The sequence below is a fragment of the Balaenoptera ricei genome, chromosome 8 (assembly GCF_028023285.1).
Source record: "Balaenoptera ricei isolate mBalRic1 chromosome 8, mBalRic1.hap2, whole genome shotgun sequence".
Taxonomy (NCBI): Eukaryota; Metazoa; Chordata; class Mammalia; order Artiodactyla; family Balaenopteridae; genus Balaenoptera; species Balaenoptera ricei.
The window spans coordinates 89155481-89227079 of NC_082646.1; the positions used below are offsets into that span (position 1 = coordinate 89155481).

Genomic DNA, 71599 nt, shown 5'->3' on the forward strand with positions numbered 1-71599 from the left:
CAAAATAAGAAATAAAACAAAACCTCAAAACACAAGCAAAAAAAAATTTGTGTGTGTGTGTGTGTGCACACCAAACAAAAACATAGCTGTAGGACCCACTGGACCATGCCTTCCATCTTGTGAGGGGACCTCTGTCTTAGGATGGAAAGGTGGTGGGGAGGATCACTTCATATATTTCTTGCATCTTTTGGGGGCTCTCTGGGAATCTCCATCTCCTAAATGCTAGGAAATGGAAGGGTCATCAAAGGTTTTATAGGTTGTCAATGTTTGCTGAGTCGGCCTTGCTAAATTGGACCATATGGAGACAGTGTAACATGTTAAATATTTTATTCACATTGTTTACAAACTGTATCCACCTGGAAAACACATGAATCTAAAAAACAGACTATTTTACAGTCATTCACATTTTTTAAAAACCAGTTACTTGTGACGCAAAACTCTAGGATTGAGGCCCTCAGCCTGTATTGTCGTTCAGTGCCTCGTCACATGAGGCTTCCTGCTCCGGGGAAGGAGTTCTAGGGACAGTCCACCCAGCTGGAGGTCACTCATGGCTCACCTACCAGTGACTGATGAGAAAATGTCAGTGCATACTTTAACTTGTGAACCTTCACTGGTTCCAGCGTCGCTATTTTGGTCAAGGAAAAATGCATTTTAGAGCTTGCGTACACATCGGGTGGGAAGACAAAACGAGAGGCTCATAATTTAATGGGCCATTACAGAGCCATCAAGACATTCCCAGTTCTATAAAGGTGTAACGTCTTGCCCACAGACAGAATCAATGAATTACGATTTTATCGTGTTGAGAACTTGAATCGTAGAAACAGAGGTGATTTGGAAATTGATGTAAGCGTCTGTCGACTCTTTGCACATCTGATGCCTCCCACCTAGGAGAAGAGGGGGAATACACTCAGCAAGAATTAAGAATGTGCCTAATTTTGTGTTACTCCAGAAGGATGGCCATGGGAGTTTTGCTGAGTGGCTAAAAAGATGTTCTGGTTAAGAAACTCACTATTAACCTATGCTAAATCCAGTTATGTACCAGCTTGATGGCTTAGCTCCTTTACTAATTAAGAAACTTTACTATGGAATTTGACTTTAACAATCTAAAATCTACAATATGTTTGTCTTACCCACATCTCACCCCGTCCTACTATATTAACTACAAACTAATCATTTTTTTTTTTTGCTTTGTGAGGTGCCACAGTTAACTATGTGAAAACTTTTGAGCCTTTGGAATGGGAGCACCGGATGAGCCTCTAATGGCAGAATTGGATCCTTTTTCTCTGAGCAGCACGATGGCATGGGGCATTGTGGTTCTGCAACTCTTCATTAGGGAAGTGATGTTTGATCAGGGTACCACAAAAGATCATCCCCTCCTCCCCTCGGGTAAAAAAAAAAAAAAAGGAATTTCTTAAGGGTTGCTGTCATCACCCCCAAGTAGACAACAACAACTCTGTATCCAAATGTAAGCTGAGATGTGGAGAAATTTTATCAGCACGTTTGCAGGCTTTTAAAAAAGTGAACTTTCAATGTCTATTGCAATCTATTGTTTTAAAAGACAGAAATCCATAAAATGAGCTTGATGATGGAGCAGATCATAGCTTGTCTTCCTGCCACCCATGTGCGTTTTTTCCAAATTTGTATACTAATCTTCGGTCGACCCGTTCCAGAATTCCTGTTTTATAGTAGTACCTGTGAAAGACAGCAGAAGAGCAATGTGAGGAGGGTTTATACCCTGGGAAAACAACAGTACGTTCCTCATTCTTCTCAGGTGACAGGCTGGTCTTTGGTTACCCTGGTATTTTCATACCCTCTTATCCACTTACACTTAAACCTTTCCCAGTCATCTTGAAGACTGAACCTCACCACATCTGGTTCAAAATGTGTGTGTGTGTGTGTGTGTGTGTGTGTGTGTGTGTGTGTCTGATAGCCTGGCTTCAGAGTGATCCCCGGGGAACACTGCCAAGAATGGAAAGGACGGCGTGTTAGTTTACAAACCCTAATCCCGCCTGTACCTAAGAGCCGAAGTGTTGTCTCATGACACTTTTGACATAACTCTGCCTGAAGGCTCACGGCATTTCGTGCTGTTCACTTACCTCAGAGCTCTGCTCAACTTTTCATACGTCATTCTGTCATTTCTCTTCCTTTGTCCCCACATCTTTGCCAGGGCTTCTGATTTAACCACCCGAAAAATACCTTGTTCCCTATCTTCCCATTCCAGAATGCCACAGTTTTCTTCAGGAGATAGAAGCAGGTCTCGCACAAATTCCCATAGGTGAGAGCTCTGGAGGCCTTTAGGGAAGGAAAAAAAGTTAGCTAAAAATTAAAACAGAAAAATTGAAGAGTTGTACAACTTCTCATGGACCCATGAGAAATGCTCCTTCATGGTTATTTCCCAAAGTGATGACCGAGCGCTCTACTTGGAACCATACCTAGCTGTGAAATGTCCTCTTCTACTAAAGTAATTACAAAACACACACAGAGACATCCTATTTACATCGACCAGCAACACTGGCTCACGAACTTTCCCTGCTCTATGGAACTACCAACTAATTCTTACGGAACTAATGAAATGACAGTCAAATGATGTTTTCATTCTTCTTTCTGAAAAGCAGTATGGTTGTACTGAGATCCCATAGCTACAACTGTCTGGCTGGACTAATCCTACAATTATGTTTTGCATGAAAAACTGGTATTTCTCTTTTTTTTTTTTTTAACATCTTTATTGGAGTATAATTGCTTTACAATGGTGTGTTAGTTTCTGCTTTATAACAAAGTGAATCAGTTATACATACACATATGTTCCCATATCTCTTCCCTCTTGCATCTCTCTCCCTCCCACCCTCCCTATCCCACCCCTCTAGGTGGTCACAAAGCACCGAGCTGATCTCCCTGTGCTATGCGGCTGCTTCCCACTAGCTATCTATTTTACATTTGGTAGTATATATATGTCCATGCCACTCTCTCACCCTGTCACATCTTACCCTTCCCCCTCCCCATAGCCTCAAGTCCATTCTCTGTGTCTTTATTCCCGTCTTGCCACTAGGTTCTTCATGACTTTTTTTTTCCCCCTTAGATTCCATATATATGTGTTAGCATACTGTATTTGTTTTTCTCTTTCTGACTTACTTCACTCTGTATGACAGACTCTAACTCCATCCACCTCACTACAAATACCTCCATTTCGTTTCTTTTTATGGCTGAGTAATATTCCATTGTATATATGTGCCACAACTTCTTTATCCATTCATCCGATGATGGACACTTAGGTTGCTTCCATGTCCTCGCTATTGTAAATAGAGCGGCAATGAACATTTTGGTACATGACTCTTTTTGAATTATGGTTTTCTCAGGGTATATGCCCAGTAATGGGATTGCTGGGTCGTATGGTAGTTCTATTTTTAGTTTTTTAAGGAACCTCCATACTGTTCTCCATAGTGGCTGTATCAATTTACATTCCCACCAACAGTGCAAGAGTGTTCCCTTTTCTCCACACCCTCTCCAGCATTTATTGTTTCTAGATTTTTTGATGATGGCCATTCTGACTGGTGTGAGATGATATCTCATTGTAGTTTTGATTTGCATTTCTCTAATGATTAATGATGTTGAGCATTCTTTCATGTGTCTGTTGGCAATCTGAATATCTTCTTTGGAGAAATGTCTATTTAGGTCTTCTGCCCATTTTTGGATTGGGTTGTTTGGTATTTCTCTTGTTCCATTGTATCATAGTTAAGACTGGCTCTGAAGCCTGACTGGCTGGGTTTGGGTCCTGAATTCACCTCTTCTAGCTCTGTAACCAAATCTCTCTAGTTATCTTCTCTCTAAAATGAGTTAGTAAGTGATAAATGGAATATTTATAAATGGAATGGAATATTTACAAATGGAATATTTCCTTCCATATTAATAAACAAAAGATGTCACAGTCATCAATGATTGCAACCCTCCAATGTGAGCCGGTGAGTCCTGAGGTAACTCAGTGCTGAAAAGGACCCCTGCCATCTAGCAGCCATCAGACTGCAGCCACTCCCTGCGGTGAGCCCTGAGGAAACTCAGGATGTGAAAATACAGGATACTGGCCCCAGATAGCTGAGGTGCATATCAAAGGAATGATTTCACTGAGCCCAGACTCTTGCATCTTCCCATACCTAGAAAACCGCTGAATTCCTTAACTTGAGATATTTGGTTTTCTTTAATTAACAATAATCTTTATGACAGACTCTAGGTCCATCCACCTCACTACAAATAACTCAATTTTGTTTCTTTTTATGGCTAATATTCCATTGTATATATGTGCCACATCTTCTTTATCCACTTGTCTGTCGATGGACACTTAGGTTGCTTCCATGTCCTGGCTATTGTAAATAGAGCTGCAATAAACATTGTGGTATGTGACTCTTTTTGAATTATGGTTTTCTCAGGGTATATGCCCAGTAATAAAGCAGAAACTAACACACCATTGTAAAGCAACTATACTCCAATGAAGATGTTAGAAAAACAAAGAACAAAAATCAATAATCTTCTGACCTTCTGATTACCTGCTCTTTGCTGCAAAACTCCTGTATCTCCTGGCTCCTCCCCTCACCTCCTCGGAGCAGTTTCTCAGTTACCTGAACCACTGTCTCCCAGGCTGCGGTCCTCATTTTGCCCCCCCAAAACTTAACTCGCAACTCCCATGTTGTGCATTTTTTTAAGTCAACATAAGAGTACCTACCTCATAGCACAGGTTAGAGGATTATGATTTAATACATGTTTAATGGTTAGAACCAAGCCCAGAAGGCTTGACCCTGTCCTGGGTAGATCTTAGAGCTGGGAAAGCTAACAGAATTGCCAACTCATGGGGTTTCTTTAGTATCATCCCTGAGTACTTCAGTGAGAAGGATTTACAGTAGACCAGGAGAAACAAACCCTTATTCAGAAATTTAACATGGTTAGAACATTAATTCTCCTAATACCATTTCCAAGTCAAAAGAAAGAAATTGGATTTTGATAACACTTATAATGGTAATCATCAATTTCTCTGCTATGTTCTTTGGGAAATAACGGGACTCACTCAAACACTGAGTCGCAAAGCTTATTAAAGTAGATTACTTTGTCTCATGAATGGTTTTAAGAAATGAGCAATGACAAATGGCATCTCTTACACTTACTTGTTCGACTATGACTGTGACAGTCTTGACTTTTGATGCCACTTGTTTTCAAACAACTGGAAACAGCGTCTGCAACAGAGCGATTTACAGCTGTAAGAAGGAAGCTGGAGGCCACATTCCGACCTCAAATCACACCAAATGAGCAACTATTAATTGAACACCTTTGTGGTAGGAGACAGCGTGCTGGGCTCTTTGGGAATAATTAGTAGGTTTAAGGAGCATTTGTATTCAACACTGGGGTCCTGCTGTGTGCCAGGTTCCGGGGTCTGAGCTGGAGATAGAAAGTGAACAAGACAGACTTGGTCCCTGCTCACCTGGAGGTTAAGGTCTATTGGGCAAGGAAAACACAAGTGAAACACAAATCGCCATTGCGTTAAGTGTTATGAAGGAAGGAGGCCTTAGATAGGGAACGAGGCGGAGGAAAGCACCTGCTGTAGATGGGGTGGCCAGGGCGAGTATCCCGGAAGGGAGACACTCACGCTGATGTCAGGAGGTGGGAGGGTGTTCCAGAGGGAAGGAGCCGCATGTGCAAATCCAAGCGTGGTGACCAGGCAGGACCGTGGGGTGCCCAGGCGTGGCGGTAGGGGCACCGGGCTGCCAGCAGGTCACGTGGGCGCATGGTAAGGACGTGGGATTTTATTCAAAGAGTAAAGCGAAGACTTAGGACTTTAACAAGGTCTACTTTTTAAGAAGAACCCTCTGGCTAGTGTGTGGAGAACAGACTAGAAGGGACACAGGTAAAAGCAAAGAGAGTAGAGCTTACGAAGAGCAGAAAGCAAGGCGTGAACTCAAGGCCGAGTTAAATTAGAAATCACTCTGTAAGTCTGAGACACTCACGTTGCTGCAAAGTGTATATGATTAAAAAATAAAAGGTGGTACCAGATCACCCCTCCCTGCCCCCCACATCCACTTGCCCAGTCCGCTCCAGGCACACTGGCCTCCCGGCTCCTTCTGAAACTCACGGGCACATCCCGCCTTGGGGCACTTGCTCCCTTTGCCCTCAATGCTCTTTCCTTGGATGTCCAGGGGCTCACGCCCTCATCTCCATCTTTGCTCAAAGTCACCTTCTCAGTGAGGCCTTCTCTGACTGCCTGAGCTGGAATCGCACACGCTCACCCTACTCAACTCTCCATGTGCTAGTTTTATTTTTTGCTGTCATATTCATCACCATGCAACATGTTATATATTTATTTATTTTGCTCACTGGCTGACTTTCCCCACTAGAGGGCAGGGATTTGTGTTCCCACCCGTATCCCCCAGCACCTAACACAGTGCTGGGCATATAGTAGCTGCTCAGTAAGTATTGTGGAGCAGCTACCATACTGTACTGCACTATACTCACCTTCCCTGCTGTAGGGACATGATGCTATAACTACTGAATGACAGAATAAGTATGCTGTCCATGGAGGGAATGGTGTCCTGTGTACCACACCACTGCCCAGCTCGGCCCGTCTCAGTGCCAGTCGGTCTTGTCACTCCCTGGTGTGACATCCTGCAGTGGTGCCCTGTGGTCTTCCGTGCAGAGGCTGCCACGTTAGTCAGGCCTTTCACACATGGACCTCCACCCAGTTCTCCAGGCTTATCTCTTGCTGCTCCCCAACTTCGTCCCTCCTTTGGGTCAGATGGTCCCAATGGGGCTTGACTTTCTCCTGCTTCCTTTGCACATGCTTCCCGCTCCCCACTTCCACCCAGCTGACCCCACTCTCACAAAACCTCGTCAGGAAGTCTTCTTGGAACTCACCCTCTGGGTTAGAGCCCTCTCTGTCCCATAGCACCTGCGTGTTCCTCAGTGTTCCAGCATTGGTCCCTTTTTACATCTACTGTAGAGGTCCATCTCGTCTGTTGTTCATGTGTACTAACAGCTGATATTAATGGAGCGCTTACTAAGTGCCAAGTGCTTGTAAGGGCTTCACATACAGTATCTCATTTAACACCTGCCATGACCCTGTGTGGTATAATCGCTATTTCCATTTATTGAGGAGCAGCTGAAGCCCACAGAGTTTAAGAATTCCATCCAGAGAGGTGGAGCCAGGACTTCAACTAAGAGCAGTTCCTTATCACAGCAGATGTTCACAATTCCTGCTTCAGCATGTCTTTCATGGCAGGTGTTCAATAGATACTTAAAGAATAATTATTAAAGTTTGTTGAGTGTTTGCTACTGCCAGGTGCTCACCCAATCTCACCCACCCTTATGATGCACGTTTCTTACTCTCCCATTTTACGTATAAGAAAACAGAGGTGTCGAGTGGCTGGGGGTCTCCCTGGAGGTCCTTCACTCACGGGCTCACGAGTGCTGAGGCACAGTGTGCTCTCTGCAGCAGGCATGGGAGGGACATCACGAAACAGGTCCCAGGCTCTCCTCTCAGGGGACTTGCACCCAAGTGGGAAGGAACGTCCAGTGAACAAACACGGCCTATTTCAGTTGGTGATAAATGCCATGGAGAGGAATGCAGCGGGGTGGGAGAATAGAGGTCATGGTGAAGGGGCTGAGCGATGTTGCAATTGTAATGAGAGCGAACAGAGAAAGCTCTTGGACAAGAAGTTGCCTGAGCAGAACGGAGCGAGCCCTGGCCATGTCTGGGGAGCACAATCCAGGTCATGTGCCTGCCCGACGTAGAGCTGAGATCGCATGTGAACAGCCCGACATCAGGGCCCTCAGCCCTAATACCTGCCGTGCATCATTCTCTGGAACAAACAATGACACGAATGCGTGACTTCAACTCTCGGGGTCCCTTCGGCCTCTCCTCCACCCTTAGCCTGGAATTGTATTGATGTGGGAAAACGGGCCCATGCACACGGGCCAAGCCACAATGAATGCTCAGGTGAGATCAGCTGACAGTGGGGTTGCCGCCAGGTAGAGAGAGGTGAATGCAGGTGAGCAGGTGAGCAGGGCTGACGGCTGGTTGATCAAGACCGAGAAAGGGTTCTGCCCTCCTATCTGATCCAATGTCACGCTCTGCGGCATCACCTGCAGAGAAGACCTGGCCACTGTTTTAATTTAATCTTTTAAGAAGAGAGAAAACAAATGGAGTCGTCAAGACAAACACAGGCGAATTACTAACTGGTGACTAGACAACAAGCTTTCTCTGAAATGCCAAAATGGCAAGAAGTGGAAGAGTCACCCTTTTAATTTTTATGCTTTCTCCGTGTGCTTTGGATGGAAGAGATTTGGCTTGATGAGATGAACACGGGATGGGTCAGCACGGGGCAGGGCTGTGGGGATGGTGGGGGTTTCCCCTTGTGGGTCTTGCCGGAGATAAATAACCCTGTTTTATCTGTTCCTAGTCCTCAGCGGTGGCTCTGAGGGTAGTCACGGCTCGGCTCGGCTGGAGGCCTTGCTTGGCGGGTGGTGGGGTGAGGGTGTTAGTGGGGGCAGCGGGGCTGAAGCCATCAGTGCATGGACACGTTGAGGCAGCTTCCCAGATCCAAACGTCCCCAAGGTCAGTCTGAGGTGGTGGCGGCAGCAGCACCCTGAACACCCCCCCAAACTTCTCTACGGAGGTCCACAGTGTTCTGGGGGGCAGCTCCCTGTCTCACAACGATCTTCATCTTCAATGTGCCCCTGCAACTGGGCTGTGCCTGCCGCAGGGCGAGTGGGGACAGGGCCCGGGCTCTCTGCTGTCTGTGGGATTTGGAGAGGTTTGGTTGCTTTGAAACTGGAGACTGTTAAAATGTGGCCAAAGGATATGTTCTCAGTCGTTGATTGAAATCGTGGTCTGCTGTCCTCCAGAAGCTGGGTGGAGGCTGGCGTGGCAGTTTCTGAATCGAGCTCGTCACACGCACGTCCCCATGATGCTAGCATTCAACCATAGAGCCTGCACCCCGTGCCAGGGGCAGGAGATGCCCAGTAGCAAAGCCAGGCCCGTAGGCTTTGTCCTCTGGTGCTTCTGCGGTGGAGGTGGGGAGGGTGTGGAGAGGAGAGATCAAGTGCAGAGGGGCTGGGGTACTTCACTTGGGCCAGTTCTGACGGTTTCCTAGCTGGTCAGGCCTGGGCCCCTTCAGCAGGTACTAAGTTGAAAATCTCCTGTTCTCTGAACCATTGTGGAGCTGGGCCCAGACCCAGAGGAGTCCTGAGTCTTAGGTCTCAACTGAGTGGACAGCAGAGTGAACAGCAGGGTCTGGGAGCGTGCGAGCATGTGTGTGTGCACCTGTGGGCATGTGGTGAAGAACACGCCGTATAAGAGCATAGACTTTGAGAAGATGAGTTGGAATCTCAGCTCAGCATTGACTTATAACTTGTAACTTGTGAGTTACAGCACCTCCAGTTTCCTCAGATGCAAATGGGGATAACATTACTATCTAGCAAAGTTATCATGAGGATTAAATAAGTTAATGTAAGTAGAATACTTGGCCTGGCACTGCGCTGGGCACATAGTAAGGGCTTCACAAACCGTAACAATAGCTATTAATCTTATAGCTATTTAAGCTGAATGGGAAAACTGCTTGAAGCCCCAGGATGCTACTTTGTCCTAGTTGGCCAGGCCCCTGGGCCAGGACCTTGGCTTGGGTCTCAGTAACTAAGAGCAATCATCATCATCATCATCTTTAAAAAATGAAAGCTCCAAAGTTCCCTTTCTTAAACCTTCTCCATCTGCAGAAGTGAAACCGTGAGTGTTAATTTTCGGAATCAACAAGGCCATTTGAAATCCTCCATTACCTTATAATTATAAACGTGACCTGCTTAGTGAGCTCAGATTCTTTGTAGACATTATCAACCACAAGGCCTCTAATGGTTAGTAATTATGATTATTATTGCGAAAGGGTACCAGTATTTGGAGCAGCTACACTGCTGGCACAGGCCAGGCACTTTGTATGTACTGTTACCTGAACTCCTCACAACCCAGCGAGTGTCCCACCATTTTATAGACAAGGAAACTGGGTCTGGGGGAGGTTAAGGAAGCCACAGACTGAAGCCCCATGCTCTGTCCACCGCGTTTCTCCTGCCATCTTCTCCTAGCCTTTACTGTTTCAGGTCATCAGATGTTGAGTGTGGTCCCACAAGAACATCAGTCAAGCCCATGTGCCCAACAATAGCCTCAACACGGCCTCGGGCAGCTTGAACTCAGTTACTTACAGTCTTTGATGGTGGCCTTGGTCTCTTCAGGGTCATTAAAAAAGGAGTAACCTGGGAAAGAAAAAGAAATCCACAAACCATGGCATACAGTCCTGGTTTCCCCAACCAGGCCAGGAGGGGAGGTATTGGGGAGAAGGGGAACCACCGTGCCCTCTGCAGGGTACTTTTATTTCAGAAGGAAACTTGGAGACCACCTGGCCTTTATAGGGTCACCCTGAAGCCATCCCTGTGAGATGTAATCTCCTTGTTTTTTTTTTTTTGGCTGCCCCGCGAGGCTTGCGGGATCTTAGTTCCCTGATCAGGGATGGAACCAGGCCCCGGCAGTGAAAGCACCGGGTCCTAACTACTGGACCGCCGAGGAATTCCTCAATCTCCTTGTTTTTAAAGGCCACCTGGAGAGAGCCCTGGACCACGCATCCCAGTAGCTTCTAGGCTTTTCTGAGTGGGCACTGGGAGTGAGTTCTGGCTTGGGACCAGGAGGCCTGGGCTCCGAGCTGGGCCGGATCACTGACTCCTGTGTAGGCTTGCCCAGTCACCCTGTCTCCGGGCTCGTGTTCCTTACTGGCAACATGTGACAAAAACACCCCTGCCCTCCCTGCTGGCTCTCAGAGTCTACGATCTGGGATGTGATCTCTAATCCCTTGGGGATTTGAATGCCTGTTACATGCGGGTCAAAGAGGAAAATGGACATGGGAAGCTGCAAGAAATGCAGAACCCGACACGAGGATTTAAAGAGGAGTCTGGAGACGGTCGGCACCTTGGTGGTCTCTGAAGAGTGGGGCGAATCAAGAGTTTCAGATCACATTTTCACGTAGCAGCTCAGGCCAAAGGACATCTGCTTTCTAACTTGGTGTCCAATGTGAGGACTAGTTTCCATTTACTGAGAAGACAGGAACAGGGCAGAGTTGTGACTTGATTCCTAGGGCCGTTGTTTCTAGGAATGATTGGTTCTGGTCAGCCATGCACTCTCTTCCCTCTTCCTGAGAACAGGACGGGGTGACGGGGGATCTTCCTCTCCTGTGCTGGGAGAGCCACCTCTGCCCTCCACCTCTCCTGCCGACTTCGCCTTCCAGTGACCAGGGCCCTCATGCTGTCCCCTTGGGATGGTTCTGAATGGAGCCCCCAGCTCCTCCCTGAGCCTCTGTGATTTGCTCAGACTTGCCTCCTTTTAGGGAAGGCCCGCTGAGTGGAGGCCACTGCTCCTGGCAGGTCACTGTCACTGGCGATAATCAAGCAGAGACTGGATAACAATGGACAGCAGGTCTGTTTGTCCCTTCCTCACCCCAGGGGGGCTATGGCTCCCAGGGCAGAAACCAAGCAGTGCCTGAGAGCCCCCCATCCTTAGCTTTCCTGCTCTCAGGCACCGTGATGGGGGAGATCAAGGGGAGGGCAAAGAATCATAGAGCTGGAAGGTACTCTGTGGGTTTCCGCCCAAATAGGAATCCCTGCCAAGGCACCCCAGTCAAGCAGGGGGCTATTAGACTGCTTGCTTATCTCCAGTGACGGGGAGCTTCCTACCTTAGGTATCTCTTGAAGCTGCCTTTTAATTCATTAATTAATTAATTAAAGATTTTTTTGATGGGGACCATTTTTTTAAAGTTTTTATTGAATTTGTTACAATAGTGTCTCTGTTTTATGTTTCGGTGTTTTGGCCGCGAGGCACGTGGGATCCTAGCTCCCTGACCAGAGATTGAACCCAAACCCCCTGCATTGGAAGGCGAAGTTTTAACCACTGGACCACCAGGCAAGTCCCCTGAAGCCGTCTTTTTAAAAGAAGGTGCTAACTTTTAGAAAGGTCTTTCTTAAAATTGAGCTGAGATGTGTTTCTTTATTTTTAAAAACTTCTCCATCTTGGTTATATTCATGATGACAAAAACAGTTGCCATTCATTGTATTTGTGTCCTTATTTGCTGTGCCAGATAATGTTTCACTGAATCCTGTCAAGAAGCCCGGGGAGGTGTGTATCATAACCCCACCACAGAGGCAAGACAGTGGAGATTCAGAGAGGTTAAGCCATTTGCCAGAGGTCCTGCGGCTCCGAAGTGTGAGAGCCAGGGTTGGAATAAAGGTCTTTCTGATCTCACAGTCCTTGCTTTGTACTGACTTTCCATGAATCAGCCCTGTTTGTCGTGTGACCTTGGAGAAGCCACTTAACCATTCAGGACCTTCTGGACCTCAGTTCCTTTCTCTGTGATATGGGGATACAGAATTGTATGTTCTCAAAAAATGTTTCTGGGTTTAAAAAACCTGTCCAGCAACATTCTACTCTTGCAGGGCATGTTGGTGTTAAATAATGCTACTGGGGCCACCTTGCGGCCATTCAATCCTTGACCATTAGGAATGTGATAAAAGGAAATGACAATTAGTCGGACTCCTCTGGAAACAGGGAAGGGAAAGGGTCTAGTTAATTTTCTTCTCCTTCTGCTTAATAAAATGTCAACCAGAAGTCTCTTTTTGTCCACCCTTTATGGTTAACAATCTTTATGAACATAATAGTTTGTTGTATCAGCCTGGTTCCTGGGCGGTCCTTGAACGTGTTTTAGTTTTCTTTTTCTTTCTTTCTTCTTCTTTTTTTTTTTTAAAATGTACTCAGCTTGCTTCCTTGTAACTCACTCTGTTTTACCTCCAATCTCTGATTCTAGTATGCTAGAGCTTCTGGGTACAGAAAGGTCTGGTTAGCAGGGGATTTGGTTTAACAGAGAGTTGCAGCTAATAAAATTTCTCCATGTGAGTCATATGGTAGGGAAGGACCTCAGAGGTCATTTGGTCCCAATACTGGGCCCCTGTCCTCAAAACCCAGCCCTCTTGGCACTGACCTTGCGAGCGCATGTTCTGGAGGATGAAGTACAGGTACTCCCCGCAGACACCAGCTGCCTCGATGAACTCCTCCTGTGTCATACTGCACAGCTGCAGGCCGCTGATGTTGAAGTGGCAGAAGGAGATGCAGTTGGCATCCAGCTTATACTGGTCGCAGCAGAACTGGAGCCATTCCCAGACGTGGCGCTTTGTCCAGTACTCAGGGTGGACAGACGTCCAGTAGGAGTCACAGGCTGCACCAGGAAGAGACAAGTGAGGGATGACAGCCAGGAGAGGAATAGAAGTCCCTCGAAGGAGGCTCTACTTTACTAACATCCTCATCCTCTGTCCAATGAGTTGAAGGGGCCTCCAGCCCTGGGTTTTTCTGCTGGGGTCCTGGTCACCTTCTGTCCTGCAGCGAAAACCAGGGGGGACTGGATCCTATGAGTGGCCTTACTGGCAGAAGAGGGAATGACGGGGCGAGAAACCTGGTCATGGCTAGGGAGCGCCTTGAAAGGGGGGAACTAGGGGAGAAGGAAAGAAAAAGTCCCTTCAGGTATTTGGTTTCAGACAACAGGACATCAAGAGCATAGCCTTTAGAGCCTGACAGGACTGGGTTCAAATCCCGGTTCTGCTGCTTTCTACTTGGGCAAGATCCAGAGACATTTAAGCCTCAGTTTCCTCATCTGTAAAATGGGGATAATATGCTCCACTCACAGGGCTGTTCTGGAGTTTGTGGTTAACGCCTATAGACTATATGGTGCATAGAAAATTATCAATCAATTCAATACTTATTATTGGGCTGGCCAAAAAGTTAATTCGGGTTTTTCCACACCATTTTACAGAAAAACCTCAAGGAAATTTTTGGCCAACCCAAACAAATGCCTGTGGTTTGCCAGGCACCATCCGAGGTTGATCTGATTGCCTCTGCTGTTATGGAAAGCTGCCCAGCACTGGCTGTAGGTTTGTGTGCTGCCCCTGGCCATCTTGTGCTGAGGGCCTTGGGCTGCTGAAATGTTGCCCAGGCATCTGGCAGACCTTGGATGACCAGGGCAGGCTCCTCCAGGGGAAGGGGGAGGTGGAAGCGTTGGTTGTAGTGTTGTTCTTGTGCTTTTGGTGCTGTTTTGAGGAATTTCTATCCAGAGGGCAGATTCCCTTCACTCCTTCAGTGAAGGCCCCTACGCCCCAGACAGAGGTGGGTGCCATCCTGTCTGGGAGGCTGAGAGGAGGCTGTGCCTAACCCAGGGGCAGAGATGGGTGCTCAACAGACTGTCCCAATGCCAGGAGAAACCGAAAGGGTGGCAGATCTGCTATGGAAGATGTGAGGTACCAGGTCCTTGGTCAGGTACTTTGACATAAACAATTCTTGCCATTGCCATTGTACTCATTCATTCATTCATTCAAAAAGCTTCAGTTTCCTCATCAGTAAAATGGGGATAATGATAGCACCTACATCATAGGGTTGGTCTGTGGATTAAATGAGTTAATACATGTAAAAGTATTTAGGGTACTTGGAACAGAGTCTAGAAGATTACCACTGAACACCTTCTATTTGTGAAGCAACAAATTTTGAGCTGAGAATTCATGATGAATGGGAGGTTTGGTCCCTGTCCCCCAGGAGGTCACAGATGAGGAGCCTGAGGGTCATGGAAGTCTTGCCCAAGATCCCACAGCCAGTGTGGGGTAGAGGTGGGATGTGAACCCCAGTCTGAACTTGAAAGCCATTACTCTTTCCGTTCCATCATGCTGGTCCTCAGAGGTCAGCAAAGAGAAGAGATCAGGCAGTGGAGGCAGAGACAGAGCCAGAGAGAAGGAGGAGGGCTGAGGAGAAAGGCAGGGAGCAGAGGCAGGCAGGGGTGACTGGCTCAGGCTGTGTGGATGACAGAAAGTGTCTCTCACGAGTTACACCCCACAGCGCACGGCAGCGAGGCTGTTATGATTCCCCCTTTAAATGCTGCATTGGCTGCTCCTGTCCCCAAAGGAACTGTGGCGCTTCTAATCCCAGGCGGGAGATGGCTTCTCTGCCCCTAAGCACCCCCTGTGTGTTGGCCAGGCTGCTATGTGCCCTGATCTACATCAGCTCTACTTCCTCAGATTTCCCCCTAAAACGTAGACGCCTTCCAGAAATCTCTTTTCCCACCGTGAAGTGGATTGAGGTCAAACTTGAACACTAGGTTTGTTGTAGACTCGAGTCCTTGGACTCTTTAATCAATAGAAATTGATAAGATGCCAGACGAGGAATTCAGGCAAGGCTTTCTTGGGACTTGTGCTGCAGCACGAGGGAGTGAGAACAGATGCCCTTGCTTGATCCCCGAGGAGGGTCAACCTGGTCCCTTAAACAGGGGGAGGGTGGGGACGAATTGGTGGGTCAGGCGGGAGGGGCGGTTTAGGTGATCTGCCCACCCCCTTGGTGGAGCTGAGCGCAGGAATCATGTGTAGGACCCGGCTTTTGCTCCAGCGCCTCAGAAGTGGCGGTTGGGTTTTGGCCTTTTTGTATCTCATCGTTCATCATTTGCCCCAACTGCACATGTCTGCAGTTACTTTTAGTCCCTCATAATGTTTTTCTTTGGTATTTTGTTGTTGGAGGACATGTTTGTCCAGGTGCCAGCACTGCTGCAAAGGGTCCCAGGTCCCAGATCTCAGGTTTGTTTAAATTTAGGGTGTTAATCAGAATTCTATATGTGTGTGGGTCAAAGAGTTGATATCCGGCCAGGACGGTGGAGGCTGCTGTCGTGGCCTCTACCTGCTGGGTGAGGAGGGGCGCCCATCAGCCGCTGGGGGTGCCAGGGTCTCCTGGGAACACCTGGCGGCCCTTCCCCCATCTGCCCTGTGCTTTCACGTGCCAAGTTCTGGCTGGAGCAAACCCGGGGCCTCCACTTCCCTGGTATTCCCACGAGAGATGTTTATGAGCCTTGAAATCCTTCCTCCCTGGGTCCCGAGCTGAGCCCCGCCGGAGATGCCTATCGGGGCGCTGCCCTTGCAGGGCACACTTCATTTCTTCCCATGGAGCGGGTGCGCCAAGTCTCCGAGCCCCTCCCCTCTCTCTTCCACCCCCAAGTCGTTTTCTTTGGCTCTGGGAGAGGGCCACGGCCATGTTGTTTCTGGAGGCCAGCGGGGGCCTAAGGGATTCGGAGAAGTGTCACTGACACTGGGAAGGGGTCACCGGCGCAGCCTCCGTCCCCTCGGCTCTCTCTCCTCCGCAGCTTCCCCGCAGAGCAGGCTTCGCGTACGGCTCCTGCCCGCCCCCCGGGGGAGGCCAGAGCCAGGGCCAAGCACGGCAGGCTCTCCTCGCCGGCGGAGTCCTTCCCGAGCGCGAGCAAAGTAGCTGTTCTCAGCCAGGTGGAGGGCGAAACGCCAGCATGGAGGGAAGCCTTTTGGCTGTGCTGTGGTTCCAGGGTCCTGATCTCACAGGGGTGAGGGAGGCCTGCTACCTCCTCCTCTCCACCGCCCTCCAGCCCTCCCGCAGCATTGCCCCAGCTCAAGGTCTTTGCACAGGCGCCTCTGGTCACCTAGGGTGCGGTCCCCACCTGTCCTCTAAGTAATTGCTGCTCGTCCTCAAGACCCAGCTCACCGCCCCTCTCAGGGAGGCTTGCTGTCCCACAGGGGCGCGGCCAGCTCTGCCTCTTCACCCTGAGTCAGGAGGGCGGGGAGCCGGCCTAGCCCCCTGTGGGTGTTCGGAGGTGAAATGACCAGCCAGGGGACTGACACTTATTATCGTCACTTCACAGGGAGGAAGCTGAAGTTCTGAGAGGTTACGTGACTCAGGCCACGCGGCTGGTCGGTAAGGGGGTTAGGCCTCCACCAATTCTTCCACCTTTGGACGTGGGAAGTTTGCACCACCTTTGCCTTACTCTTCTTGGTTGACAAGGACCAAACTGGACACACATCTGGAAGACTGACTCAACAATCCTGGTGAAGGTGTATATATATAAATATATTAAAATATATGCACATAGTTTATATCAATATTTATATAGTATGTGTATGTATTGTTATATATTTTACATATTATGTGTATTTTTTTATATATATTACATATATATATTATGTACGCATATAATCTAGGTTTGCAAAATCAGAAGCAGGATAGAGAGACTGTTGATGACAGTGTTTGAATGACATGGAGACCCTTTCACTACTCGGAAGAGATGAACTCGGGGAAGATAAAAGACAGGGTGATACACCCAGAGAATATATTATCTTTAACAGGTTGTATTGTCTGGAAATGTAAAGTGTTTGCCTCAATGTGTCTACTGTTCACAAAATAATTTAGACTTTTTGGAGAAGCTGAGCTATGAGGCCCTTCTGCCTATGTTTACCAGTTGGGTACGGATGATGTCCTGTACCTGGTAGACTTAGTCCAAAGGTCCGCAGGCCACGATTAAACAGCAGCCTTGGCCAGCTCCTTTGAAGTCGGGAGTAGGTTAGGACACTTCTTTAAGGGCTAGCTGCATTGGGAAGAAGAATTAAGGGGCCAAAGGGAGTTTTCAGCAATTCTGGGGGCAAATGCTCACAACTGATGTTATAACCTGGGATGCAGTGAAATTTGGAGGGAGGCCTTAAGTTTTGGAGGGCTGGCACACTCAGATTCCCACAGGGTCAGCAGGTTATGTCCATGCCCAAAGTGGCCCCCGATGGGGACAGTGGGAATGGGCAAGTTCATGCCGAGTGGACAGTGGTGGCCCAGCTCCATCTGGCTGTTCCCAGGCAGGAAGGTGGGCCCTGTGTTGCCAAGCCCAGATTGTTATGTGAAATCTCATGATTTTTCAGTGCCGACTTATTTAATTTTTAAAAACCACTCTGAGGGTCAGTCAAAACTCTTCTACAGGCTGGCTCACTCCTGGCAGTGACTTTGTGAGGAAGAACTTCACAAGCTTCTGGACGGTTGTCTCCTTCAAGACTACTGTTTACAGCGGGCATGCTAAGACTTTTAAACTTTTTTAGTCGAATAGTATTTTCTTCAGATTGAAACTTCTCTGGAAAAAAGCAGTGCTGCTTTGCTGGGAGTTAAGAGGAAGGTACTATATGGCTTCCCCTCCTCAGCCCCAGAAGGCTCCTTGAAAATCACTGTTCTAGAACTTGAAACCAGGGCTCCTGTTATTTGGATTCCCCCTAAAAGCTGAAAGGGTGTGTGATCTCACACTTAGTGGTCCTGCCTCCTAGGACTCATCAGCAAAATGGGAATACTAGGATGTACCCCATAATGCTGTTAAAAAGATTAAGTGAATCAATACATGGAAAGTGCTTGGAAAAGGACAGGCAGGTAGTAAGCGCCCATTAAATACCACCCATTTATACTTGTTAATACCGGGGCTACTCATACCACTACATTAATTGCGTTTCCTCAACTTGTTAGCTGTGCAATCCTAACAAAGTTTCCTAACCTCTCTGGACCTCAGCCTCCTTCATCTATAAAACAGGAATAATAATAGTGCCTACCTCTTAGGGAGTTTGCTACGAAATGGAAGAGAAATGATGCATGTAAAGAACTTAGCCCAGTTATCTGAATGACAGGAAGCTTTCCATATGTCACGTGTAATTAGTTATTATTTTGGGATGACATTTGTTCTCAGGGAAATGAGGCCATCTCCACTGGGGCCTCAGTCTAGCTGAGGGACAAGCAGAACAAAGCAACCCAAAACTCAGTGAGAGCGAGGCAGACAGTCTGGGTCAGAGTAGGCCTGAGTTAGACGGACTGGACCATAATTAGCATGATTTATTAGCATCAGGAATTGGGAAAGTCTTTTGCCTGGAGCAGCGCTGAAGAGGCCAGTGAGTGGACTGGATAGCACCGGGCACCATCAATTGTGGCTTTGCCACTGAAAGGAAGGACTTTATGAGGAGAGATCTGAAATGATATATTGCTTCTAGGTTTCCCTCCTGAGCTGGTCTAGCCCCATCCAATAGTCCTTCCTGGCTTTTCTCCCAAGCCTATGGAATGATTTAGACCATGGGATGGAAAAAAAAAAAAAAAAAAAAAGCCTGGAGCAGTGTAAGAAACTGGGTGGAAAAGAGACGAGAAGGGCTGGCTCGGTATCAGCAAAGAGCCGAGGGTGTGGGCGTGTGGTTAGAAAGGGGCAGAGAGCACCAAGCCCTGAGCTGTCCTGGGGCCACAGCTGCCCAAAGGCTTGGATGCGCGTGGGAGAGGCCGGAGGTGGCTGATGGTGAGGTCTCTCCTTGGGGGTGTCCTGGGGTGTGACTACTGCCACGGGGCTCACCTTAGGCTTTCCAATGATTTTTGTATTTCATTATCTGGTTTCGATTTAGAAATTCCTAGACTCTCTCTCATATCTGATCTCAAACTTCTATACCCTGAACAGGAGTCTTGCCTAAGAAAAGCCCCTGTGAGACCCAGATGACTCTCTCCCTGATCATCTGGTTTTTAATACCCAAGATCAGGGTTTTGCACCTTTTTTTCTTTTTTAAGAAACAGTTCTGTCTTCAAATAAAATCCCCCGTTGCTAACATATTTGTTGAGCACTTAGTACGTGCCAGTTACCATGCTACACGCCTTGAGTTTTCTCATGTCATCCTCAACATGATGCTATGAGGTCCTAGATCACGTAGCTTATTTTACAAAGTAAATGATGAAAGTAAGGCACAGAGAGGTGAAATCCCTTCTTGAGGTCACACAACGAGTAAGTGGCTGAGCGAGGAGGAGGTCATATAGCAGATTCCAGTTCCTGCAGCCAAGCCTTAGTAACCACTATGCTGTACTATCTTCCGAATCAAAGTGAGGGGGGGGGGGTGTGGAGAGGGGGACCTAAAGCTTGTCCTTCTCAGCTGTCACTGCAGGTCCCCGAGGGACCTCTTGGGAACCCCTAGAGCTGCCTCAACCTAGAAACCTCTGCCGCAAAGTATAAGGAAGATCCGAAAGCCAAGGCCTACTGAGTGTCGGCCTGGCCACCTTGGCAATCAGGGGAGGGGTGTGTGGGTGTGTGAAGGTCAGGATGGAGTTCCAGAAAGTAGGGGTGAGATCAGGATACTCCATGACTTGTCAGATGCTTGGCTACTGGAACTTGATTGGAGAAATAATCTCTTCAAAATATCACATGCTTGTGAAATTTATGCACTTCCCCCTACATCCCTCTTTGATAAAATTTTCCAGTATCTGTAATTCTTTACTTTAAAAGCTGAAGGGAAGGCCAGGGTTAGCTCATGACATTCTAGAGCATTTTGCAGCCTGTGACTGCTCACTCGCCAGCCTGCCCTGTAGCCTCGCAGAAGTGCTGCTTCTGAGAGAGGCCAGATGCTGCGCACTTAACACACGTCGGGCACAGATTCAGCTGCCCTCTGCTAAAGCCAGTTAAGAGGCGGTAAACAGCTGGTTATCCCAACTAGGTTGCGTATTCCTGCCTGCACTCTCGCGGACATCATTTATCCAGCGGACACATCATTTCTTTCTCCCTTTCTCTCCCTTTGGTCTCAAAGTGTCTGAGCTGCCAACATTCTGAACTGGAAAGGCTGAGATGGAGACCTGGGCTGCTTTTGTTCAATATGAAAAGTGAAGCGAGCAGAGAGAAAGCTGTTTTTCCACCAGCTGGGAGTCGTGAGGTGTCCTGGCTACAGTGACCACTTGCCAAGTGCCAGGTGCTTTGCTGAACACGTTATATGTGGAATCTCAGTCAATCCTCCCAACGCTGGGAGGCGGATACTGTTTCAGCTGAGGAGCACATATCTCAGAGATGTTCGGGAAAACCTGCCCAAGGTCACGGGGCTGGTGGATGCCAGCACCTCAGACCCAAACAGGAAGCTGCCACTGGGACAACCCTGAATTCAAGCTGGAATTTCCTGGGAGGTGGGCAAGGACCTTAGGACAGATGGCAGAGCAGTGTCTGGAGGAGAAGCTGGCTGTCCCCTGACGCATCCCTCCCAGAGAAGGTTCTTGCAGACACTCAGACCCATGTGTCACCTCTTGGGGTGACAAAAAGACAGAAGTCACTGCAGGGCATTCCTCCCACCAGTGGGACTCAGGGAGCCCGGGTCCTCATTTGAGAATAAATTTTCACACCCAATCTTGACCTTTATGAGCTCAGAGATACTCAGCTCCTTCTGAAATCCAGAGGGCCAGAGGGAAAGCCCAAAGCCTGGCTCCTCCCTCGGGGAATGTCAGGAAGCTGCGCCACTCTCGGAGAATATTTTGTCTTCACATCTTGGTGGGAATTTCTAGTCTCCCAATAGGTGGTGGGGGATGAAGTCTACCTCTGTGATGTTGCCTGATGCAGGAATCAGAGACGCTTCAGGAAGGGATCCTAGCAAGGACCTGGTCCAATCCCTCATTACACTGATGGAAATGCAGAGGCCTCAGACACGAGAAAGCGGGGTCCATACTTTTTAAATGCACAGTTCAGTGGCATTAAGTATATTCACATTGTTGTGCAAACATCACCACTATCCATCTCCAGAACTTTTTCTTCATCCCAAACTGAAACTCATCCTTCATTTTTACACACTTGTGTGCGCTTGCTGTGTGCCTGCCATGTCCCAGACACTTCACACCTATTAACTCATTTCACCCTCACAAGTCTGCGAGATAGGCATTACTGCTATCTCCACTTTAGAGATGAGAAAACTGAGGCATGAGAGGGTAAGGTGTTGCAGTTATTAAATAGCAGAGCCGCTCTTCATATTTAGGGCACCTGCCTCCAAAGTCCGAGCTCTTGACAACTACAGAAGCTCCTGGAGCATTGCACGGGGTAGGCGGCTGAGGCCACCCCCTCCCATCCTGCTCTGATGCCCCCTGGTAGACGAGGCAGGAAGAGGAGGCTCCGAGGATGGCAGCTCTGGGTCATGCACGGGTGGAGAGAAGCGACAGGAGCTGGGTTCCACCATCGTGGGACACATGGGGAAGGGACAGGGACTCGAAAGCCTTCGTTTTCCTGCTTCAGATTTAGCCTCTTGGGGCTTCCCTGGTGGCGCAGTGGTTGAGAGTCTGCCTGCTAATGCAGGGGACACGGGTTCGAGCCCTGGTCTGGGAAGATCCCACGTGCCACGGAGCAACTAGGCCCGTGAGCCACAACTACTGAGCCTGCGCGTCTGGAGCCTGTGCTCCCAACAAGAGAGGCCGCGACAGTGAGAGGCCCGCGCACCATGATGAAGAGTGGCCCCCGCTTGCCGCAACTAGAGAAAGCCCTCGCACAGAAACGAAGACCCAGCACAGCCAAAAATAAATAAATAAATAAATAAATAAATAAATAAATAAAAATGGTACTAGAAATTAATTGGCATTAAATATAAGACGGCATAAAAAAAAAATTTAGCCTCTTGACCAAATACTGAGTGTAGGGGAGATCGAGTACATTCCTCATTGTCTTTCTGGTAAACAAGGTGCTGCTTAGGCCTGAAGGAGAATTACAATGTGCGGCTGGATGACTGAGGTCCACGTGCAATTATCTGGACCCTGGTGAGAGTGAGCGATGTCATATGTACAGGTGTGTCGTGAGTGGGGTTGGGGGGATGGTGTGGGATTCGATTTGTAAGTATGCGTCTCAGGTCTGTCTGTGCAGCACTGGTCTCTGGCCTGGAGGCAGGGGCTCCTTGAGATGGACATTTCACAGTGTCCTCAGAGGCTCGGCCTCTCCTGGAGGCTGCCGGCCTCCTGACCCTGAGTGCGGGCCCCGCTGGGCCGGAGCACACAGGGTCAAGGCTGGGTGGTGAGGCCTGAGGGCTCGATCAGTGCTTGCATCCCCCTCCGCGGGGCGTGCACCTGCCGTGCTAGCACTCAGTCAGGCTTGCTGTGATGTGTAGTCACCCAAGCACCTGGGGACAGAGGCCCACAGAGGGTTTCTGGGGCAAAGCTCAGCTGGCCTCCCTTTGGCATGGGGCTTGCACAAGGCCCCGTGCTTCCTTCTTAGGAGGAGAAAACTGGGCTGGGAGAGGAGGAAGTGTGGGGAGGGCAGCCTGGGGGACAGCAAGGGGACTCCTGTTTACTGAGCACTTGCTTGGTGTCAGGCTATATATTTCACAGTTTGGCTCCCTTAATCCTCACAGTAATTCTCAGCATCCCTGCTTTAGGGATAAGGAAATAGAAGCTCAGAGACTATCTATTATATTAATACCAATAATCACAGCATTACGTCATTTATAAGATGACCATGTAAGGTAGTTAAGAGTGCAGACGCTCAAGTCAACTTGCATGAAACTTAACTGTGAGACCTTGGGCAGGTCATGTAACTTCTCTGTGTCTCAGTTTCTTCATCTATAAAATGGGAATAATAATTAGTAATTTCTCCTAGGGCTTCTATAAGGAAGAGACGGGTGTTTGGTACAGGGTCTGGGGTAAAGCTAGTAGTTAGCAAATGTTGGCTAAAGCCACAATGATCAAACAATCACAGTGTACTAGGCTTCAGGCTAAGGGTTTCTTTCTATTACATTGTTTAAATATAATAACTCCAAGAGATTGGTGTTATCATTCCCTTTTACCCATTAGCAAAATAAGGCTCAGAGAGGTTAGTGGAGTTCCCCAAGCCCACAGAGCTGGGAAAAGGTTGGGGCGAGGATTCCAGTGCTTTTCTCTCTGCAGAAGCGGCCCTTCCTCCCGCCTGGGTCTCCTGTGACCCTCTGCCCTTAACACTGGTGAGAGCTGGCGTTTTCAGGCCCCCAGCATGGCATTGTCACCCGCCTGAGGCCAGCACCACCTCCTGCCCCAGTGTGTCCCAGCTCAGATGAGCTTCTCCAGACGTACACACCTGTCTGATGCTCAAAGGCAGGATAAGACTCTTCATTGCTGAACAGGTCAGTCCACGACATCAGGGGGTCGCAGAAGGACGCGTTGGGCAGGAAGGTGCTGTGTGCCACTGAGTCCAACATCACCCTGTAACGGCAGGAGAGGCTGTGAGGAGGCAGATGAAGGAAGAAAGCCACACTGTAGGAGCCCCCAGCAGGGCGACACTTGGTTTTTAGTGATGACGGCAAACACTTACAAACATGCGGTCTCCCAGGAGCCAGGCACCCCTCTACGTGCTTTCCACGGTGACATTTTTTAATCCTTGCCACATCCTGTGAGGTTTGTGTGTATATCCCCATTTTGTAGATGAGAAAACTGAGGCAGAGGGGTTGAGACAATTGTCCAGGTAACATGGCCAGTAAGTGGCAAAGCTGGGATTTGAGGATGAAGGCTTTTATTATATAATAATGTTCTTTCTTTACTTTTCCTATTCTCTCACACCTGAGCCCTGAACTCTGGATTATAATGTCTAAAAATATACTTCTGGGATTTCCCTAGCAGTCCAGTGGTTAAGGCTCCGCGCTTCCACTGCAGGGGGCGGGGGTTTGATCCTTGGGTGGGGAACTAAGATCCACATGCCACATGGTGAGTGGCCAAAAAATATATATATATACTTCTGAAAACGGCAAGAATTATTATAAATGAATATGCCCACAAACACTAATCCACAATTCTGAAATCCAAAAGCTCTGAAACTGAAAGTATATTTGTGTGTGTGTGTGTGTGTGTGTGCGTGTGTGTGTGTTTGGTTCCGACTTATTTCCCAGCAAAAACAGTCCTGAATTGATGTTATAAAATTTTTATATATAATTATAATATATATTATATCTATACTTCTATATATGTCTATAAACTAAATACTATACATTTATTAAACATATACAACTATAGATATGCTATGTAGTTTTATACCTATAGCTATAGTTTTATTTTTTCTACTTGATGAATATTCATATGATATACTGCAGAAATATTAATGCATTTAAGCAGTCCTAGCAGCCAATACCTTGAGAGGGATATTCTGTGCTCTGCAGTATATACCCTGTGTCACCTTCTTAATACCTGAAGAATTCTGAATTCTTCAGCACGTCTCGCCTCAGGGTTTTGGATAAGAGAGTGAAGACCTGTGATAATTGTAACACACTTGCTTCACAGAGGGCTCTGGGCTGAGCAGTTTACATTCATTTTTCATGGTGTCCCCAGGGCAACCACTCTGAGACAGTTTCTGGTGTGGGTTCTGTTTTTATAGATGAGGGATGGGCGCTCTGAGATTCCAGGTAACACGCTGCAGAGCACGCAGGTGGCAGGTGCTGGAGTTTGGGTGACAACGCAGGTGGGTCTGTTTAAGAAGTCATGAACCTAATTACTGCGCATGCTGGCGAGTGGGAAGCTTTGGGAGAAAATGACTGGTCGAGGCTGGAAAGGGGATAGAAAAAAATGGGCTGGGGCTTCTACTCATAAGCATTCTTGCCCACACCAGTCTCATCTTTCAAGTTTCCTTTTGCTGTTTCCCATATTCCCACAATTCAGAAAAAAATGAATTCATGTTTGGTGAATTAGAAAAATCTGTTCACCCAACTTCTATTATGATTATTGCAATAATGTTGATGAGATAGCGTGGTTCTACTCCCTTCTGCAAAGGGGACACAGCAGCTCAAAAATCACACAGCTGGGAAGTGTCAGAGCAAAGACTAGATTCCAGGTTATTAAGTGCATGGAATTTTAGATGGTCAGGAGCTTATTAATCATCTCGTCCAATGTTTCCCAAACTTTAGTCATTCGCCTGCCACCATGATAACTTCCTTAATATATTAAAAAAATCACTTCCCTTTTTATTTTAACATAACCACATTTATTTAAAAGGAAAACTTTACATCACCACTATAAATGGAAAGTAGGTATTCGTTTAACATACATAAAAATAAAGACATAAGCATTGAAATAAAAAGTAGTCATCCGTGCACCGCCTAGATCAGAGGTTCACAAACTACAACCTACAGGCACAATCTAGCCCACTACCTATTTTTGAATGGCCCACAGCTAAAAATGATTTTACATTTTTAAATGGTTACGTATTAAATGGTTATACAAGTACACACATAATGTACTTGATTTTTGCCTTTAGGCCTGCAAATCCTAAAATATTTACTATCTAGTGCTTTAAGAAAAACTTTGCCTACCCCTGACCAGATTTATCTCACGTGTCATGAGTGGTCGGAGTACCGCATGTTGGAAAGTACTGAGTTGGTCTAATCTTTCCCCGCACCCATTTTACAGCTGAGAAAGTTAAGGCCCAGGAAATTTGTGTTACTCTGTCAAAGTCACACAGCGTTATGGTATACAGAATTCTTAAGTTTTCCAACTTTCAACCCATCTGCTTCCCTTTCTAAAGACACTCACAGCCTCATCTGTTCGCAGACGCATCCCAGGTTCACTTACACATCAAATAGGACCTCAGTACCGAAAGGGGCAGGGACTGTGTGGTTCCACAACCAAAGATCAATTCTTTGGGGATGTTTGCAAATCTATCTATCGTCATCACTATCAGATGTGCATGAGAACTGTGCTCCAGACATACATAAATAACTGAGATCAAATTCTCACACGTAGGCACCCTCTCTGGGCGTCATCAGAGGTTCACCAGACCGCACTAGGAAGCCTCCTTCCTGGCACCCGGAGAGGGTTAACGTGCCCAGCAGATTATCACGTTCTTAGATCTCCCGCTGCGAGCCATATCAAACAGAAGTCAAGGCTGCCTGGGTTTGGACTCTGATTTTCCCACGGATTGATTGGTTTTATATCCAGAGCAGGTGGCTGGATGAAGAGGGATGGGGGTGAGAGATTATGAAGGAGGGAAGGGCCCCTGGAGCCCAAAGCCCCTTCTGCTTTCTGGACATGACCCCAGAAAAGTTCTCCTAAGTGAGCGCTCAAGGTAAAAATGCCCCCTGCCCCTCTGGGCCGGAGGCTCAGAAAACGGAGGAAGAGGATGGCAGACCTCTGACATGACCTTCACGGCTGGGCTTGGAGAAAGGAGAGGTGGCCTCCACGTGGAGGAAAATAGAAAACAGTCCCCAGGTCTTCGGTGTCAATTAGGAATCCTCCAGATATATAACGCGACAGTAGGTGTGCACTCTTCCTCATCTCTGCCTAGCAAAGCTCTCGAAAGTCATTCGATAAATTGAATTTGATCATATAAAAATTAGGAATATTTTTGACCAGTATGATATTTACCTCCTTTAAAGACTTCTTTTTTTTCTTTTCTTTGCACCAGCCCACTCGCTTGCTCTGTAATCTCTCCACGGCTGTACACAGCACCGTCTGTATCTGATTCCCTTTGGTGGTTCTTCTATGGCAAATTATATCCATCAAGTTTTCTTAAAGGGCTGTCTTCAGGTGTACAACATGCATTTTTCTTCTGTAATTATCTTTTGCTTTGTGGAAAGATGTGTTTTATAAAAGGCAGCAGCTTTTTTTTTGCTATTGCAGTGGGAGGACGGGGTGTTATTAACTCTGGATTCTCCACAAGAGACCTTGGCCACTTAGCCAGCGGGCTCTAGGTGTGAAAGTTCGGGAATAATGGCTGCTTTGTATTCAGCAGCCCAGCTTCTTAGGCTCTCTATGGCCCTTTTAATAATTGAACATTTTAGCCCTTAAGATTTCTTTAATGTAGGTGGAACAGGGTGGTGGGAGAGAACAGCTATTTGGGGACCCTCTTCTCAGTGAAGACGTTGATGCCCAGTGATTTGTCAGCCCAGGCCTGAAGTTAGAATATTAGTATATTAGAAGTTAGAAGTTAGTATTCCCAGTGGGGGGAACAGTGACCCTAGAGGGAAAAAATTGGTTCTTGAGGGTCAAAAAAATCTTAGCCATTATAATCCTTTGTGACCCTCCAAAGGGCCATAGTACGTAAATGATAAACAGTAAATCTGTGATATTAACATTTCATGGAAGGGGTATGATTAAGAAACAATGATCTAAAAAGGCTCCCTAGAGGGGGTGATAATGAAAACAAAGGTTGAGAAGCACTGGGTTAGAACTAGAATCAGCAGCAGGACAAGAAGGGATGTCTAGGGAGGGTCCTAGGCCTGCTGTTCTAACCACACATTTTTGTTTTTTGAGGGGCTGCCTGGTTTGTCATCATAGAAAGAGCACTGGGCTGGGAGTCATGATTCTGCCTCTTGCTCCTCGCCGAGCCTCAGTTCTTCATCTGCTAAATGGACACACCGATGAGGTGGACTCCAAGACATGCCCCAGCTGCGTGACTTTCTGCAGGAACCCACTCGAGTGGGCCGACACATCCACACATGTGCACGTATACGCACATGCATATATACGGTGGTATAGTTGGATGGCGCAGTCAAGTAAGCTCACCAAACTGGAGTACAATTCAATCGCTACAGAGATGAAACTTTTAGCTCTAACAATTCCCCCAATTTTCTCTTCTCCCTTTCCTCCTATGCCCACTGTGGACTCTGGACGTTCTTTGCCTGGGCTAGCCAGGCGCCTTAAGTACTGTGGACCCTCACTCACTGCCCATCCACAGACCCACGGCAGTTGGAATCAGTTTCCCCAAAGGGTAGTCCACATTCTAGCTGCCTAATAAGTAGGAAAGGGTCAAGCACATTCCACACAAGGGGGAGGAATCAAGTGGGTTCTCTTCCATGCACGAGAAAGACTGGCTGGACCTCTGGGAATGGCGTGGACGCTCAGGTCCCCAGTGCCTGCAGAGGCTTCCTACCCCTTCTGAGAGCCGGCTCACTCACCAAGGTGCACGGGGAGGGTCCACACAGTCAGAGAGACAGGCCTGTGGGCTTCTTGCCCTCACATGAGTCAGAGGCAGCAGTCACAGGTGTGGTGTCCATGGCACCTCTACTCAGCCTTCCAGAGAGAGCAGAAGCAGAAAACCACCCAGCCTTGGCCAGTTAGCCAGAGGAGGAAAATTCCTTCCTGACCCTGGCAGAGATCATCAACTCCACTTCGGGCATGTGACCAAAAATCCACCCAATGAAGCACCTACACATTGGCTGTTTATGAGCTAATACATCACTGGGCAGAACAAGGCTGTGAGGGTGTAGACCATGGAGAAGGGGGCCAGGGAGGGCCTTCCCTGATCCCACCACCTGGGCAATCTCACTGGGAAAAATAAAGCTTTTTGTCCTCTAAAGCCTCAGCGATATCCCAATGTGCATCAGGTCCCAAGCCCTGCGGGCAAGGCAGGATCCACTTCCCACCTTTTGGACCTCCCTAAGAAGGGACACATGGAGGAAAACCCGCTGGACTATTTCAATACTTGCTGCTAAAGGATTGTGGGTTGGGTGCTTGAGTGTTTGTTCTGGGAGAAACCAGAGCAGCCGTGAGAACTGCCTTGCTGACGTCTTGCCAAGTGATTCCTCATCTTTCTTTGGCTTGTGTAGGGAGTTTGCTAGTTAGTTTGTTTTTCGTTGTTTTTCTAAAGATTCAGCAAAGACTCATAGGAGGTACGCCATATAGTTTACTGTGGGCTCCAATACAAAGCTCATCAGCTTTGGTTTGGATTAAATCCACTGGGATTTAAATCCCACCTCTGCCACCCACAAGGCAAGGAACGTGGGACACATTTCTTACTACTCAGCCTGCCGAAATTGTATTTTTTATTCTTTATTTTTGTTTCATACAAAATGTGTTATGTAAAAATCCATGACCCTCTCTGAGCTCATCTTTAAAATGCCTCATCTCTAAAATGGGGATTTTAAACACAATACTCAGGATATCCCAAGGATTTAACCAAATTAGATAATATATGTAGATGAGTAGGCATAATACATATGTCCATTCCTGTCCCAGCGGGGGGAAAGAAAATCAGTCATTGTCAATATATCTAAAAGGTTGCTACTCAGGTGACTTCTTTGAAAAGAAGAAAACCAATCTGTGAAAACTCTTGTCAAGAGCACCTTGAGGGCTTCCCTGGTGGCGCAGTGGTTGAGAATCTGCCTGCTAATGCAGGGGACACGGGTTCGAGCCCTGGTCTGGGAAGATCCCACATGCCGCGGAGCAGCTGGGCCCGTGAGCCACAATTACTGAGCCTGCGCGTCTGGAGCCTGTGCTCCGCAACAAGAGAGGCCGCGATAGTGAGAGGCCCGTGCACCGCGATGAAGAGTGGCCCCTGCTCGCCGCAACTGGAGAAAACCCTCGCACAGAAACGAAGACCCAACACAGCAATCAATCAATCAATCAATCAATCAATCTTTAAAAAAAAAAAAAAAAAAAAAGAGCACCTTGAATCATGAAAAACATTCTCACAGAGAACATGGGGACAAAAGATTTAAGCTTTCACTCAGAGGGGCAAACAACCCCTCTCCCTGCGTCTTTAGACTAAAACATGAAGCTGTGTCCCTAAATCACTTTACCTTTCTAGGCCTCAGTTTCCTCATCTGTAAAGCGAAGAGGTTGTCCCTAATGATCTCTGATAACCTTTCCAGTTTGTAAAATTCTTAGCACATCCAAATGAACGTGGGTCCCCAGTTCCAGCTGGAGAAGGGAGCATGTGCTACTGGTAGCTGCCAGCAGGGGGCGAATGCACAAGAACACCACATACTGCAGAGTCTTTGCAGAGGTCTGAGAATAAATACAGTGGAAAAACCCTAACCATTGCTTTTCTGGAAGCATTCTATATGGAGGTGGTGTGAGAGGGCAGAACGGGTTTCCTTTAAGCTATTATGTAAGACAATCTCCTGAAAAACGCCCTAATCTGTAATAAGGCAGCTATCTTCTCTGTTTCAAGGCGGGGGGAGGGTCCATGAGCAGGCCAACGGGAAAAGGAGGTGTTTAGGCAGGAGGAGGTGGGCTTTCCTTGAAGCTGAATATTTTTTGGTGTAAAATCCAGCTTCCCTTCCTAAGGTTAGCTTTAGGAAGGGTAGAGAGTAGAGCGCCTGTATGCATTCTCTCTTAGTTAGTTCCCCTTGGTTTAATCAAGTGATCCAGAGGCAGTGGGGGCTACCACGGGGTTGGTGGGTGGCTGCCTACACAGCCTGAGGATGCAAAAATGTGTCTCCCAGGCAAGCAGTTAAATTCCAGTCAAACAGCCCCCGGGAGGCACTGTGACTGATGGACAGGGCAGGAGGGTGGGCAATCTGGAGCTGGGGACAGACCCACAGACCCAGGCCCCAGCCGGAGCCTCTAAGCCCTGACACCCCATACAATTCATCCAAAAGAGCAAAGAAAAGGTGCTTACTTGAGGACAGCGGTGCTGGGTCCAAAGAGGAGGTTTTCAAGGCAAGAGAAGGCAGGCACTCCCAGCACCGGCGTACAGTGGAAATAAAGGCACCTGTAGCCTTGTGATATAAGTAACACCTACAGACAGGTCCGTTTGGTTTTTCAGGTTTATGCACAGCCCCTTTGATGACGGTGACATACAGTGTGACACGGCTCCTTGGAGGGGGGAATGGTTCTCACACGCAGAAAGTTTACCTTTATCCTGCCTTTGTGCCCAGCTCACATCCCCCGCCCCCTCCCCCTGCAATCCCGGGGGAATCAGTAAACAAGCTGAGAATTCTTGCCTTTGGGAGCTTTCTGGGATACTGCGTTTGCTGGGAACTCTCTTTAGGGCAAGCTGGAGCGGAAACCCTGGGAATCCAGCTGTGGTGCCCATGTCTGCCGCCCCCCTCCTGGGCTGACAGAGTCCTGCGATTTTGGATATCCCGTCATCCTCTCCCCGCCCCGCACCCGCGCAGCTTGGCAAGGTGGAAGGGTAGGATGGGGCAGTGGTTAAGAACACAGACTTTGCAGCTAGATGACTTTGAATTCAAATTCTAGGTGCATCATTTTCTAGTCGTGTCACCTTGAACCACTCAACTAGCTAGTTAATAAGTTAACTAGCTCTGATGCAAATAACAGGACCTACCGACTGGGTGCGCTGGGGGTCATATGAGGTCCTGCAAGTGAAGTACTGAATGAGCGCCTTGTTTTGCTGCGATCATAGCGTTTTCTTTGACGGAGCACGTGAATCAGAAAGCCCCTCTCCACCACTTCCTCCGACCTCATGCCTTCCGAGCAGATGAAGGGAACAGCCAGCTTGTAGAACCAATGTTGGGCCTTGCTTCTACTTTTTCACACAAAGCATAACTGGCCATCGGACGCATGAACTATTCAACTTCTAACCTCTTTGGACATAACACGCCACGTGGTGGCTTTCTCCCTTCCTCTCCCCCTTACGGATGGAGAAACGAAGAGGTTTAGCGGTTCAGTCAGGTGTCCACAGCTTCTAGGCTGGGGTCTGACTTGGATGTCAGCTCTCAGGTGTCTTGCTGAGAACTACCTGCTTCCCTGTAAGAGCAGAAACTCAACCCAACTTAGGCTGAAAATAGAGTGTCTCCTGGTCGCCTGCAGGACAGCGTGGACAACCCTCTGACTTTCTGCCCTGTGCGTCCAGCTCTGCAGCCGAGACCTTATGTCCAAATTGCAGACTCCAAGCTTTAGAGTGAAAGCAGGGACTGGTTTGTTAGGTTTTCTTGGGAACACTGGGGACGGGTGCAAACACACAAATACAAACACACATACGGTCTGGAGAAACAAAAGGTAGTTCATCAGAGGACTCAGGTGTCATCATGGAAAAATTGTTGAAGGAAGATAAGGGGATTGCCTAGGCTGCTGACTTGCTGTGTAACCTCAGGCAAGTCAGGTAGTTTCTCTGGGCTTCATTTCCCCTGATGGTAAAAGGAAGAGGTTGGGTTAGAATAGTGATTTTCAAACTGTGTTCTGAGGAACCCCAGGGGTTCGCTGGAGCCCTCATAAGAGCTGCTGGGGGTGAGAGGATGAAAGCAGAGTGGGTTAGGTTCTGGGCTGTTCCTCCCTGATTCAGTAAGAGCATCTCAGCTTTTATACAAATCTTCAGGATAAGATTTCTCTTGAACAAAAGAATCCGCACTTAAAAAGAGTTTGCAAAGAACTGGATTAGGTGGTCATTGAGATTCCTTTGAGCTCTAAAATTCTGTGATTTGCTTCTTCCTCCTCAGCACCTAGGGGACCGGGATGGTCGTACACACCGTGTTTCTCACTGTTGGGTACTTTCCCATCTTGTCAGTAGTTTTGGAAAGTCTTCTTGTGTTTGTATCCGCACACATATGTTCTTCTCAGCAGAGAAGTTTTCATGGAAAACATCTTGTTCTGCTATTGTTTTTAGAAAAGAATCTTTTGGAGAAATTACATTTGTTTCTATGCTATCTTGGTGCAACTATTTCAGAGTGAAAAGTTTCTGGCAATGAATGTGATGAAAACAAACTCTGTTTGTCTCAGGGTCCTGAATGTGTAATACTGCATATCTGGGTGCCTTTGTGGGAAACTACTGGCTTCTGGACTAGTGGATAAAAGGGGTGATTAAGATAAAACCAAAATAAAAGAGGAATTTGACTCTAATGAAGTCTAACTATTATGTTGAACCTAAATTTGATTGGAGTGGAGATCTTGGATGGTATCAAACACTAAGCTCATAAAACCTGTATTTGAATGTCAGAAGGGGGCAGAAGAAGGAATGAAGCATTTTAGACTTTCCAGCCCATCCTTCTGCTGTCTCAACCACTTAGCAATAACAGGTAACATGAATTAGGCTTACAAGAACCACAGAGTGACTAAGCCTGGATTCTGGAGGGAGACTTCATAGGTTTGAATCCTGGCTTTCCATTTGCTGGCTGGGTAAGTCTGGGAAGCTTATTTATTATCCTTACATCCCAGTTCCCTCATCTGTAAACTGAGGGAAAAAGAATGCATCCCTTATAGGGTGCTGGGTGAATTAAATGAGTTCAAAGCTGGGAAGTGGTGAGAGACCTAGTGTGTGCTCTGTTATCTATGTACTGCCGTTACATCTGTTGAAGTAATTAAACAAGGAGGCCGTCTGACTGTGGTGGCTTTAATGCCTGGGTAACCCAAGCAAGCAAACCGAAACCTAAGCCAGAGTTGATTCTAAGTGTGCTCGTATCCGAAAAAATGAAATTAAAAACAACCAATCACAGACAGCAGACTGGGATTTCCCAAATAAAGCACTGCTTAAGCTATAGTCAATCAAATAACTTCCTTGCTTTGCTTCCACGTCTGTACTATAAAAACCATTCCCCTGGCTCTTGTTGGTGGAGCGCTCTTAAACACCTAACCACTTCCAGTTTGGAGATGCCTGATTGGAATCGATGTTTGCTCAAATGAACGCTTGAAAATTTTCATATGCCTCCTCTTATCTTTTAGTGCATTCACTGCCTTAAATTCTCACAACTCTCTGATGAGGGTATTACTTATTATCCCCATTTTACAGGTAAAGGAACTGAGGCACAGAGAGGTGAAATAACTTGCCTATGGTCACACAGCTAGTAAGTGGCAGAGCAGTATTTTCTGCCTCCAGAGCCCATTCTCTTAACTACCATGCTAACCAGTCTCTAGGTGCTCCTGGGTTGGCTGCGTGGGGACAGGGAAGAGGGAATCACACATAGAGCATCTACCATATGCCAAGCATTGTGCCAGAATCGCTCACCTGCTGTACCTTGGTTATTTTTCACAGTGATCCTGGGAAGTAGCTATCACTACCTTCTTTCTAGGATGAAGAACCAGAGGTGCCAGGCTTGCTGAGTGTCACCCAGCTGGGCAGTGATCAAGCCTGGGTTGAACTCAGGGCTGCCCTGTGTTAAAACCACAGTGTAGACACAGGAGCTCAAGTTGGCGTCTCTCCATTTGCTCTGGCTTCAGCACTGGCCTCAGAGGGGGTCCTTCCCCCTCTGTTGGTTCAAGATCCCTGAGTCTCATGGCTGTTGCTGGCATAGTCTACCTCTCAGTGTAGAGTAGAAATTCTGATACCTCATTGATTCCCTGGTGTCTAGTATGGTTCTTGGGACAAAGAAGACGCTCAATATACGTGCATGTATCACGGAAGTGAATTAAAAGACAAGTCACCTGACATAAGGCTGGAAGTTCCTACCCAATTCCTTTTACTAGGTGTAATGGGTTCCATGCTTTTCCTAGACCTTACCCCTATTTAACCTGGGCCAACATTTCTTTAGTCATTTTTCTCTACCCCAATCTGCTACCCTCACCACCACCCCAAGAGGCAGCACAGGCTGAAAACAAAAGTGAGTTAAACAATACACTTAGGTAAATTCACAGACAATGCTGTTAGCAGGAAAGATTTTCAGGGCGATGGTGAAGTGTATGAGCTTTGGATTAGGATCCCTGTCTCTAGTATCTTAAAACTATTTTTTAGAAAATAGTCTGTTGGAGAAATTACATTTTCTATGCTCTATTGGTTTAAATATTTAAGAATGAGAAGTTTTCTTTCAGTAGGTGTATATGATAACCAACTCCTGGCACCTGCCACCTGGGAGCCATTAGATGAAGCAACAACTTTTCAGGGCCTCAGTTTCTCATCTGGAAGTATTTACTGTGATTCCTGTGCACAGTAAGTTCTCACTGAGTGGTGACTACTACGATCTACGGAGAGAAACGCAGGTGTTGATTGAGATCGCCGACTTTTGAAGTTTACCATACCAAGTAGGATAATGTTGCCCTTCTGCAATGAATAGTCACAATCGCTACCATTTATCTGGCATTTACTAGGTGCCAGGAACTGTCTAGGCATGCTACATGTATTAAATCATTTAACCTTTGCATCATTCCTCTGAGGTAGGTACCATTATTATTATCTAAAATTTACTAATGAGGAAATAGGCATAGAAAGTTCAAGTAACTTACTCAATATCACACAGCTGGTAGAACTGCAGGTAAGATTTGAGCCTAGGAAGATGGCACCAGAGTCCACAAGCTTCCCCATTATGCTATCATTTGGTACCTCTAGGAGGCAGAGTCTAAGTTGAGGAGACATCAATTTTCTTAGGCCTCCCAGGTTGCTGGCAGGATCCTTGAAAGCAAGGACAAGGGTTATAAACCTATTGTCCCCTGAAACACCTAGCATGGACTTAAGCACAAATAAGTGCTATAGCAATTCTTGTTGGCTGATTTTGTATTTGCTTTATTTCCTCTTTGGGTGTCCTTCCCCAGTTTCCTTTATTCAACTCATCCTTTAGCTGTTCATGCTGTCCATTTTCCTAGCCGGGAGCCCCAGTTCAGCAGATAGCAGCAGTGAGGTGGCTTCCCTGATAATCCCTCCTTGGTTATGAGCCTCATGGCAGTAATGGATCTTTGTGTGATTTCCAGCACAGAAGGCATCGTGGAGGTTAAACAATAGCAAAGTCAATGGCTGACAGAAGCATCATGAAAATGAGGATAAGAATACTGATTTTGTCACTATAAGGTTGAATTATGATAACGTTTATGAAACAGCAGACACAATCGCATGACTGTATTTTTAGTCTCCCTTCTTCCTCTAAAGATACTGGAAGCCAACCTAATCAGATTTTCTATGTTTTGCGTTAGCCCAAATGAATCTGAAGAAATAATGGCTGTACAAAGGCATGGATCTGAGAGGCCCAGCTAAGGGAAGCCTTCTCAAAGGAAGAATTCTTCAAGACAGTGTTTTCTTTAGTTGCTTTCCTACCAAACATCAGTCCCCTGGCAGGCGTGAGAGCTTGCTTCCTGAGAGAATTGTTGGGGGTGGTAATTTGAGGAATGGATGCCGCTGACTCCTGTGGCCAGTCCATGGTGTTGGTTGGCGTGTGGCGTGGTGCTGGTCGTGCTGCCACTGACTGGTATTGAATGGACCAGTCCCTGCAGCCATGGCTCCTTTGCTTGGTTAATTCAGGAACCACATTAATAACAGGCTATCATTAGATAATCAATCAGTCAGCCATTGAAGACTTAATCTTCCTGTAGGTGAGCTGACGTTGGACTTGCTGGGTAAACTTATCTAAACCTCAGTTTCCTCGCCTGTCAGCGGGAGTGATCACACATGTAGTTTCACAATGTGTGTTTCCACACGGATATCCATGTCTCCACACTAAACTCCTCACTTCTGCCAGTTGTCATCCAAAGGCATGTCTTTGGTCAAGGGACTGTGGGTGGGGGTGGCCGTGAGGATGGAGGGTGAAGGGTGAGGAGGGATGCTAGGGGAAATTTGTAGCAGATCCATGTAGATCTACTCTCATTAGTCAGCCAAATCTTATTTCTAAGATGCTGTTGATTATAATATACAACATTGATTTAGGTCACTGTGGGGAGAAAACATTATGTTAAATGTGCAGATAGATTATACAGCTTATCCTGATTTCAGAAAAGTTAAAATGTGGACTCGGTAAATATAGCAATTAAAAAATATATAATAGGCCAGTATTTTCAGGAATACAAAAAAGTGAGACCCAGTTGTAGCCTTCAAGTAATAGACACTCTAGCAAAGAATTCGAGAGGAAACATTTAGAGGGAGTATATAAGTCCAAGCCAAATTTTGAGTTAGGGACTGTAGGACCTGAGGAAGCGGGAGGTCAATAAGGGCTGGAACAGTCAGCAAAAGCTTCTTGTGGGATGTGGCATTTGAGCTGGGCAGTGAAAAATTGGAATGACTTGCTAAAAATTGTTGCTTATCATGTGCCAAGTACAACAACTGTAGGAGTTGGGGCTGTTATTATCCCCATTTTACAGAAGGGGAAACTGAGTCTCAAAGAGCTTCAGTAATTTGCCCAAGGTCATACAGCTAACAAGTAGCAGAGCCAGAGTTCAATCCTAGGATTGGTTAATTTAAAGCTCAGGACATGGCCCACGGTGCTCTGTGATGTCTGGGATGACCAGAAGGACAGGCTCTTTCAAACAAGAGGAAACCTGCAGGTGTGTGGAGAGAATGTGTATGTGATAGACCAGCAGACTGTGGAAGGTTGGCTTGAGTCTAACACATGCCACCATGTGGCGGCCCTGGAGGTCTGAATCGTGCTGTCTGGCACACCAGCCCCTATGAACAAGGGGGATCCTAGTTGACGAGGACTTTAAGTTTGAGGAGGCCTCAGATCTTGTCTGCTCTTCAGGGGCAAATTTGTGCAGGTCAGCAAGGATACTTGGTCAACAACTTTGATTCTTCTCTTACTCTTCACCTATGTATTTTTCCAGGATTGCATTGTTCTTTCTTACGGAGGTTGTTACTGGGTTTTCTTCTTCCACTCATTTTGAACTAACATTGTTTTCTTTGGTTGTTTCCTTGTAATCTTCTACGATCTCCCACAACTTGATTTGCCATTAAAAAGTACAAAGGTCTAAATTACACACTGAATTTTGCTGAGTTTGGTTTTGTTGGAAACTCATTTAGAGAAACAGTCTTGGCTATAAACACAGAATGGTGTAAGAACTCAGGCATTGTGCTTTTTACAAAATTTCAGTCTTTCACTATTATGAACTTTTCTGATTTATTGTTTTATTCCAGAGTTTGTCATCGTATCCTAACTGAAATCCATCAATTCCTGGTACTTATGAGCACTTATAAATCTGAGGGGAGAGCCCTCAAATTTGGGAAGCTGCCCAGCATCATCGAGAAGTCCACATCAACACTGACTTGTCTGTGCCTTGAACTTGCAAACCCAGAGTTCCAATGCGGAACTTGCCACTCCCCAAGGTGTTTGTCTAGGGTCCACATTTGGGGAAGTTATCACTGAGCTGTTGGAGTTAAAGAGAAAAGAGGCGTCTTCTTTGTTCCTGGACATCACTTGCCCTCATCTCTTTTCATGAAATGACGTTTTAATTCCTCTCAAAGTACAAAAGCAGATCAGTAGGATTCAGTTTCATTCTGAGTCAACAGCTATCCCTCTGGTTCCAAAGAACCAGTGAGATATGGGACTTGGCTGAACATTTTCTTTTCTTTTTCTTTGATTTTTATTTTATATTGGAGTATAGTTGATTTACAATGTTGTGTTAGTTTCGGTTGTACAGCACAGTGATTCAGTTTTATATATATATATATATATTTTTTTTTTTTTCCCAAATTCTTTTCCCCTTTAGGTTATTGCAGAATATTGAGTAGAGTTCCCTGTGCTATACTGTAGGTTCTTGTTGGTTATCTATTTTATACATAGTAGTGTGTATATGTTAATCCCAAACTCCTAATTTATCCCTCCCCCCTCCACCTTTCCCCTTTGGTAACCATAGGTTTATTTTTTAAGTCTGTGAGTCTGTTTCTGTTTTGTAAATAAGTCCATTTGCATCGTGTTTTTAGATTTCACATATAAGCGATATCATCTGATATTTGTCTTTCTCTGTCTGCCTTCACTTAGTATGATAATCTCTAGGTCCATCCATGTTGCTGCAAATGACATTATTTCATTCTTCTTTATGGCTGATATTCCATTGTGTATATGTACCACATCTTCTTTATTCATTCCTCTGTCGGTGGACATTTAGGCTGCTTCCATGTCTTGGCTATTGTAAATTGTGCAACAATGAACATGGGGGGGTGCATGTATCTTTTCAAATTATGGTTTTCTCTGGGTATACGCCCAGTAGTGGGATTGCTGGGTCATATGGAAATTCTATTTTTAGTTTTTTAAGGAACCTCCATACTGTTCTCCATAGTGGCTGTACCAATTTACATTCCCACCAACAGTGTAGGAGGGTTCCCTTTTCTCCACACCTTCTCCAGCATTTATTGTTTGTGGGCTTTTTGATGATGGCCATTCTGACCGGTGTGAGGTGATACCTCATTGTAGTTTTGATTTACATTTCTCTAATAATTAGTGACGTTGAACATCTTTTCATGTGCCTCTTGGCCATCTATTTGTCTTCTTTGGAGAAATGTCTATTTAGGTCTTCTGCCCCTTTTTTTGATTGGGTTTTTTGGTTTTTTGATATTGAGCTGCATGAGCTGTTTGTATATTTTGGAGATTAATCCCTTGTCGGTTGCATCATTTACAAATATTTTCTCCCATTCTGTGGGTTGTCTTTTCATTTTTTTTATGGTTTCCTTTGCTGTGCAAATTGGCTGAACATTTTCAAGTGATACAATAACTAAACAGACAACTGTGGTATTGTTAAGAGCAAAAGCCAGATGAGAAGGTAGCAAAGGAAAAACAAGTGCAAGAAAGAGTACTGGGTTGTTGTTTTTTTTTTTTTAATTTTTTATTTTTATTTATTTATTTATTTATGGCTGTGTCGGGTCTTCGTTTCTGTGCGAGGGCTCTCTCTAGTTGCAGCAAGCGGGGGCCACTCTTCATCACGGTGCGCGGGCCTCTCACTATCGTGGCCTCTCTTGTTGTGGAGCACAGGCTCCAGACGCGCAGGCTCAGTAATTGTGGCTCACGGGCCTAGTTGCTCCGTGGCATGTGGGATCTTCCCAGACCAGGGCTCGAACCCGTGTCCCCTGCATTGGCAGGCAGACTCTCAACCACTGCGCCACCAGGGAAGCCCGAGTACTGGGTTTTGAATCTGATATATATGGGTTCAAAGCTTAGTGCTATACTTGGTAGCCAGTGATAATTATCTCCCTAAGACACAGTTTCCTCATTAAAAGCTTGGATAAATACACTGTTACTTCATAGAGTTCTGGTGAGGATTAAATGGATAATATAAAACAAGAAGTACTTAGCTCAATGCCTGGCATTTATTAAATACTCAGTAAATGATGGCTATACTACTTACTATATTATTATTATTATCACTGCTGCTGCTGTTGTTGTTATTAAACTTATCCAACCCTCAATTTCCTAATCAACAAAATGAGAGTAATATTAGTTATTCACTAGATTAATTGAAATAATACAGGTATGTGCCTCTGGCACCTAGTAGATATTTATCCATCCATTGGTTCATTTTCAGTCTCTTATCTGGTATCTATCAAAAGGGGATCAACCTTGGGAGTTAGGAGAAGGCCACCAAATTTGGCCAACAGTTATTAATTATCTTAAATGGAGCAATACTTTTATAAGATGCTCATTTCCTCATCCAAACTTTTTTTTCCTGAGCTCCAGTGTGCCCTTCTGGGAGCAAAGAGGCCCTAGGAGTCCCAACAACTCACTTTATAGAGTGGCCAACAGGTCTGCCATTTGGCCATAGAGATCCCAGCTGGCCCAGTTTAACATATTTCTGCACAAACCCTGTGAGTGGGCTTTGGTAAGTTCACCCCTTCTGCAGTACCCAGAGGAGAATGTGAATGCCACCTGCCTCTATGGGAGGGAAACAGGCACTGAGTCTTTTTGATTTGGGGGTTATATCCACCCCAGGCTGCAGCTGTCACTTTGGGCAAAGTTCAGGTGGCACCTCTGCATTAAGGCAGAAGACAGATTTTGCACAAGGCCTTCCGAGGGAGGAAATAATCAACTGGGGTCAAGTATTCCAGCCAAAGCAAGCGGTGAGTTGCACAATTGGCCAACAGACCATGGCTGTGCCAAGAGAGGCTGTCCAAATATCTAACGCTGCCAGTAGACTGGGGGGAAGGGCGTAGATGACCAGGCTGGCTACGTGCCTGGTCCACAGTCTCTGGGAAGTTGCTTAGCCCTCACTGTAGGGGGAACCTAGCCTTGGAGTGTTACCTGACACCCACCTGACCACTGATGTTTAATCAAGTTTAAATCAGAACTGGAGACTTTCTGGAGGATCTTTTCATGAAATGAAAAGGAGTTTCATTTATCCCGACCAGAGGTGAGTGGAGTTGACTTCCGGTCAGGCCAAACAATATTCAGAAGGAGCACTGCTCTTTCAGGATCCCTTGCAACTGACAAACTAGTTTAAGGTGATGGATGTTTAAGATAAGCCAAGATAGATCTGGAGGTAAGATTTGAAAATGTGGCAGACAATTAGTGGCTAAAGAGGGCATCTGCAAGAACAGTATGGACGTTCATTAAAAAACTAAAAATAGAACTGGGCATATACCCTGGGAAAACCATAATTCAAAAAGACACGTGTACCCCAATGTTCATTGCAGCACTATTTACAATAGCCAGGGCATGGAACCAACCTAAATGTCCATCGACAGACGAATGGCTAAAGAAGATGTGGTACATATATACAGTGGAATATTACTCAGCCATAAAAGGAACGAAATAGGGTCCTTTGTAGAGATGTGGATGGACCTAGAGTCTGTCATACTGAGTGAAGTAAGTCAGAAAGAGAAAAACAAGTATCGTATATTAACGCATATGTGTGGAATCTAGAAAAACGGTACAGATGAACCTATTTGCAGGGCAGGAATAGAGTCACAGATGTAGAGAACAGACATGTGGACACAGTGGGGGAAGGGGAGGGTGGGACGAACTGGGAGATTAGGACTGACATATATACACTAGCATGTGTAAAATAGATAGCTAGTGGGAACCTGCTGTATAGCACAGGGAGCTCAGCTCGGTGCTCTGTGATGACATAGATGGGTGGGATGGGGGGGAGGGAGGGAGTCCTAGAGGGAGGGGATAAATGTATACATATAGCTGACTCACTTCGTTGTACAGCAGAAACTAACAAACATTGTAAAGCAACTATACTCCCATTAAAAAAATAAATAAATAAAAAGAGGGCACCTGCAGGTGGAATTGGCAATTGGGAGCTCCATAGACCCTAGCTAAGTACAAATATAGAAAAGTCTATTTTTTGGGGGAAAAGAATTATGACAGATCCAAGGTATAGGGGACAATAGGCAAAATTCTACCATCCCTCGTGTACAGAGCCTGCATAACCCTTAGACACAGCTCCCAGACACACTCCCTCCTATATCTGCCATGCTCTCGCCCAGACACCCTGTTCTCCCCAGAGACCCACCACACACAGCACAGATCCCCCCATGCCACGCACAGCCATCAGATAAACACAGTCTCCTTAGGAAGCTGATTAAGAAAACTATTTTATCTATAATTACACTTGACTGATAATAATGTCCTCAGAGCCTGCATGGTTAGATTGGCTCAGATTGTAACGTTCAGATTAGGGCTGAACTCCCTTTGAACTCTGGACACACTGTTGGTCTCTCCAGCTCAGAGATTACAAATGGCTTTAGCTGGATTCGCCCCATGGCACTAGGAGGGTAAGTAGAATTCCAGCTCTCCTTGGTTCTCTTTTCTCTCCGACACTGTACAGATGGTATCTCTAAAAACACATGGCCCAGAGTAGGAGGAAGGGCCGAATCAAACTACTTTCTCCAACCTGTCACTGCACACTCTGGTGGTTCTACTTTCAAACCAATGTCAATCTCAAGTTTCTTGGAGGAAGTGGCCGTGAACTCCGTCTGGAAGTCTGACACTGGAAAAGAAACGGTTTAATTCTTGGATCTTGGGCTCCTGGGGACGGACTCCAGTGAGCCATAATTAACTCTTTAAAGTCTTCACGGTGTCCTGAAAATACCTTACTCTTTATGATGTAACACTAAGTGGAGGCAGCGAGGAGGACTTTTAGGCTAATTACATGCTGGAATGAGGTTAACGACGACGAGCCAAAGATTCTTTGCATGGCTTCTCTGACATTGACAAGTCACTTGGTAACACGCTAGCGCTAAAGACAGTGATGGCTTTAAAAGAAGGTAGGGGCTAGAAACTGAGCTAGACAGGCCCCTGACGTCATTCCCTAAACCGGTCCTTACCCTGGGACTAGACCCCACCACTCCATTTCCAGAAATTAAGAGATCTTGATTTTCAACTGGCATTCAATGCCATGGGCCTGGAGATGTGGACCACCATCCTCTTGGATCTCAGCTCTCTTACACATTTTAGAGAAGCTGAATTTAGCTAAGGATGAAAGCAAGAGCCCACTAACCAATGGGATGCATTTCCGCTGAGCGGAATGCATGTCAGTACAAATAAGGAAGTAGGAATAAAGACGCAGACGTAGAGAATGGACTTGAGGACACGGGGAGGGGGAAGGGTAAGCTGGGACGAAGTCAGAGTGGCATGGACATATCTACACTACCAAATGTAAAATAGAGAGCTAGTGGGAAGCAGCCGCATAGCACAAGGAGATCAGCTTGGTGCTTTGTGACCACCTAGAGGGGTGGGATAGGGAGGGTGGGAGGGAGACGCAAGAGGGAGGGGATATGGGGATATATCTATACGTATAGCTGATTCACTTTGTTATACAGCAGAAACTAACACAACACTGTAAACCAATTATACTCCAATAAAGATGTTAAAAAAAAAAAAAAGAACCCCTGAATCACAGGAGAATACCCAGCACACAGGAATGAGCTCTGATGCCAGCCAACTGAAGGAGCTTAACATTATTATGACCCCATTCTGCAGATGAGCACCCTGGCATTTGGAAACTAGCCAGGGAGATCCAACAACTACTCCTTTTCCATCCTGCTCCTCAGGGCCAGACAGAGCTGTTCCAAGCGACTCCGGCCTCGACTTGAGCGTGCCATGTGCTGCTCTGCTGGCTCCCGAGTATTCCCCACCTGGATGACACTGGGTAAAAATGAATCTCACAGCTAGACTAAGGAAAACGTAGCTACAAAAGGCCATCATGCTTCATGAGGAGGCTTGTCCTACCCCTTAGGAGTGGCGATGGAGGCTGGTTTGCAGGCTCCGTGGATATACAGGAACCTCAAAGTTTCCTCTGCACCCCCTTTTCATCCCTGGTGGAAGGACTGGGGCAAGACTAACTCTGCCCACGGACGCCGCCATCTCCTCTCCCATCAGGTGCCCCTTCCTCTCCCTGCACAATCGGACACACAGCACCCACCTCTGCTTGCTCATCCCACCGGGCTGGGCCGGGCTCTGGTCCTCCGACGTGGTCATCACTCGGCCCCGAGAAGGCCCCGGTTGGGCAGGCCCCTCCTCAGCAAGTAGGCCACTGCATGGCTGCCTGCAGGCCGGTGACACCCCCTCTGGGTGCCCCAGCCCCGAGCAGCCTCCCACATGCAGCAGGGCCCCAGAATGGCAGGTGGCAGGTGGCCCTCCCACCTCCACAGTGCCCAGGTGCGAGCCGAACGAAGGTCAGGCAAGTCTCCTGTTTTGATGGGAGCTATGAAAAAGAGAGACGCCTGCTCCCTCGCCCAGCGTTGCTGAGGTCTGAGCGAGCTGCAGGGCTGCTCCTGGGGAGGTGAGGTGTGGCGTCCGGAGGAGACGCGGAGAAATGTGTCGGACAGAGCTCATCAACCCCTCAGCACCCTGCCAACCAGTAGTTACCAGCGCCTCGTGCCACCCAGGAGAGGGAGGGCAATGGCTTTACCCCCATTTTATGGAAGGGTAAGTGGAGGCCCAGGGAGGTCACACAACTACTTTAGCCTGTCAGAGGCTAAACCTGGCCCTGAGGGGGGCTGACTCAGAGGTTGCCGCTGCCCCGTGGCAGCCTTGGGCCCCAGCAGATGTGGCGCCTCTGTCCTCCTTGGGGCTCCCTTATCTCGGCCAGCTCTGCCTCCTGCACAGCCCTAATCTGACTCTGTTTCTCTTCTGGCCCATTCGGCATTTGTGTACAGCACAGAACCCTCCCCCCTCCCCTCCCCCTGCCCTCACCACCCAAGGGAACCCTAGTTTCCTGAGACATTGTGTAAAGAAAAATGTCTCTGGGCAGCTAATTGAGGACAGGCTGCTGTCTATGTCCCCTGCTTCGGATTCACAAAGCATGTGAGTCTATTAAAAGCTCTGAGAAGTCTTCTAGTAAAGAAACCTGTTTAATATTGCTGAACCTAGCATTTCCCAAACTCGAGCAACTTTTTCTAGCGACACCTATTAGCATACCCAGCTAGTGTTCCACCGACAGGTTGGGAAGTCCGGATGGCGACGGTCAGCTCCCCAAGAGAAGGGACTGCGCCTCTTTCCCTGGGGTGTTCCCTGCACCACCCACTCATGGCAGGCTCAGTAAACTGAGCAGATCTGAGCGGTGCTAGCATTTCCCGAGTCCCTCAGGCATGAAAGCCTGGAGTCATCTTTAACACTCATTCCTCAAAGTCCTTCCCAAAGCCGGCCACCATGCCGTGTCGACTCTCCGCCGCTGTGACGTTTCTCTCCTGTCTATCCCTGTTCCTTTACAGTCAGTGTCAAGTGACCTTCCACCTCCACAGAGAGGCCCTTCCCAACCACCCTTTCCAACATGGCCCCTCCTGTCAGGGTGGCCAAGTTGCTCAACCCCAGGGGGCGCCACCTCCATAGACTGAGACACCGGTGAGGCCGGCTGGAGTACACACTATGGCTGTCCCTCACTCTCAGTCCCCTTGCTTCATGTTAGTTTTCTTCACAGTACTTTCCACTACTTCACGTTGCATTTACTTTTATTTGTTTGTTGATTATCTCCAGACATCAACCAGTGGTTGTGCAGTCGCTCACTGCACAAGGGTTGGGCCAGGCATTACCTTGTGCCTCTTATTTTTAATCATTCCCGAATCTACACCTAGCTTGCAAACGCCTGCATGAAGTAAGGTAAAGGACGTAGACATCCAGCCTGAGCTCTGCCTTCTGAGAGTCCCGGAAGAGCCTGTATCTTCCCTAAAGATGCCTTTTCTCAATTTGCACTAGGGGGGCATCTACCTGACCAGCTGTGCACCTGTGGGCTATGGCCACCCAGAGGGGGATTCTGTTTCTAATTTACACGAAGGTGCCATGTGGGCTAGCCTCATGGTCTCTTCCATGATGCAAGCTCCACGAATTGAGTGATGATTTAATTTACTATCCAAACCAGGGCAATTTTGAGAAAAAATATGGCACTATTTACTAACTGTGTGGGGGCAACAGACAAAAATTGGGACTGTCCTGGACAAACCAGAACATATGGTCTCTCTGTCCAGGTGGCGTAGACTTTGTTTTGTTTATTGCTTTATCCTTACTGTCTAGTGTCTTGCACATCGTATTTGTGGCATACGATTGAGGGAATGACTCCTGCTATAATCCCCAAACTGGGTTCCCTGTTTTAAGCCTCTCTCCTCTCCTAATCCATTCTACCACCTTAATCCTCTGAAAATATCATTGCATACACATAAACCTCCCACTCCAGCATCTTTAGAGATTCCACAGCTCCTTTTTCCAAATTGTCTCCAAGGAAACACTAAATTCAGCATGATGCATTTAAAGAAAAAAAGAAAGAAAAGAAAAAAAAAGAGAAGCGTGCTATGGGTTAATACTTTGGGAACATGTGAATATCCACAATGATATGGTAGAAGTGAAAGAAAGAACTACAGAAAACAAACTTGCTCAACTTGGTTTAGCCCAGTGATCCAAAAATGCATTGAATCTAGAATTCCTGTTTTTGACCTAATACATTTGGTGGTGGTGGATGGGAAACACTTCAGAATACTTTTCCATAAGCCAACGTCCTTAGTTTGCTATTCAAAGGCAATAGCAATTGAGCGCACGTATCTCTCCATATGGAGTGCATGCAATTTTCCCTACAGGAACCCTTGATTCATTCACTTATCCAGTAAATATTTTCTGAGCACCTACTATGTGCCAGGCTCTCTTCCAGGTGCTGGGAACACAGAGGTGAACAAACAAGGTCCCTGTCCTATAGAACTCACAGTCTGGATGGCCATGAAGAAAAACAAATCCCTGTTTTCATGGGACTGGTCAGTAAAGGCCTCACAAAGGAAGTGACATTTGAGCTGAATGTCACCTGAATGACCTTGGTGTTAGCTAAGTGGGTTTGCTCTCTGTTCCCCATGCATTCTTGTCTGTCCCTGAGCTCTAGATCACATTTTTCTTTAAGTTGGGATTTCTCTCTCCATGTTTTTTCACTTATGTAGATCCTGGTTTTCCTTCAATGGTTCTCTACAGTCTAATTTTCTCCAGCAGCCTTCTTGGAGCCCTCATGCGTCTCCACCAACATCTAAATTCCTCCAACAAGTTGATTCATCGTGGATTTGGCCTTTAGCACAGGCTACCCGGCATTGTCTTGTTTTTTAGCTTTCCTGAATCCACACCTAGATTGCAAGGCTTTGTGCACATTAGAAGTTCCATAAATGTTTGTTGATGATAAAGGTGTATTCTCCAACGTGGGCTAGATGAGGAATGAAATATGGCTTTTCTCTCACGTGCCAAATTGGACTGATGGCTATGACTGCCTGAGGAGTTGTGTTTAGAAAGATCCTGATGCTGTGTGTAAAGAGTGTGCCACAATCTATTAGCAGTGTTTTCCATGCGTGTGTGTGTGTGTGTGTGTGTGTGAGAGAGAGAGAGAGAGAGAGAGAGAGAGAGAGAGCACAGGCAAATCTATTTGCTATTCCTGAGCTAGATCTTGTTCCGTGTTATTAGCTAAAATGGTATTAAGTGATGTGTAGAACTGAAGGAATTCTCAGGTAGAAGACTAGGTACCATAAACACTCTCAAGTGTCCAGTCTCCAGATGTGGATCCCACCAATGTTCCGTGTGCCAGGAGGGGAAAAGGGCAAAATGACAAGAGAGAGCCTCTCTTAACATGTCAGTCTCTGGCTCCGTGCTGCCTTGGGGTGGCTGCAGGAAAGAAACTGCTGTAGGAGGGGACTGAGGGGGTGGGGTTTCTTCACTTATTCAGCCTCCTAGGATGGAACCCCCTTCTGTACTCTGATATGGAGCTAGAGGAAGGTTTTAGCTTCCTAGATTTGGAGGTACAACTATTTGAGTATGAGTAAAGAAAGAAGGAAATAACTTTTAATGGCATCTGAAAATTATAGTAAGAAAAAATAAAAGGAAAGAAGTCATCTATAATTTCTCATCCTGAGCACGGTTCCTACTCCGGGCAGTTTATTCGTCCCTTCAACAAATATTTACTTGTCTCCATCCTGAGTCGGGCACTGGGCTCTCGGCTAAAGCAATGCATAAAGTAGTGAGTATCTAAAAGGAAAACATAAGATTTCTTTTTGTTGATTATAAGGTGTAATGGGACGAAAGGTAGCTCCCCCCAGATATGTCCACCTCCTAATCCCTGGAGCTGTGATTATTACATTATATGGTTAAGAGTGAATAAAATGTGATTAAGTTATGGATCTTGAGAGGAAGAGTTTATCCCGGATCATCCGAGTAGACCCTAAATATAATCACATGTATCCTTATAAGAGAGGGGGCTTTTAGGGCCAGACACACAGAAGAGGAGAAGGCGAGAAGGTAGAGGCAGGGATTGGGGTCATGTGGACTCAAGCCAAGGGATGATGACAGCCACTTGAACCTGGAAGAGGCCTACCTTCCAGGGAGCCTTCGGAGGGAGCATGGCCCTGCCGACACCTGATTTCAGACTTCCGGCCTCCAGAACTGTGAGAGAATAGATTTCTGTTGTTGTAAGCCACAAAGTTTGTGGTCATTTGTTATGGCGGCCCTAGGAATTAAATATACAAAGTAATATGTATTCTTTGCAGAAAGTGCAGGGAAATCCAAAAAAAAAGAGAAGTCATGTTAATTCCACAGTTAGGTAATTCTGTAGTTAAGGGACACACACACACACACACACACACACACACATACACACAGTGGGATTATTCTGAACATCTTTCCATGTCTTATTGTTCTTTTTTAATTGAAGTATCATTTATAATATTATGTTAGTTTCAGGTGTACAACATAGAGATTCAATATTTTTATAGATTACATTCCATTTAAAGTTATTACAAAATAATAGGATATTTCCCTGTGCTGTACAATGTATCCCTATTGATTATTTATTTTATACATAATAGTTTGTTTCTCTTACTCCCATATCCCTATCTCACCCCTCCCTCTTCCCTCTTCCCACTAGTAACCACTAGTTTGTTTTCTATGTGAGTCTGTTTCTGTCTTGTTATATACATTCATTTGTTTTATTCTTTAGGTTCTACATATAAGTGATAACAGAGTATTCATCTTTCTCTGTCTGCCCTATTTCACTAAGCATAATAACATCTAGGTCCATCCACATTGTTGCAAATGGCAGAGTTTCATTTTTTATGACTGAGTAATATTCTGTTTTAATATATATATATATATATATATATATATATATATATATATGCATACATACATATCTTAATCTTCTTTATCCATCCTTCTGTTGATGGACACTTAGATTGCTTCCATATCTTGGCTGTTGTAAATAATGCTGCTATGAATATTAGAGTGCATGTATCTTTTTGAATTAGTATTTTTTTTTTCCTCAGATATATTCCCAGGAGTGGGATTGCTGGATCATATGGTAGTTCCAATTTTAGTTTTTTGAGGAAACTCCATACCATTTTCCATAGTGGCTGTACCAATTTACACTCCCACCAACTGTGTATCAGATTAATATACAGAAATCTGTTGCTTTTCTATGCACTAATAGTGAATTATCAGAAAGAGAAAACAACAAAACAATTCTATTTAAAATTGCATCAGAAAGAATAAAATACCTAGGCATAAACTTAACCAAGGAAATGAAAGACCTATACTCTGAAAACTATATAGCATTGGTGAAGGAAATTGAAGATGATCCAAAGAAATGGAAAGATACCCATGTTGATGGATTGGAAGAATTAATGTTGTTAAAATGTCCATACTACCCAAAGCAATCTATCAAAATACCCATGACATTTTTCACAGAACTAGAACCAATAATCCCCAAATTTCTATGGAATCACAAAAGACCCAGAATTGCCAAAGCAATCTTGAGAATAATGAACAAAGCTGGAGGAATCACACTCCCTGACTTCAAACTATACTACAACGTATAGTAATCAAAACAGCATGGTACTGGCACAAAAACAGACATATAGATCAATGGAACAGAATAGAGAGTCCAGAGATAAAGCCACCCATTTATGGTCAATTAATCTATGACAAGGAGGAAAGAATATACAATGGAGAAAAGATAATCTTGTCATAAGTGATGTTTGTACTATTTACAATAGCCAGGACATGGAAACAACCTAAATGTCCATCAGCAGAGGAATGGGTAAAGAAGATGTGGTACATATATACAATGGAATATTACTCAGCCATAAAAAGGAATGAAATTGGGTAATTTGTAGAGACGTGGGTGGACCTAGAGACTATCATACAGTGTGAAATAAGTCAGAAAGAGAAAAACAAATATTGTATATTAATGCATATATGTGGAATCTGAAAAATTTGTATAGATGATCTTATTTACAAAGCAGAAATAGAGACACAGACGTAGAGAACAAACGTATGGATACCAAGGGGGAAAGGGGGAGGTGGGATGAATTGGGAGATTGGGATTGACATATATACACTATTGATACTATGTATACAATAGATAACTAATAAGAACCTACTGTGTAGCACAGGGAACTCTATTCAGTGCTCTGTGGTGACTAAATGGGAAGGAAATCCAAAACGAGGGGATATAGGTGTATGTATAGCTGATTCACTTTGCTGTACAGTAGAAACTAACACAACACTGTAAAGCAACTATAATAAATTTTTTAAAAAATAAATATATTTTTCATAATGAGAAAAAAAATAAGTGGTGCTTGGAAAAATGCACAGCTACATGTAAAAGAATGAAATCAGAACATTTTCTCAGAATAGTTTTGTATATTTTTATATACAACAGATACAACAAGGTTTGTATCTGTTGTATAAACTCAAAGATTATGGATTAAACACTTAAGACCTGAAACCATAAAACTCTTGGAAGAGAACATAGGCAGAACACTATTTGACGTATATCGTAGCAATAATTTTTTTTGGCTCTTTCTCCTAAAGCCAAAGAAACAAAAGCAAAAATAAACAAATGGGACCGAATTAAACTTAAAAGCTTTTGCATGTCTTGTTGTTTTTTAGCATTATTTTAATGGCTTCCATCCTATTCTGTCCTATGCATGTGCTACAATTTACTTAACTAGTATCCTTGTGTTTGTTGTTTTGGTTATTTCCAGTTTTCCACTGTTACAGACACCTTTGCGGATTTTTTGATGGTAGCAACTGGCGGGGAGGGGGCAGGGTAGGGCACCTCTCCACCACCTGGAGTGAGCCTCCCAAAGCCAAGCCAGGGAACTGGTGACCATCAGGAGTCCCTGGAGTTGGTGGGGTGAGGTGGGGAAGCAGAGCAGGCCAAACTTATTAGCATGAGGGAGTGGCTTCAAAATCCATAATGAATAGGATTAAGGAAAGATTTACGACCCGACTGAGAAGAGCAGGAGAGTGTTTTCAACTTTGGATTCAGAGAAAAGACAGGTGACCCGGTGAACCTAGATTTACGGCTATTCAACAGTGTCGATTGGAGTAAACATTGTTTAGAGGCTGCCTGTTATTTCAGCCCTGCCCCACCCGATGTGATGCAAAGCTTAGCAGAACCATTTTTTTTTGCACGAAACACCACCTCTCCTCAAAAGGGCAATGGGTGACAATGTGGACTTCAGAATTTGGATCTATCACCAAATGTGGCTTAGGAAAGAATATGCATTACATTTGGAATCAGGAAAAACCCTTTTCTGTGTTGTTGTTCTTGTTGTTTACTGTAGCCACTGTCCTATGAATTATTGTGTTTCCATTCTGAGGGGAGGGTGACATAAATTGAAGGAGGGAACAAGAGATGGACTTGAACTTAAGAAGAAACGGTCAGGGAATGAAATTCGGACCCATGCTACAACCGTGAAACATGAAGATGAACCTTGAGGACATTATGCTAAGTGAAATAAGCCAGTCACAAAAGGACAAATACGGTAGGATTCCACTTATATGAGGTACCTAAAACAGTCAAATTCATAGCAACAGAAAGTAGAACAGTGGTTGCCAGGGATAGTAGGGAGAGGTAGAAGGAGGAATTCTCATTTAATGGGTGCAGAGTTTCAGTCTGGGAAGATGAAAAAATTCTGGAGGTGGATGGTGGTGATTGTTGCACAACAATGTGAATAGACTTAATGCCATTGAGCTGTGCACCTAAAAATGGTTAAAATGGGAAATTTTATGTTACGGATATTTAAAAAGAGCTCTTTTAGGAGCCCTAGAGAAAAAAGAACAGAGGGTAAAATGGAGACCAAGGGCCATGTAGACAGGAGGAATAGCACAGCTGCTCACATTTACATGTCAGGGACTGTGCTAAGTGCTTTATGTGCCCATCTCATGAATCGTCACAGCTCTAGGAGGTAGATGATGATTTTCCCTATTTTACATATGCAGGAACCGAGGCTTACTGAGGTCTACTAGCTTCCCAGGGTGGTGCGAGAGCAGAGCTGGAATTCAAACCCAGGTCTGGTGTGTCCAGAACTGCTTTCATTACATTTCTGGAGCCTTGACTACTACAGGATGTGCTTGGCATCTTTGTTTCACTTAATCCCCACAACCACCTTAGAAGTTAAGAGGTTTGCCTAGCTGGGCATAGCTCAGGGGTAGCAGAGCCTGGATTTAAACCCAGGTCTGCCTGGATTTGGAACCCATGGGAGGTTTTTCTCCGGCTTACTGGTTGAGACCAAAGCTAGCTTTAGGGCAGAGTTTCTAATACATTGTTCGTTCAGTCTGGCTCTCTGCAGCAGCATGAATGGGGAGATTATTTGCTGTGTTCTCTTATATTAAAATCTAGTATTTTAAGATGATCTTTGGCTTGTAGTGTCTCTTCTCCAACTTCTTAGAAGTTGTGCAAGTCCTAGCTTGCCTGCCTTCATTACTTTTCTAAGAACTCCTGACATCAAGACAGCCTGTACTTTGAGACATTGTATTACAATGATTTATTGATTTATCTGTCTTGTCCACCAGGTTCTAAGCTCTAAGAGGCTTGGACTCTGTCTGATTTATTTGTTTTCTCAGTGCCTAGAACTGTGCCTGACTCATAGGAGGGGCTTATTAAAAATTTGTTGAAAGAATTAATGAAGGAAGCCAAAGGGACCAATGAAAAGGTGTTTCCAAAAAATGAACTCTTCTATATAAGACTTAGCTGGTTCATGAATGAAATCATCTATGAAGAACAGTGGTCAGCTTTTGCCCCTGACCTTGGTGTCCATCTCTATTCTTCTGGGTGATATTGATTAAGTCCTTGCTATGTGGGCTGGGCAAACAGAAATAAATATGATAAACCCCTGTTTTTAAGGAGCTTAGAGTCTAGAAGGGTGGTGCAAAATTACACACAAATCCCTGGAATAGTGGTTACAAGGTAAACAGTGTTGAGTGTCCTAAAGAGGGATGAGATTTCTGGAGAAGGATGAGTAGAGAGACAGAGTGAAGTTGTTCAGATCCCAGACATTAGCATATAGGCTGCCTTCAGAGGTATGTAACTATGGCACATAATCCTCTAAGACTCAATTTCCTCATATAAAAAAAAAAAAAGGTATATTTTATGGGTTGAATTAGGTCCCCAAAGATGTTGAAGTCCTAGCCCCCAGTACTTGTGAATGTGACCTTATTTGAAACAAAAGTCTTTGATGATAATCAAGGTAAGATGAGGTTATTATAGCAGGCCCTAATCCAGTATGACTGGTGTCCTTATAAAAAGGAGAAATTGGGGCACAGAAACAGACATGTGCAGGGGGAAGACGATGTGGAGACACAAGGAGAATGCCATCTACTCGCCAAGGAATACTGGGGCAACCGGAGGTTACGGGAGAGGCATGGAGCAGATTCTTCCTCTTAGCCCTCAGAAGAAACCAATCTGACATCTTGATTTTAGACTTCTAGCCTCCAGAACCGTGAGACGATACATTTCTGTTGTTTAAGCCACCCAGTTTGGGGTACTTTGTTATGGCAGGCTTAGCAAACTAGTATGGAGGCAATAATAGTGCTTATCTCGTGGAGATGTGAAGATTAGGTGAGATAAAATAAGCTAAGTGCTTAGCACGGTACTTGGTAAGTGCTTGATAATTGTGGATGGGGTGACCACTCCTTTTTTTTATAAATTTATTTATTTATTTATTTTTGGCTGTGTTGGGTCTTCGTTTCTGTGTGAGGGCTTTCTCCAGTTCCGGCCAAAGGGGGGCCACTCTTCATCGCAGTGCGCAGGCCTCTCACTGTCGTGGCCTCTCTCGTTGCAGAGCACAGGCTCCAGACGCGCAGGCTCAGTAATTGTGGCTCACGGGCCTAGTTGCTCCGCGGCATGTGGGATCTTCCCAGACCAGGGCTCGAACCCATGTCCCCTGCATTGGCAGGCAGATTCTTAACCACTGCGCCACCAGGGAAGCCCTGGGATGACCACTCTTGATCTGGGGAAATGAGGTGAGGCCTCGCAGAGGTGGTGGCATTTGGATTAAAGCAGGCAAGCTGGGTAGGATGTGGGCATTGGGATGAGATATAGGAGGAGGGGTTCATGAAACTGCCATTTGCAATGAAATCTTGGTCCCAGGAGGACATACATTTAGCCCTTAGGTTCTTGCCTTTGGCCCAGGGGCAAGTAGCCATTGGGTCATATGGGGATTCTAGTTATTTTTGCCTGACCAGCATTCCTTTTCTCTTTTTTCGATAACAGCCACTCAGTTTTCCTTTGGTAAAGTCGCCCCTCCCCTGCTCCAATCATGGCTCTGCCCTTCCCCAGCTGACCAGTTGGAGGTTTCCAGCTTCCTGGGCCTTGAGACAGGTCCAGGAGGGGGCATATGCCCCAATCAGGGCCAATCAGAGTTCTCACTAGGCACAGGTATGGATCCTGAGAAAGGCAGGGTCTCTGTTCCTTCGGGCTGAGGAACAGTAAAGACAATGAACTCTGTGCTTCTTAGGGCCATTTTTCCTGACCACATGGAGGAAGCCAGGTTAGGGATAAGGAAGAAGGCTAAGGTGCAAACAGGAATAAATCTGAGAGTTGGAAAGTGATGGAGCTGGATGGATAGAGAGAGAGAGTGATCTGAAGGTAGTGAGACAGTGTTTGAGCTCCAGGATCCAACATTCCTGAATCCAGGTGCCCTTGGACCTTTAAGTTATGAAAACCAATACATTTTCTTTCTTATACATTTTGCATTGGGGTTGATCATATGCATCTGGATGAGTCCTGACCTAGTCATTGTCTTCAGGTGCCTGCCCTTCCCCAAGGGCAAGCACCTCCTGGGTGAGAACATTTAAGAGGGTGGCTGGCGATGGGGATGTGGTATCTGTCACAGGCTCTGTCCTCTCAGAGGACAGGAAAGATTCCATCGCAACCTCACATCAGGATTTGCTTCTGCCTGTGACTTTCCCTCAGATGTCTTCCTCATGTGATGACAGATATTTGGGTCCCTTTTTGACCAAAATCCTCTGTGGGGACTAAGGCTAGTCCTGCAAAGAATTTCGGAGGTTTCAGAAAAGTGGAGCCCTCCTCAGATTCATTGGAGAATTCCAAGGGTCTGTGTTGGGAGACCTCCAGGACCCTTTGGGATGGCCAAGAAGAGGCTCTAGATCCTTGACACCTTAAGAAAAAGGGGATGCCTCACAAAACCAGGGCCCATGTCATCCTATCTACCACTCTATGCCTGGCACCTACGACCATGCCTTGACTATAATAGAGACTCTATGACTATTTACTGGTGACCAGATGAGTGAAAATAGGACATTACTTAGAAAATATTCTATGTTTTCTTATTATGTATATGATACAAATGCTTGACTTTGATACAAATGTATTGATTCTTTGGTTGAGGAATACACTAGGAACTTTGGAAAGCAAAGTATCAAATAAGTAATGAGCCTAAAATTGGTGTTGTGCTGGGCTTCTCAAATTTCAATGTGCTTACCAGTTCCCTGCAGACTGTATTTTCCAGAGATGGCTCAACACGGTATCTCAGCACACATACACTTTTTATAATGTAACTTTGACATTTCTCCCATAGAGACCTGGGGTCTATTTCTCTCCTGCTGAATCTAGGTGGGACCATGACTATAGTGGAAGTGATACCATGTGACTTTTTAAAATGTTTGCTTTTGGAAATCAGCCAACAGGCTGAGAAGAGACTTAATCTCAGGATCTTTCTTAAAGCTATTGAAAAGAATTTCTTTCTCCTGGACTTGAAGCTGGGAAGGTGTAAGCCTGGAGCTTCTGAGGGTCCATCATGTGGTAGGAGACTGTTCAAGAGTGAGAACCTCACTTAAGAACCTCACTTAAGGAAGCAGAGCTGACACAGAGAGAAACCAAATCCTGATGATTGTTTGAGTCCTTGATCCAGCCATGCCTGAACTCCCTTTAGAGTTTTCAGTTAGATAAACCAATAATGTCCCCTTCCTATTTTTTAAGTTAGTTCATGTTGGGTTTCTGTCACCTGCATCAGAAGAGTCATAACTGATATAATGAACAATATCCTCGGCAGCACACGGTCTACAAGACTAGTCTTTGAAAATTCTTCACTGCTATAAAAAACCAAGGATATTGCTAATCCTACTTCCCTAAGAATATCCTTAAGAAGTTTTATCCATCAGTTGCTATTAATGAGCACACCCCAAATGCCAGCCCTTTGATGATCTAGGCACCCTCATCGGGTATTTCCTCCCTCCTCCCTCCATGACCCCTGAAGTTTCCCAGGCTGTCCAAGCTCAAGGATAAACCCCCTACACCTGTTCCCAGTATCCCTTGCTGAGGGCAGGACTGACTCAACCCAGGGAACCCACTTGGAGCTCCTGAGTGACTCATCTTGAGCAGAGCCCCAGGTTTGCCTGGGGACTTCAGGGGAGTTGCTGTGTGAGAAACTCTAGAATACACATGAATAAATAAGATGGGACTCAGTGCCAGTTTGAAACGATTAAAGGATCCCGTGAAAGCTGAACCTCTGCAGAGATGTATGGGCTTCTGTTGTATAATCCTCTAAACTCAAAGGGGCCGAGGAGTAGCCTCCTTTGATCCGAGCCCTGTGCACACCCACTCTTGCCCCTTGGGTTCTTAGCACAAGCAAAACTCCTCTCATCATGGCAGCCAGCCACAGGCTTTTTCCTATCACCCTGGGAGTGCCTTCTTAAGAATTCCTCCCGAGATCTGGTTCTGGGCTGTGCCGACGATTACTTTTAGTGTGTTTAGACCTGGCTCCTGGGTCTGAAAAGCAGGAACGAGTTGCCAGAAGGATCAAGTTCTTCCTTCAAGGCAGATCACTCTTCTTTCTTTTCTTGGGAAGTGATGATGTGTTCTTCCCTACGTGTCTCTCCTCTGTCTCCAAATCCCTATCTCCTTCCCAGGCTGTCAAATGCCAGCTTATTCGTGAATCCATTTCTGACCCGACTTCCTCACTCAGGCCTGTCTGGTTTCTACAGCCTTAGAGCTTCTGGAACTCTTTATACACACTTTTAGTTCATGAGTTTTCAGCACAATGCCTGGCACAGTGCTCCTTATGTATTTGGTGGTGAGGATCCACGTTTCAGAAGCAGCTTCTTCAACTCCTATTTCTCTGAGATAGCCTCTAAAAACTGCCCAGTGGGACATATTGGAATCCTATGGGCTCCAACGAATGGAAAGTCAGTAACCCATCTTCTTACCCTCCAGAGAGCCGGGCGGCTAAACTCTTGAGACAAGAGACCAGGATTGGTAACCTGCTCCATCCCTTTTTAGCTGAGTGACCTTGGGCGTGTAATTGCACTTCTCATTATCTCACACTCCTTATTTGGACAGTGGAGATAATGATGAGTCCTACTTTTCAGCGTTTATGTGACGATTAAATAAAATGATCCAGGTACAGCGTTTAGTACAGTGCTTGGTACATAAGTCAGCTGTTATTATTATTATTAATCAATAAAAATCTATTGAATATCTAATAGGATACAGGCCAGAGTTTTAGATTCCAGCCTCTGAGCCTCAAATGGAATTGACTTCTTGCTGACTTTAAGCAGTGTTGGGGTCTTGCTGTGACCCATTGCATGTTTGTTTGGTTTTTTTTTTTTTTATCATTTTATTCATTCACTCAGCAGATATTCCCTGCCCATCTACTATGTGTCTACTGTCTATAAGCTACCACTCCCATAGTCGCATTGTGGGAATCAGGAGTAAGACCAGGAAAATATTTTGCAGTTTTGGCTGAATAATGGATTAGCATTCTAGACTACTGATTTCTTCACTAGAATTTATTTTGCCAGCTCTCAGCCCTGTGGTCAAGGACAAGAGATCTTTGCTTTACTTTAGGAGAAAGCCGAGGGTGAAAATAATACTTCGGTTTCTGCAACAGAGGGTCTGTAAACAAAGCTTTAGAGAGTAGTGTGTGGGTTCAGACAATGCTTTCTGGCTGGAAAGGAATGAAACCACAGGATTAGGAGGTACATTGCTCATTTTTTTTAAAAAAGGAACAAGCAAGGGACTTAACTCTTTATGTACTGGGCTGAAGTTCAGTATTTAAAACACAGTCTTTGGTAGTATAGTTTTCAGTAAACACTTTCTTTTCTTCTTTTTTTTTTTGCTCCTGCAGGTACTGTGTTCAGAATATAGAACTCCGTGGCTTACTCTGGGTGGAGGATCACTGGTCGTATGCAACACTTTTTCTCACCATAGAGTAGGATTCTCTAACCAGAACTTGCCTCCTTGAATTCTTTTTGACCCCTATATTATGCCCAATTATTCAATGATAAGCATCATATAAAACTCTGGCAGGCTGTGGTTCAACATGCAGACCATTCTGTCTGACAGTGGTTCAAGGTCGATTGCTTATAATTTTTTCTTTCAAATCTCGGTGCTTTTGGGGTAGAACAACCGTTCTTTTTGCAGGATTGTCCATTGCATTCCCACTAAAAGCTGGTCACAACTTCCAGTTATCACAAAAACAGAAAATACTTCCCCTCCTTTCCAAAATCCCCTTAGGGGGGGCTGTACCATCTCCTGTTGAAGATCATTGGATAATGGAGCATGTAGGTTGTCTTATTTGATGAGGGTGTGAAGTTGAGTGTAGAACTTTTTCCTCCTAGACTAAAAGCTCCACGAAAACTGCACAGACCCATGCCAGGTTTTAGTCTCTGTTGTTTTCTGGTGCTTAGGACAGGGTTTAACCCTTAGTCGATTCTCAGGAGGTATATGCACCTGGTTGATGGAAAGAGTACATAGTACAGCATTCATTTTGCGTAATTTAGTCAAACTGAACTGCAGAGGTTTTTTTTTTATAACTAAGGGGGATATTCAGTTATTTAACAAAGAGTACTTGCACAAGTGCTGGCCAATCAGAACTTATCCTGGGGAATCTGGTGGTCCCCTTACGGGAAGAGCAACTTTAGTTGCTGGCTCATGGGGCAGTCCAGGGGCTCCCAGGAATACGAGTCAGGGAGGCAGGGACGGTAAGGGACAGTGTCTCTTTGTCAAACAAATTTTAACAGCTAGCAAGGCAATACTAGAATATGCTTTCGAATATCATCAGCGTGGCTATTGTGTAGAGCGCAGTACAAAGAACGTTTTTCAGGACTCCCTGGTAGCTATTCATTCATTGACCAAATATCGTGAAATTTCTTTACAAATGTTCTTCTCTGGCTTCCAGGCTTTCCCCACTTATTTTTTCCAGAAGTCTCTCTTCCCTTTGCTCAGGGAAGTCCATATTATTCAAGAAAAGAATGAGAAAGAACACTGGGATTCACCTTGTATTGCATGGACGTAACTCAGAGACAGATGCCTGTTTCTCAGGAAGCTGGCCAAGGTTTACTATGCTAACAATGTCTTCTAACCCCCTTTGCTCCTGCCCTTGAAGCCCTAGCCCTTTCTTCAGGTGAGTCCCTGAGACTTCTAGTTTTCAGAACTTGGCTGAGCAATTGACACTGTAGGAAGGAAGGGATAGTGATGGACATTTAAATTCTAGGAGATCAGGAGACCCAGATTTTAGTCCTACCTCTACCCTTACCAGGTGGGTAATTGCAAGCAAAGAGAGAAAAGGCACACACACTAGCATTGGGTACCTGTGGGCATATCACTTAGCCTCCCTCAGTTTCATCAACTATAAAATGAGGGGTCTGCATTGGCTGCTCTCCAGGGCTCTCTCAGCCCAGGGTCCTTTGGTCCAATCTGCTCTGACTGTCTCCGGGTATGGAGGTAGAAGGCTTGTCCCATGTGCACTGCTGGGGCTCCTGGCCACCTCCTCCCTCACCTGCATGGCTGGTGCCCACAGGCCCCACCCATGGGACTCCTGGGATCCATCCACCCTGCTGTGGCTTGGGCCAAAGGGTCTTCTGAGCAGTGGGGCCTCCAGTCCTAGATGGTAGCTCAGAGGGTCTCCCACAGGGAACAACAACCATAACGCCTTTCCTCTTCCACATCCACCCCTGTACTCCTCTCCCTCCCTCTCTCCCTCAGTCATGCTCTAACTCTTTCTCTCTCTCCTTCTCCCATCTCCTTCTCTTCTTCAGACTCTTGGCCCTGCACCTTATCAGCTCACCTGCTTCAACTCCAAGGAAACCAAAATGCTAAGGCTTCCATGGGTGCAGTCAGACTACTGCTTTCTTACTCTGCGTCCCTGGGAAGTCACTTAATCTCTCCTTGGCTTGTTTCCTCATTTGTAAATGTAATATTCGTTCCCACCTCCTAGGGCTGCTGGGGCAATTCAATGATTATACGTGTGAAATACTACAGCAGTGTCTGGCAAATGGGAATTGCTCAATGTTAGTATTTCTTCTTTTTCCCCTGCAGCAAATTGACTTGGCTCATTGACTACATATGGGTGTGATAAAGTCAATTATTAATCTGCCTTGAAAAGTTTACATTATCTTTCCTTCGAGCATTTAAAATATATGAGCAATTTACTCGCCAACCTTGCTTTTTTTCTTTTTTCTTTCATTAAGCTGCCATTCTTATTCCTTTATGCTTCAGCCTGACTGAATTCTTCGGAACGTCAAGACTCACTAGGTTTTCTCATCCTTCCTTGTCTTTGCATTTGGTCAGTAAGCCCTCTCCCCAGTCTATTTTCTTTGTCTTTGGTGCTGGTGAGATAGGTCAACCTCTTAATGATAGACGCTTCAGGAATTGGCTCACGTGCCACCTCCTCTGGGAAGACTTCCCTGACTGCTGCCACTCCCCAAGGCAGAGTGAAGTGCTTTTTTGAGCTTTGTAGATACCATTGTTGCAGGGCTTATATCATGGTGATATCATTATTTCTGTTTACTTGTCTCTTTTTCTAAACTGGCAAGTCCTTGAAGCCAGGGACTATGCTTCATCCATCCTTTTGTCCTCAGCATCCAGCCCAGTTTTTTTTGGTACATAACACGGGCTTAGTAAATGTTAAATGAATGAAGAGGATGAGAAAGGATGTCATAAGAATTCACTAGAAAAGGATCAAAGTCATTGTACTAAAGATCATTCATTTTACTAAGAGGAAAACTCTCAGTTCCTATTTCTTTCCAGATATATGTTCCTACCATGGGCATGATTATAACAAGTTTGATTTTTAGGAAATCCATAGCTGTTGGAAACAACGGATTAGGAGCGGTGGGGAAGAAACTGTTAGAGATAAGAATGTGAAAGCAGAAATGACACCTGGCCCTCTGATGGTGATGGAAACAGAAAAAGTACAAAACACACAACTGGGTGCTCATAGATGCACTTGTTTGGAGTGTGAGGAAGCAGCTTTACGTCACACAGGATATTTACACTGCCCAACACCTGACATTCAAAAGGAATGCCCTGAGTTACTGAAAGATTAAATTATACTTTGCATACTCTACTTAAGAAAACAAAGCTTTGAAACCTGTTAACTGGGTTTTTAATGGAATAAGCTTCAGCCACCTGGAAATGGCCTAGGACTCTTCATTAAGATGCTACTTGGATGTTCTAACACAGAAACTTCATTGCTGGTCTGGAGACAGTCCTGCAATTTCATAACTGCTTTTGGATATGGACGGCATCTTGCCAATAAGCAACAGAACGGTAAATAAAAGATGTCTTGGGGACTTCCCTGGCGGTCCAGTGGTTAAGACTCCGTGCTTCCACTGCAGCGGGCATGGTTTCGATCCCTGGTCGGGGAACTAAGATCCCACATGCCGGGCGGCGTGGTGGAAAAAAAAAAAAAAAAAAACAGATGTCTTGGGATATTGCTTTTCAAACTCTTCTCTTTGGAGCCCTGGGGGTTCCTTGGCATTCTCTCAAATATCGATGCTAGGATGGGGGAGCATGAGAGTTACATTCTCTCCACTGACCATCTTCAGCCCCTTATTTTCTGTGCAACAAGTTGGATGTCAGTGTAAGATTTTGTTTGAAGAAAAGAGTCATCAGCTGAAAACTGTGAGGGCTTTCTTATGGCAAGTAAAATGGGTATCCAGATATACATTCTTAGGAGGCAGTGATTAAGATCCTCCTCTGAGGGAGTTCAAGTCCCAGATCCTGGGCTTCACCTCTCCGTACCTCAGTTTACGCATTTGCAAAATGGGGATAATTATAGTCTCTGTCTCACTGGACTGTTGTGAGAATTAAATTAGTTTAGAATGTGTAAGGTGCTTAGAAAACTGCTTAGCATATAACAAATCTATCCAAGTGTTTGTTGTCTTCTGTTTAAGAAGCTCCTTGATCAGGCATGCCTTGCAAGGGATGAGGCAAAGCTTTGAAAGCCAGTTCTATCTGAGCCTTCAAGAATAAGGCAGTGTTTGCCATGACTTATTCAAGGAGCAAGGCAACGAGGGTGAGAGATCATACGTTCAGGCCCCTGGTCTGGACCTAACACACAGGAGAGGCACAGTAAGTGGAAAATGTGTTATTGTAAGTAGTGTCTCAGGTCAGCCAGGGTGGTCAGGATGTGAAGGTGAGAGGGAGGTGACGGGAGCGGGGGAAGGTGGGATGTGGCTGGCACCGTGATGTGCACTTCCTGGCTTGTCCACCTTGCTAACAAACCAGACCTGTGTTCCTAGTGACATGTTTGGATCTGGGTTTTAGAAAGATACTCTGGAAGTGCTGCGGAAGATGAAGAAATTAGAAGGCGAAGAGAAGGGTGAAGTCAATGGCTGTTTTAGAGATAAAACTCCCAGGGTGGCGTGTGATCCTGGCTAAAGAGAGGGAGAGAGTCCAGTCTCTTGGTTTCGGCAATCGGGTGGAGGTGATGCTGTTTATCAAGATAGGAGGGGCAGGAGGAGGAGCAGGTTGGGGTGGGGAAGGTAATGAGTTCATTTCTGGGACGGGTTAAGTTGGAAGTGCCTAAAGGAATCAAGGTGGAGGTGCTCAATAGCCACTTGCACGGCTGAGTGCAGAGCTCAGAATGACAGGGCAGGGCTCGAGATACTGATCTGGAGTCACCAACTTACAAATGAGAGTTAGAGCTTTGGGAGTGGCTGAGCTCACGCAGGGAAGGAGCATCAAGTGATCGAAGAACAAGAATGGAATGTTGGGGAACACAGACCTGAGGGAGGGGTCAGCAGAAGAGACGGGAGGGGTTGCCAAGGCGAGCCAATTCCTCGGCTTCAGCAGATGGGATGCAGACCAGCCTTCAGAGGGACCCTGCCCAGGACTTGTCCACCCTGATCATTTATCTGAAAAACATTACTGCTTTCAAAGGGCAAGAGGGACTTATGGTCTTGGAATCGGTGTGCATTGGAGTTGTAAAGAATCTCAGAGATTTTATGGTCCAGTGTTTCTGTTTTTTTTTTGTAAAAGAAACCTTGTGCCAAATCCCAATAGATGATAGAGTGATAAACACAGAGCTGCCATCATTGACGCTGGGACTGGATGACTTCTCTCAAATGTCTTGGAGCAGCCCATGCACCCATTCATCCCACAGATATTTATTGGGCACCAAGTGTACGGCAGGCCCTGTGCTCAGCTCCAGATACAGCTGTGGACAAAACAGTTTCTGCCCCTAGGGCTCGCTGGTTCTCAATCAGTCTTGCCTGTACTTTAAAATCACCCTGGGGAGCTTTGAAAAATCCCCAGTGCCCAGGCAGTGCCCTGTACCAATGAAATCAGAATCCTTGGCCATGGGGCCAAGTATCAGTAGTTTTAAAACCTCTCCAGGTGATTTCAACATGCAGCCACATTTGAGAACCAGCTGAGTGTAGACCATCTAGGGCACTCAAGGCTTACCACTGAACCACCGTGGCAGAACTTTGGACTGGCACACTTCCCTGCCCCTGCCCGCCCCCGATTCATCTAGGAGGGGCCAGGAGTTAAGCTGGCCGTGACGGACAGTGAAGGAGCTGGGCCTGGTGCCTCTGTGTCCCTTCTCCTTAACCACTGCTCTTCCTCCTCACACACCAGGGTGGCCTGAGCCCACTCCGTGCTGTGTGGCCTTTCACCTGGTTGGTCACCTGGCTTTGATGTTAAGTAAAAATCTGGTGAATGATCAGCATTGTTCTCTCTGTTCACTAGACCTGTCTTCTTTCTCTGTGAAAAACCAGTTGAATTCTTTCTCTAAATGGGGTATTCTTCATTCAGAGGACACACAATGGGCTTCTTTCACCGGCAATTCAGTGTCTAGTAACAGAGGCCATGGGGCCTGCCAGCAATCTCCTTGTGAAACTGGCATGCACCGGCTTCTGAACATGAACCATGTTCAAGGACGCCTGGAGAAACCGGGGCCCCTCATTGTGTGTGGGGCTCCCTGAGAGCCAGGAGCTGCTCTGATGCTGGCAGCGAGAGAGCTGCGGCCAGGGCTCCAAGCCTGCGCTGGGGTCTCCTGGAGTTGCTCTCCACAGAAGCAGCCACGCCCTTTTCTCTATGTGCCTCACCAAAAGCCTGAGTCTGAAGACGACCATTTATACTGGGAAAGGTAGCTGTGTGACTTTGGGTTAGTGGCGTAACCTCTCTGAGCCTTAGTTTCAGGCTGAAACACTGGGGATATAGGATTATGGTGAGGATGAAATGACATAATGGATGTAAAATGTGGGGCTCCTGCACAGATGTGCCAAGTGCTAAGTTAAGTCCCTTTTATATATAACATGTAATTGAACCCATAGCACTAAATCAGCAACCTAGTTATCAGTTATCTCTAGTTTATAAATGAGGATACCGAAGCCCAGAGAAGCAAAGAAACGTGTCCGATGTCACACAGCTATCGAAGGAGCTGGGTTTTCAACTCAGGGCTCCCACAGTGAGAGGTCAATAGTGGGTTAGTTATTACTATTTTACCAGATGTTGCTTAGAATTCAGACAAGAGGAGAGAAAAGATGGCATGGAGAGTAGGAAAGACTTTTTTTAAAAAATAATTTGGAGGTTGTATTCATAGCCACGCTTTTGATGTTTAAGCCAGAAGCTGCAGAGTTTCATTCTGGGAGCAGGGGAAAAGGAACCAGTTATGTGCTAGGCACTGTGCAAACCCTCTTTGGGTATATTTGTGCATTATTTAGTCCCCAAGAATCAATTTGCAAGGGAGGTCTTATGGATTTTTATCCCTATTCTGGGAATGAGGATTCAGAAGCTCAGAGAAGTTAAGCAACATTCCCAATGTCACAGAGAAAGTGTTGAAATTGGACTTTGAAACAAGTTCTGTCCGGCCTGAGAGGCAGCTGCCCTTTTGCTTTTGCTTGGGCCTTCCTGAATGTGTCCTATTGACTCTGAGAAATGAGGTCCCCCGCGTGTTTTCAGTTCATTCTTTCACTTATGGATTTCGTCCTTATTTCCTAGGTCCTGCAGCAATCAGAAAGGGGGAGTTTCCTAAGCTGTTTCCTTGGCAGCCATGTTGGGAGGAGAGCGGCACTGATATTAATATTAATATTAATAATAATAACAATAATTAAAACTGACATTGTGTTCCAAGGGCTTAATAGGTTCCGGACACTGTTGCAAGAACTCACTAGACCTTAATCTCATTTAATCCTCATGACACCCCTATATGGTTGGCTTATTACGCTCTCTGTTTTTGCAGATGGGAAACTGGCACGGATCAGTTCAGCAACTTGCCTAAGGTCACACAGCTAGTCACTGTGGAGGTGGGATTTGAACCGTGCAGTCGGACCCAGATGCCACTTGACAGAACTTGCTGGAAGCAGATGTTGTGGTCTTTGTGCCTCGTGACCCGGCTTCCCATTGGCAGCCGCCAAAAGAAGTGTTCTGTGGGGGGACTTTCACCGGGAAATGATTTCTCTTTTCACTTCAATTTGAGGAAACGGTTGTTCCTGGTGTGTGGAGTTTCAGAGTGAATTTGAAATAGCTCTTACTCTTTTCTGCATGTAGGTTTCCATGGACTTGATCTTTGTTTACCCTGACCTGCTAACTCAGCTGGGCTCACAGGCCTACCCAGCCCTTCCCTGCCCTTCTTTAATGAGGGGGGAGGGAGCTCCCTTTACAGGAAGTGGGTCTCCTGTGCTTTCTTGCCTTGTTTCAGGCCACACCCTCCTCTGCAGGCCACCTCTGTGTCACCAGACCTGGATCCAGGAGCTGGACCCAAATCCTGTTTTGGGTGGCTGGTGAACCCTTGTGTGTCTCTGGCCAACCAAGGCCACCAGCCCAACTCTGGCCCTGGGGAGCTTGGTTGCAGCGGGTCAACATTCCAGCACGGGGCTCGGTGCTGTGTCATATCTACAACTATGCACCTGGGGCTTATGTTTCAGGGAAGGGAGACTCTGGATTTTTCTTTAATTCAACCCCTTCACTTTTCAAAAAGAGTTTTTTTAAATTTTTATTGAAGAATAGTTGACTTACAGTGTGTTAGTTTCAGTTGTACAGCAAAGTGATTCAGTTATACATACATATATGTCTATTTTTTTCCGATTCTTTTTCCTTATAGGTTATTACAAAATATTGTGTATAGTTACCTGTGCTATACAGTAGGTCTTTGTTTTTTATCTATTTTATACATAGTAGTGTGTATATGTTAAGCCCAAACTCCTAATTTATCTCCATCCCACCACCTCCTGCTATCCCTGTTGGTAATCATAAATTTGTTTTCTATGTCTGTGAGTCTGTTTATGTTTTGCAAATAAGTTCATTTGTATCATTTTTTTAGAGTCCGCATATAAGTGATATCATATGAGATTTGTCTTTCTCTGTCTGGCTTGCTTCACTTAGTATGACAATCTCTAGGTCCATCCACTTTTAAGAAGGTGCAAATAGAGTAGCATTCTTTCTGCCCACAGTATTCTCTACTTAAAATACAATGACAACAACAAAAATTCTGCCTTAATAATAATATGAGCAGCAGTGATTTATTGAGCACATACTATGTGCCAAACACTTTACAAAAAGCATCTCATCTTAATCCTCTTAACAGTTTTGAGAGGAAGCCCTGATTATCCTGTTTTTGCGGTTGAACAATCTTGAGTGTGCAGAGATTAATTCACTCAAAGGCACACAGTCAGAAGTGGCCAAGCTAGGATTTGAGCCCAGGTCACCCTGACACTGAAATTCTTAACCACTGCCCATGTAACCTCCCACTTCTCTCCTTACCCACCTTTCCCTTTGTCCTGCAGCCCGAAGACTTCAGGATGGGCGAGAACTTGGGATGATCTGGGTGACAAGGGGAACAATTCTAATTGCTATTTTCTCCCTGCCCACGCTGTGTGCCTGCGATTTCTTAAATCTGGGACCAGGGAGATCTTGTGCTGTTCGTCTGGGGCAGAGTGTAAGCAGAGTGTCAGTGAGTCACTTGTTTCTCCCAGCTTGATAGGAACAGCTCTGTCATGTGTGAATGTGCATATACACACGTGCGTTCCACCCTTGCCTGCTCCTCCTGACAGATAGCTGGTTCTGTGCTTGAATCTGATTCATTTCTAGTGAAAAACAACCCCGACCTGAAGATAAGAATTCGCTCAAGCAAGATTGGAAGGCGAGATAATGTGAAGTTTGCAACGGGTTCATTTTAACTGCTAACTTATTCCACCCAAGAGTTCTCGTGTGTGAGAAATTGAGTCCGGATCTGGGGTTGTGTGCCAGGGAGACTGAAAAAGCAGCTAAGTCCTCCAGGACAGCCCAGGCCTTCCTGCTGCCTAGGAGCCCAGACCCTGGGCCAGGAGCGGAGGGCAGGGTGCAGCGGCAGGGGGGCCCTCCATTCTGTGGTGGGTGTTTCCCACGTTTGGCACCTAGCTTTCTGGCTTCCTTTCTTAGGTTTGTTTCTGCGTTCTTAGTCTTAATGTCCCAGAGCAGGAGCTAGATGCCTGCTTTCTCAGCCCTTCCCCACCCCAACCCGGACGCTTGCAACTGAATGGGGAGCTGTGACTTAGGTGCCGCCAGTGAGGCACCCCCAAAGTAGACTTTGATCTTGAAAGTGGTCACGTGCGGAAGGCGGCACTGCAAGAGATCCGTTTTCAGGGGCAGCAGGGGTTGGGGTCTCGGCAGAGTCGGTACAGCCAGTACAGGTAGTGGTGGAGACATCTCTGCAGAGGCAGGCCCGCGGAGGGCCTGGAGCCGTATTCTTGTTGTTCTTGGTGGCAGAGCTTGCATGTCTGACTCTCTGACCCTCCCGGAGATCTGTGAGCTACGCAATGTCCTTTCAATTTGCTAAGGTTTGCTTAATGGCCCCAGACATGGTCTATCTTAGTATATGTCTTGTGAATGCATTTTTTTTTTCTTTAAGATTTAATTTTTATTTATTTTTGGCTGCGTTGGGTCTTCGTTGCTGCTCATGGGCTTGCTCTAGTCGTGGCGAGTGGAGGCTATTCTTCGTTGTGGTACGCGGGCTTCTCCTTGCAGTGGCTTCTCTTGTTGCGGAGCACGGGCTCTAGGCGTGTGGACTTCAGTAAGCGTGACTCGTGGGCTGTAGAGCGCTGGCTCAGTAGCTGTGGTGCACGGGCTTAGTTGCTCCGCGGCATGTGGGATCTTCCGAGACCAGGGATTGAACCCGCGTGCCCTGCATTGGCAGGAGGATTCCCATCCACTGCGCCACCAGGGAAGTCCCTGTCCTGTGAATTCTTGAATATGCATTCTGCTGTTGCTGGGTGCAGTGTTCTCTAAATGTTGACTAGATTCCGTTGGTTGATGGTATTGCTGAGTTTGTCTGTATTTTTGATATTCTGTCCACTTGTTCTATTGATGTTGATAGAGGGGTGCTGATGTCTCCAACTGTAACTCTGGATTTGTCTAGTCCTCCTTTCAAGTTTTATTGGCAATTTGCTTCACGTATTTTGCAGCTCCGTTGATTGGTACATACCCTTTCAGGATTGCCATGTCTTTCTTGTGGATTGACACTCTTTAAATCATTGTGTAATGTTCTTCTCTGCCTCTGGTAATTTTCTTTGCTGAAATTTACTTTATCAGATTTCAATATAGCCACCTGCTTTCTTTTGATTAAAGTTTGCATGACATATCCTCTGCCATCTTTTTTACTTTCAACCTACCTATATGATTGTATTTGAAGTGAGAAAGCATATAGTTGAGCCATGTTTTTAATCCACTCTGATGATTTTTCTTGTTTAATCTCTATATTTAGACCATTTATACTTAATGTAGTTATTGGTATCACAGTCCTTAAGTATACCAATTTGTTTCTTCTTTTCTGTTTGTTCTCTGTTTTTTGTTTGTTTGTTTCTCTGTTTTATTTTGTCTGCCTTCCTGTGGGTTACTTGAATATTTTTTTAGAATTGCATTTTGACTTATCTGTCACATTATCGACTATGTCTCTCTGATAGCTCTTTTAGTGGTTGCTCTAGATATTACATTATATGTACATAACTTATCACAGTCTACTGGTATTGACATTCATTGGTTCAAATGAAGGATAGCAACTTATCTCCCTGTAGGTCCGTTTACCCTTCACAATTTATAATAAAATTACCTTCTTTATTTCCTCCAAATACATTTAGGACCACATAAGATAATGTTATAATTTTTGCTTCAACCACCAAACATAATGTAAAAAACTGAAGAACAGAAGAGTTGTTGTATTTACTCCAAATTTTGCTCTCCTCATGTTCTTTCTTTCTTCCTAATGTCCCAAGATTCCTTCTTTTGTCATTTTCTTTCTGTTTAGAGAACTTCTTTTAGTCATTATTTTTGGGTAGGTCTGCCAGTGACAGATTCTCTTAGTTTCCTTCATCTGAAAATGTCTTGATTTCTCATTCAGTCCTGAAGGATATTTCTGCTGGATTCTGAGTGGACAGTTCTTTTCTTTCCACACTTGAATAATGTTGGCCACTTCCTTCTGGTGTCCACAGTTTTTGATGAGAAAGCCACTGTGATGTAAATTGTTTTTCCTTTTATTGGTAGGGTGTTGTTTCTCTTTAGCTGCTTTAAAGATTTTTTAATTTGCCTTTTGTTTTCAGAAGTTGGAGTATGATGTGCCTGGAACGGATTTCTTTGGGTTTATCCTGGTTGGGGCTTGCTGCTCTGAGGTTTATGTCTTTTGCCAAATTTGGGAAGTTTTTAGCCATTATCTCTTTGAATACTTTTCCAGTCCTGCCCTTTTCTCCTCTGCTTCTGGGACTCTGATGACATGAATGTTAGATCTTTTGTTCTACAGGTACCCGGGGCTCTATTGATTTTCTCATTCTAGTCTATTTCTTTGTTTTTCATGCTGGGTTATTTCTATTATTCTATCTTCAAATTCACTGATTCTTTCCTTTGTTCCCTCCATTCCACTGTTGAACTCATCCACTGAGTTTTTTTATTTCAGTAATTATATTTTTCAGTTCTAAAATTCCATTTGGTTCTTTTTTATATCTTCTATTTATTTGCTGAAACATTCTATTTCTTTGATGAAACTTCCTATTTTTTTCACTTGTTCAAGCATGTTCATAATTGTACATTGAATTGTGCATATGATATCTGCTTGAAAATCCTTGTCAGATAATTCTAATGTCTCTATCATTTTGGTGTTGGCCTCTATTGATTGTACATTCAAGTTGAAATTTTCTTGGTTCTTAGTATGAAGAGTTATAGTTTACTGAAACTGGACATTTTTGTTATTATGCGTGGTACTCTGAATTTTATTCACATCTTCTGTTGTAGCTGACTTTTTTGGACACTGCTCTGGCAGGAGAAGGGAGAGGTGCTGCTCTGTTCCTGTCAGGTGAGAGTAGAAATCCAGGTCCTCACTTGGCCTCTGTTGACACCTGAGTGGGATAGGGATTCCTCATTACAATGGTGGAGGAGGGAGTTCTGGTTCCCCACTAGGCCTTCACCGATACCACCCTCGCTAGGAGGGGTAGGAGTGCCTTGTTACTTCTTACCACGTGTCTTCCACTGAAGCCAAGGGAGGTGGCCTCATTACCTCTGGGTAGTGACAAAGTCCTGACTTTTCCCTAGGCCCCCTCTAATACCACCCCAGTGGGGAGGGGACAAGGTGGCATGATAATTGTAGGTGGAGGTGGAAGTTCAGGCTCCCCACAAGGGCTCTACTGACACCCGGTGCATCAGGTGCTTGATACCATCTGGTGCGATGAAGACCCCAGCCCATTACTTGGTCTTCTCTGACACCACATGGGCAGGAGGGTTGGGGATCCTCATTAC

At 45.7% G+C, this 71599-nt stretch overlaps 1 protein-coding gene across 3 annotated transcripts; it reads right to left on the reverse strand.

Moving 5' to 3' along the window:
- Positions 1–310: 310 nt before the first annotated feature.
- Positions 311–28693, reverse strand: ELF5 (E74 like ETS transcription factor 5). Of its 3 annotated transcripts, none has more exons than XM_059931372.1 (8): positions 28507–28693; positions 26975–27086; positions 23706–23830; positions 13038–13271; positions 10222–10272; positions 5148–5216; positions 2097–2292; positions 311–1692 (listed from the first exon to the last, which is right to left on the reverse strand). In XM_059931372.1, the coding sequence occupies exons 3-8, from the start codon at positions 23824–23826 to the stop codon at positions 1596–1598; spliced, it is 768 nt and encodes a 255-aa protein (XP_059787355.1). In that variant the 5' UTR covers positions 23827–23830; positions 26975–27086; positions 28507–28693; the 3' UTR covers positions 311–1595. The 3 variants fall into 3 exon arrangements, with proteins under 3 accessions (XP_059787355.1, XP_059787353.1, XP_059787352.1); XM_059931370.1 differs by having other exon boundaries at positions 26975–27089; XM_059931369.1 differs by lacking the exon at positions 26975–27086.
- Positions 28694–71599: the final 42906 nt, after the last annotated feature.

Excerpts from the sequence above, each read along its gene's own strand:
- ELF5 (XM_059931369.1), bottom strand. The coding sequence starts at position 23,826 with ATGTTGGACTCAGTGGCACACAGCACCTTCCTGCCCAACGCGTCCTTC. Across the intron at positions 10,273-13,037 it reads CCAGAACATGCGCTCGCAAG|GTTACTCCTTTTTTAATGAC; the intron begins GTCAGTGCCAAG and ends TTTCTTTCCCAG. Across the intron at positions 2,293-5,147 it reads TCACAGTCATAGTCGAACAA|GCCTCCAGAGCTCTCACCTA; the intron begins GTAAGTGTAAGA and ends CCTTCCCTAAAG.